The 60,948-nt window shown below is 46.7% G+C and overlaps 3 protein-coding genes across 4 annotated transcripts; all 3 read right to left on the bottom strand.

Moving 5' to 3' along the window:
• Window positions 1-416: 416 nt before the first annotated feature.
• On the bottom strand, window positions 417-6,368 carry LOC114706506 (BPI fold-containing family A member 5-like). The gene is made up of 9 exons (XM_028888895.2): window positions 6,269-6,368; window positions 5,155-5,423; window positions 4,581-4,737; window positions 3,256-3,363; window positions 2,816-2,965; window positions 1,859-1,937; window positions 1,515-1,578; window positions 1,132-1,206; window positions 417-588 (listed from the first exon to the last, which is right to left on the bottom strand). The coding sequence occupies exons 2-8, from the start codon at window positions 5,411-5,413 to the stop codon at window positions 1,166-1,168; spliced, it is 858 nt and encodes a 285-aa protein (XP_028744728.1). The 5' UTR covers window positions 5,414-5,423; window positions 6,269-6,368; the 3' UTR covers window positions 417-588; window positions 1,132-1,165.
• A 12,020-nt stretch (window positions 6,369-18,388) lies between these two features.
• On the bottom strand, window positions 18,389-24,677 carry Bpifa1 (BPI fold containing family A member 1). Its single transcript, XM_028889005.2, has 9 exons — window positions 24,573-24,677; window positions 23,507-23,727; window positions 23,173-23,332; window positions 21,802-21,909; window positions 21,353-21,505; window positions 20,204-20,282; window positions 19,848-19,911; window positions 19,431-19,509; window positions 18,389-18,564 (listed from the first exon to the last, which is right to left on the bottom strand). The coding sequence occupies exons 2-8, from the start codon at window positions 23,715-23,717 to the stop codon at window positions 19,469-19,471; spliced, it is 816 nt and encodes a 271-aa protein (XP_028744838.1). The 5' UTR covers window positions 23,718-23,727; window positions 24,573-24,677; the 3' UTR covers window positions 18,389-18,564; window positions 19,431-19,468.
• A 6,563-nt stretch (window positions 24,678-31,240) lies between these two features.
• Bpifa3 (BPI fold containing family A member 3) lies at window positions 31,241-39,078 on the bottom strand. 2 transcript variants are annotated; one of them, XM_028889010.2, is made up of 7 exons: window positions 38,734-39,078; window positions 36,207-36,357; window positions 34,275-34,382; window positions 33,385-33,534; window positions 32,376-32,460; window positions 31,942-32,005; window positions 31,241-31,469 (listed from the first exon to the last, which is right to left on the bottom strand). In XM_028889010.2, exons 1-7 carry the CDS (start codon window positions 38,858-38,860, stop codon window positions 31,435-31,437), a joined length of 720 nt encoding a protein of 239 aa, XP_028744843.1. In that variant the 5' UTR covers window positions 38,861-39,078; the 3' UTR covers window positions 31,241-31,434. The 2 variants fall into 2 exon arrangements, with proteins under 2 accessions (XP_028744843.1, XP_028744844.1); XM_028889011.2 differs by having other exon boundaries at window positions 31,241-31,464.
• Between the last annotated feature and the right edge of the window lie 21,870 nt (window positions 39,079-60,948).

Genomic DNA, 60,948 nt, shown 5'->3' with positions numbered 1-60,948 from the left:
CAACAGTGCTCTTAACTATTGAGCCATCTCTCTAGGACCTGGTCATGGTGTTTATCACAGCAATATAAACCTTGGGTAATACACCCACCCTGAGATATAGACTGGAGACATATATATCCTTACACACTCTCCTTCCATGCCCGGCTCTTGGACATCTCTTCCATCAGCTGCTTCACTTTTTGTGTGGTAACACTGTATGTGCAAACATCTATGCCTGAGTATTTATCCACTACCAGCATCCTTACAGACACTTTGTAAGGACAGAAGGGCAGTATCTGAACCCCAGCCCTCAGCTGTTCAAGACCACTCAGCTCTGTGATCTGAGTTCCAGCTCTGGTGTGGCCATGGCTACCTAGGCAGGGCTCCCCCAGCCTCTAAAGCCTCAAGAGATGGGAGGAACATAAGACCCCAATGGATAAGCAGAGCCATTTTATTTAGTGATGAATACAGAATATTCATCAAGCCTGAGAGAGGAGGAGAGCAGGTTCCTTGAGAAGATGACCATGCCATTTTCCAGGACTTGGGTCCCCTTCTGTGAACGATGGGAAGCTGGGCATGAGGAAGAGGACAGAGCAGCAAGAAATTGTTCTGTTGGGAGAAGAGTTCAATCAGGAGGGAGACTCTCACTGGTACTGTTCCATCATCACCTGACACTCTGTGGGATGGGAGCATGCTAAGACTCAACGCTGTCTCTGTGGCTTCTTGTGCATGTGTTTGAGTGTGTGTCTGTGTCTGTGTACTCATGAGGGCTTGGCTAGTGAGTCTGCATATGTGTGCCCATGTAGATGAGTGTTTGACTGTCATATATATGTGCTTGAGTGTGTACCCATGATAACATGTTTCTCTTCGAAGCTGTATTGCTGTGGTTCTGGTCCGTCGCCACATCTTGTCAGTCATTCTACAGACTTCATGTATCTCTGTGTGTCTATGTCTATGTTTGCCTCTTTCCTGGGGTATTGCTATAGCTTGGGTCTAACATCTTTCCCTAAAGCCCACGTGTTAAGGACTTAGTGCCCAGAGAGGTGCTGCTGGGAGAGCTGCTGTGGGTGCTGTTGTCTCAAGAGCCTTGCTTTCCTGTCCTAGAGGATGACAGCTAGTCCACAAATGCTGGGAGATGGGAACAGCACTTACCATCTCAGCAGAGACAGGGCCTTTCTTGGAGGGCTTAGGCCTTAATGACAAATTGTACTCCATGCAGCAGCAAGTCTAGGAAAAAAAAATGACTAAAGTTATGATCCAGAGGGAAAGGAGTCCGAAAAGAACCTGAGTGTCTCCCGAGGCCCTGGAGTACCAGCCATGCTCACCAACCATACCCAGACATGTCAGGGAGCTCTAGGTGTTCCCTTCTAGCCAGCCTAGCTGTTCTCAGGTCAGACTGAGGAGGAGGCAGACTTTATCTCAAACACATCTGGATCATTCATGGGAACCAAGACACCTCCAACCAGGGAGGGTGTGGCTAATGAGACCTGGCTGTCCTATGGTGTGTAGGGACAAAACTTGGAAACCGTACTTACCAGCAACATCATGCATCAGGGTGACATCCAAGAGGCTGAGAATCCCGTTGACCAGAGGACATACCTGACCCAGGCCAGAGAGGGGAGTTAGGCACAGGACCTCCTGCAAGGAGACCCTTGGAGAAGCAGCATGCCCAAGGTGGAATAGATTCAGGGGTACTTTTTACAGCCCAGAAGAAGCCAACCAATGTGTTTGGAGGGCCAGAAAGAAGTAACACAGACAGCTGGACCACAGGACAGATGGACTGATGGATAGATATTTCTCATATGGAGTAGCTCAATTTATCGCAGCCCAAGAAGCTCTAAGACCCCTAGAGCAAGGGACTGTCCCTTTGATCTCTTACCACACCCTGCACCAGGCCAGGAATGACTCTAGTCAAGACGTCTGTGAGGCTGTCTATCAGGCTTTGAAGGGGACTGAGTCTGGAAGAGAAAGGCATGGGTGTGACCCAGAGGCTTGGGGTTGGTCTGGAGAAGTTCAGCAACCACTATGTACACTCAGTCTTGGCACCCAGTAACTGAGACCAGGCCTTGCACACTCATGTCCATGGCAGATGTAATCACAAGGATCCCAGCTGTGCACACACAGAGGAGTGTAGAATAAACACACATTTCAAGGACATAGTAGGTACACAACAAGACTGTGGGATCCATGAATGTATGAAAAGTACTTAGTTTGTAGTTGTCATGGAGACTTAGTGAAATGATACACACAAAGCCCACAATATATGTATTTAGTAAATGTGAGCCATGGTATGGACAGGTCCTACACACCATGAATGACTGGGCCTTCCCATGTGACAGACAACTGGAACAAATAAGTGCTACATCTCTTTACCTCTTAGGAGGATTCTGTCAATAACCTCAATGTAGCTTTTTTTTTTTTTGTTGTTATAGATAAGCAAAGTGAGCCCAAATGGGAGGAACCCTGGCTAGGTTCATGTCAGAGGCTCTCTGGTTCTCCTCATCAGATTATAAAAAGTAGTCTTAAACCATATTCTATATTGTCTATCCAGCATAAAATTCGTCATCTTGGTTCAAGAAGGGGTAAGTGAGCATTTATTCATCCATTTATTCATCTATTCATGCACCTGCCTATACATGTCTCCCTACCCACCAAACGTCTTACCATCCATTCATCCATCCATCTAAACATCCATTCATCCATCCATCTACCCACCCATCCATGCTTCATCCCCCAACACATCTTTCTTCCTGCCCTCTTATTCATTCATCCTTTCCTTGTTCCATCATTTTATCCTGCTATCGCTGGGCAAGAGAAGCCAGCCCTTTGTCCTTACTTGTTAAGCAGTGAGATTCGCAGGCTGCCAGGAGAGTGAATGCAGTCACCAATGACCAGACGGCTCCTCCCATAAATGTCTCTCACAGCATAGATTTCTGCGGTGACATCCAGCTTCACAGCCAGCTCCAACAGACTTCCAACCACGAGTCTGACAGAGAAGGCACACACAGCTCTAATGGCATCTGGCTTCTCCCATTCCAAGGTGGAGGGTTTCTGCTTGGCAGGAGTCCCGGCCTCACCTCACTCCATGACATCAATGACAGTGGCATTGATCTCTGTGCCCATTAGAAAACAAGGTTCAGAGAGATCACGTGTTTCCCACATGACCCGAGTTTGTTCAACACATCAAATGGGTAAGGTTCATGGCTCAGGCCTCTGCAGCTTTCCATAGTCATCAGGCTGTCCCCCGAACCACCACCAGCCTCGGGACCCACTCACGTGTTCACTTTGAGTTCAAAACCCAGAGGGATGGTGACGTAGAGGCGGTGGAAGTCATAGCTCTGCACAAGACCAATTTCCAGCAGCTGGGGATTAGTGACTCTTATGCTGGTCAGGGAGAAACATTAGCATGTTAAGCCTCAAACCAGGGAACCACCTTTAAGTAAATTTACTCATCACAGAGGAAGAGCTAGCCTCCTGGGATCAGGACAATCTTGGAATCAGAACCACCCAGGGTTCTGAGCCATGCCTCTATCATTTCAAACTTTCTCCTGGATCAGATCCCGACATACTCTATCCTCTGTTTACCTCAAGTCTAGGAGATATTTGAGGAAAGGGACTGGATGTGCTAGTTTGGAGCCCTTCAAAGAAAGATGCTGACTTTTAACTTGGCAGGAAGATGAGTCATTGGATATGGGGGAGGGTGGATGGAGGAGGGAGCGGTTGGATGAAAGGTGGGAAGATGGATTCATGGATGGGTGCACTGTCAATGGAAATGACACAACCTGTCCTGATCTCTAAGAGGCAGGAAGTTGGGAAGAATTCAGAAAGGGTGGGAGGGAGCCTTCCCTGAGCCATCCACGGTGCCAGGTATTTACCCTTCCCTGGTCTCTTCTCACAGATGGAGAAACCAAGCCCAGGAGACCAGGTGCCTGACCTCAGGTCATCCAGCACAGACAGTTCTTATGTCAATCAAACTGAAGTCTGTCTGGCTGTCTGCAGGTCAGGAAGCAAAGGCCTGGGAAGCTGGGAATCCTGGTAATAGTCCAGTCTTACTAAGGACTAGGGCTCGAGTATCTGGTCCCTGGTAACAAGCTCCCCATTGTGGCTTTGTGCCTAGGAAGCTCTCGGGTGGCTCATGGGGAGCTCCACATCAGGTCACATCACTTAGGTGATACGGTTGAGGACAGGCTAGTGACAGCTGACATTCCCCAGATGGGATGAGCACAGTGAGTGCAGTGGGTGGAAAAGTCCCAGCTTGGGGCTTCTCTGAGTTAGATTCCTGACTCTGCACCACCCTAGCTGTGTGAGCGCAGGCACATCTCTGTGCCTCAGTTTTTCCATCTGGGAACTGGGGATTATGGAGCTGACATGGAAGGGTTGTCATGGAGATAATAGCTGTTGGGGGAGCCCAGGATGTGCCTTAGGACCGAGGGCAACTCCAGGTCCAAAGGGCCACTGTTCCTGGTAGAGTGGAGAGAGGCCTGGGGACGGAGTGTTGGTTCCATGCTCAGCCCACCCCTCTCTCTCTGTAGGGCTGCTGCCTGGGGCTGGCAGGTCTTCAGCTGTTAGTGGGAACCAAATCCCTCTTTGGGGCAACTCACTCGAGGATGTTGTTCAGGATCGGGATTGATGAGATCACTTTTCCAAGCACCCCGACCAGGCCACCAGCATTGCTTCCTGCTGGTCTCACGTAGCTCAGGAGAGGCATGTGTTCCAGAAAGCCCAGAATCCCCCCAGACAGCAGGCCTTGGCTGAAAGCTGCAGAGTGGAGAATCTCAGGGTTCACATCTGCTAACTCTAGAGCAGCAGTTCTCAATCTGTGGGTTGCAACCCCCGTGGGGATTAAATGACCCCTTCACAGGAGTCTGCTAAGACCATCGGGAAACATAGATGTTTGTATTACGATTAATAACAGTAGCGAAATTACAGCTATGAAGTAGCGATGAAAATAATGTTATGGTTGGGGGTCACTACAACATAAGGAACTGTATTAAAGGGTTGAAGTATTAGGGAGGTTGGGAACCAATGTTCTAGAGCCTTAGACCTTCTCACTGATGATTCACTTCCTATTATTGGGAAGTTGTATAGATCAGCGCACACATGTGCAAACACACATACACACTGACACACACACACACACACACCCCTGAAAGAGGCTGTCACAGATTCACTTACCATCTCTGAAGTTTCTAGCAAGATAGTCTGTAGGATATGTGGATATGACTGGGGTTGCCCCGTAGGGCAGGCTCTGGCCCAGGTGCAAGGGCCGGCAGTAACCCACAGACGTGGGCAGGTTCTGGTCCAGGTGCAAGGGCCGGCAGTGACCCACAGATGTGGGCAGGCCCTGGTTCAGGGGCAAGGGCAGCCCTGCCAGCTGGGCCGAGCTCTGGGCCAGCAGCCCACAGAGGACAACGAGGCTCCCAACTAGAAACATCTCTTGGTACCTGCAGAAAGAACAGCAAGTCACTGTGGTTTGGATATCAGAGTTCTCTGCACTGCCTACCCTGTCTCAGGCATGAGTTTCTTTCCTCCCCTAGACCCCAGGGGGTGATAACTAGCAACAATAGCTAACACTGCCATGGTGTAGTCTGTCTCAGGCCACAGGCTGATACATTCAGTCACCAACTTCATTGTCACCACATCCTCAGATGTGACAACCCCCACTGCACAGTTGGAGCAGAGGCCCAGTGACTCAAGGCAGTCTCCCCCAAGGTCACAAGTTGCAGCAGAGAGAGGAGCTGAAGTCAAGCTTGCCTGACCCAGAAACTTGTGTGGTTAAGTGACCGTCAGGTTTACTCTGGGGCTGGGGGACGTGACTGTGGTGGCCTGACCCTTTGCCCTCACCCCTGCTCTTCAGTGTGGATGGAGAGGCTCCAACATGGCAGAGGCTGAAGATCTGAACTGCTTGGCCATCATCGGCCCTGCTAAGGGATCGTTCTTTGGTCTGTGTTCAGGCCGTGATGGTTTGTGGATACCATCAAGAGCCACAGAATGTCCAAGGTCACATGACCAGAGATAGCTTCTCAACTGTGATGGGTAACCTCAAGTTAAAATATCTTCCCTAGAGTGTTGACTTAGGGCATGTTGAGAGCTCACTGCTCTATCAATGCTGCCCTGTCTAGGAAAGGTGAGTGAATGGCCAGTCCTTGCCCCTGACCAAGGCCATCACTGTTTCTCTTGTAAGGTCCCCTGTTAGTGACAGTACAATCTGCGAGCACCAGTCTAGTGTGAGGGGCTTGGCCTCCTGCTACCCGTAGCGTCTGTGGAACAGAGGAGGGGCAGGTCTCACCTGAATCTCGAGGTCTCGGCGGCTGTCCTGGGCTCCTCTCCTACCACTTCTACTGAGGAGCTGACAGCCTCTTTTATAGAACAGGACCCAGGAAACGTAAGATTAGATGATGTGCTTCTAGATAATTCCAAATTCTGCAATCTGGTGGCATCTTTCAGGGTTCTGCCAAGTAAATAATTTCCAATCACCCAATCAGGTGAGTCAGCTGTTTGGTCTACAAGTTCAACAAGACAGCTTGTGACAGGAGATTATTAAAGACTTCACGGTCTCATGCATGAGGCTCACATTGGAGATCCATGCTCCTGAGTGGCAGGAAGATCAGGTTTGGAATGGAGAGGAGCGGCCAGAGTAGCCCCGTCAGGAACTTCATCCTTAGCTCTCAGACCATATCCTTCCATGGCCTTGTTCTTTTTCTCTATTTGGTGATTTTTTTGCTCACACACTACATGTGGCCTTCTCCGCTCTGAACTATCCCTTAATTCTGTGCACCTGTGTGTGTGTGTGTGTGTGTGTGTGTGTGTGTGTAGGTGTGTGCACACGCACATGTACATGGTGTTTTCTAAGTCCCTGGTGCATGACAGTTAGGTGCCTATAGGTCCTCACAAGATTCCTGGTGGGGATGCTGCTTGTTTCCAGAGGAGAAAACTAAGGTGTGGTTAGGACAGGGGCAGAGTTAGAAGTCAACTCACCGGGTGATAACGGCATTCAAACAATGGCAGCATTGAACACATGCCAGGTCCTCAGAGCCCCACAGGTGGGATGGATGAGTGTTTACAGTGAGAACCGGGGCTGTGGTGTGGGGTGCAGGGCAGAGAGACTTGGTCTTTCTCCTGATCAGTGTGCTGAGAGATGAGGACAGCCTCCTCTAATTCGCTTGCCCTTTGCTTTCCCGCATCATGCCTCCCACTCTTTTTTTCTTTTTCTGAATATTTAATTACATTTTAAATTTATTTTACATACCAACCACGTTACCTTTCCCTCCTCTCCTCCCGTTCCCTCCCCCAACCTCTCTGTCTACTCTCCCCACCCCCATTCATTCCTCCTCTGTCTCCATTCAGAATGGGTAAGGCCTCCCATGGGAGTCGACAAAGCATGGCATATCAAGTTTAGGCAGGACCAAGCTCCCCCATGCCCCTGCCTCAAGGCTGAGGGAGGCATCCCACCATAGGGAATAGGTTCCAAAAAGCCAGTTCATGAATTAGGACAGATCCTGGTCCCACTGCTAGGTGCCCCACAAGCAGACCAAGCTACACAACTGTCACCCACATGCAGAAGGCCCAGGTCGGTCCCATGCAGGCTCCCTAGCTGTCGGTCTAGAGTCTGTGAGTTCCCACGAGCTCAGGTCAGCTGTTTCTATAGGTTTCCCCATCATGATCTTGACCCCCCCCTCATATAATCCTTCCTCCCTCTCTTCAATTGGACTCCCTGAGTTTGGCCCAGTGCTTGGCTGTGGATCTCTGCATCTGCTTCCATGATGAAGGTTCTATGACGACAATTAGGGTAATCACCAATCTGATTATATGAGAAGGTTAGTTCAGGGACCCTCTCCACTATTAATAGGAGTCTTGTGGATTCCTAGAAATTTCCCTAGCACTAGGTTTCTGCCTAACACCATAATGATACTCTCTCTGTCAAGATATCTCTTTGCTTGCTCTCTGTTTCTGTCCCTCCCCCAACTCGACCACCCTGATCCCTCATGTTCCCATTCCCCATCCCCACTCGCTGTTTACCTAGAAGATTTCATCTATTTCCCCTTTCCAAGGAAATCCATGCATCCCTCTTAGGGCCCTCTTTGTTACCTAGTTTCTCTAGGGCTGTGGGTTATACCCTGGTTATCCTTTGCTTTACATCTACTATCCACTTCTGAGTGAGTACATACTGTGTTTGTCTTTCTGGGTCTGGGTTACCTTACTCAGGATGGTTTCTTCTAGTTCATCCATTTGCCTGCAGATTTGATGATGTCCTTGTTTTTTACAGCTGAGGTCTCTCTTGAATGTACTGTTCACGTTGGCTTTGCGGGCTGTTCTTGCTTTTGCAACTGCATTTCCTCAGTTTCAGTTCCTCAGCCCAGGGCTGGAAACCTGCAATACTACAGGGAGTCCTGTTACAGAGTCTCCTGTCACAGAGTCTGTGACCCCTGGGAAAAGACCATAGACTCAATCCAATTACAATGAAGAGATTCATTGATTAGCTGCTGGCAGGATGAACAATCTCTGAGCCAAATTTGAGATTGCCGTGGAGCAGGAGTGTGGGAAAGGACTTCTAAAGGAGAAAACCACACAAAGACCTTCAATATCTGCACAAGCAAGCAAAAGCTGTTCTGTTCTGCCAAGTTAAGTGGTTAAGGCAACTCAAAACAATCGTTGGGTATCTGTGTAAGCAAGTTACAGAAACAAACAAACAAACAAACAAACAAAAAGCAGTTAGCCATATCATAATAAGTAGATAGTCATGGCTGTACATTTCTGCATAGGGGGGTGGTCACTGAGTTCAGGGTTACTGGGAACTTATCTTCCGGGGACTGGAGTCAGAGACAAATGGCTGGTGGGTATCAAGATGAATGCCTACTCAAGAGTTTCTTCAGCAGATAGTCCATGGCAGCCCTCTCTGTTCAACATCCCATAGTAATGAATGTCACTCACCATAGTAATGTCCCTCACCATAGTAACGTCACTCACTTTGTCAGAACCACAGCGTGGGGTTCACCTGGATCTGTCTCCTCGTGTTTTCCCATCTAGTTCTTTCAGGTTAAAAGTTATTAATTGGACGCATTAATGCACATATGTACCAAACAACCCAGGGGCCAGATATTTGATTTCCCAGAATAACAACGTAAGGGACATTTGTTCGGAAGACATGTAATAAGACGGGCCACTGGATGTTCAAAACTCATATCAAGCTTGAATATTCCAGCTAAGTCAGAGTCTCCAAGCTTGATGTTTTGCTTTGATGTTGACTGGTTTCAGATCCTGGTGCGGCACAGTGTGAGCATCTTCCTCGGTGACCTTCTTTTGGGGCCAGTGTGAACTGAGTCATCACACCAGGAACACACTCCTCCTCATCTAGGTATTATCTGTCTTTGTTCCCTTTGTAATTAGACTATCAGGTCAATACCTTCACAGTGTTCTATTACACTGTACAGGGCTGTAGTGGTTTGGATGAAAGTATTCACCACAGGCTCAAGTGTTGTAACGCCTGGCCTTGGTTGGTGGCACTGCTTAAGGAGGTTATGGGGCTTTTAAGAGTGGGAGCCCGGCTGGAGGAAGTACACCACAGGAAGTGGGCTTTGACATTCTGTAGCCTCACCTCACTTGCAGTTCATTCTCTTGGGTTCCCAAGAGAATGTTGACAGAAATGTGATCAACCAGTTTCCGGCTCCAGCTGTCTGCTGCCTCCCTACCATCATGAAGTTCCCTCTGCAACCATAAGCCAAAACAGACTGCCTGTAAGTTGCTTTTGGTCATAGCATTTTAGCAGAGCAACAGAGAAGTAACTAATGCAAAGACTGTAAGGACTGTGTTGTTTCCATCGAGAATGCCATCATAGTAATGGGTGATGCTGGATGCTTCAGCTTATGGAGCAAATTCACCTCAGAAACAACTACGTTTCTCAGATTCCACCTTGGAGCCAGAGTCAATCAAGTTCTTTCCAAACCAGTTTCCAGACACTGATCTTTCTTTGGATCCTCTGGCGGTGGCCACTGGAGCCTTGCTAGTGCTGTGGAGACCCTCATAGTCCTCTTCATTGAGGTGGCACGACAAGCCACCGTGGCTGAACCATCACCACCCTACCATCCTCCAAACCATGCTGCCCCAGCCCCGGCTCAATTCACCCCTGGTAAACCACTGAACCCAGAGCCAGAGGGCAGGAATCTCTCAGTTCTAGAGGCTGGAACCCATGGCCTTGGACCTGCTCAGCACATACTCTACTGTTGAGCTACATTCCCATCTCCCATGTTTTTATTGATAAGTCTATAACTTTACTTCAGGGCCTGATAATTATAGGGAAAGTGGTAAGTGCATATACCATTAGTACCCAGTTGGACACGAATCACATTCAAATTAAGTTTCTTCCAGAAAGTAGGCTGGGCATGTGCAGAGTTTAGTCATTAGAGGGCTTGTCTACCGGGAAGGCAAGCCTGGGATTAACCTGTAGTGCTGTATAAACTAGAAGTGGTACATTTCTGCAATCCCAGCATTCAGGAGGTGGAGGCAGGAGGATCAGAAAGCCAAGGTCATTCTTGCTTATGCAGGGAGTTTTGAGGCCAGCTTGTGCTAGAGGCCAAGTTGTCTTTTTGTTATTGTTATCTGTTTTTATAGGTACTAGACTTGCCAGGAGCCCATGAGTTTCCCACCAGCAGCAAATTACCTGAGTGGTGGACCTTGACTGCTGGAGTCTGATAGACCTACGGCTTACAAGCTGTGTGACTTTGGGCGTTTAAGGCTCCATATCTGAGAAGATAAGATGAAATCCTTGAGGAACAGCAGGTGATAGGCCAACCCCTTTTGCATAAATGGTTTAGAGTTCTTTCACAGGCCTGGAGGGGGACTAGTGTGTACATCAGCTCCCTCTTGTGGTTGCAGAGCTAACTGCACATTGATGCCCAACGCCTTCAGATCCTAGCTTCTGGAGACCGAGGGCAGAGTCTGACTAGGCCTCTTCATTACCTGCATTTATAGCATTGTTCCTCTAAATGGTCTCTCTACTTTTCGAAGGAGAAAAGAGTTACAGGCAAAAATACATTTACACCATCCTCTGTGTGTGTTTGTGAATGTATGTTCATGTATGTACAGGTGCATATGTGTTTATGTGAGTGTTCATGTGTGTGGCAGTCACTGTCCCTCAGAGGCTATCCACATTGTTGTTTGAGAGAAAGTCTCTCATTGATGTAAAATTTGCTTAAAAAAAAAAAAAAAGGTTAGGCTTGAGGGCCAGCGAATTCCAGAGATTCATCTCTGCCTCTTCAACGCTGGGACTACAAGTATGTGTGACTATGCCAAGCTCTCTCTCTCTCTTTCTGTGTGTGTGTGTGTGTGTGTGTGTGTGTGTGTGTGTGTGCATGTATATGTGTGTGTGTGTGTGTATATGTGTATGTTTGTGTGTTTATGTGTGTGCATGTATATATATATGTGTGTGTGTGTATGTTTATGTATGTGTATTCTGGAGAACAAGCTTCAGTTTGTGCGAGGCAAGGCCAGCCTTGTCATCTTTTATCCTTACCTTGTTCTCATCTGTAAGGTGTTCTTTATTTTCTTCCATACCTTCCACTTTGCTGCCCCCCTTTTCTTTCAGCCCGAAGGACTCCCTAGAGGGCATGCTTCTTAGAGTCCGGTCTCGGGTTATTTTGATCCTTTCTGTTTTTTTTCTGGGAATACACCGACATCTATCCACTCAGCCCAGACAGGGACGCTGCGGCTGGCCAAAGCGATGAGTCGAGAGGAGGCTGCACGAAACGTTTAGGCTGAAGTGGTTTAAGTTCTCCAGATGCGGCGGCGCACACCTTCCATCCCAACACTTGAGAGGCAGAGGCAGGGGATCTCTGTGAGATTGGGATCACACGGAGAGACCTAATCAAAACAAAGGTCCTCCTACAGGTTTCATCGTGTGTGGTGCTGGGGTCAGAACACGGCCTCATGCTACCGGACACCCCACTGCTGAGCTGCACCTGGAGCCCCCCTTCCCCCCTTAAAGCACAGGTTCTCTGGATACTGACTTCTTGGCTGAGAGTCTTTCCTCTCAGAACCCACAATTTCGGTCTGTTAGTGAATGTCTCCCTTAGCTCGCCATACTTCTCAGCTCCAGGGCTTTGCAGGTTCTTTCTCATTGATTCCTGTTGTAGTACTGACACTCTCTATTTGGAAGATATTGTTCTGATAATTTTCTGTAGTTTTTTCACAAACTGTGGTTTCTGTGGGGTTTGAATGAGAAAGGCCTCCACAGGCTTATATAATTGAATGATTGGGCCCCAGTTAGTGGACCTGTTTGGGAAGGATTAGGAGGTGTGGTTTATCGGAGGAGGTGTGTCACTGGGGGTGGGGCTGTGAGGCTTCGAAAGCCCATGCCAGGCCCATTCTCTCTGACTCCTGAAAGTTCTGGATCAGTTGTGAACTCTCAGCTACTGCCCCAGGGCCATGCCTGCCTGCCGCTGTGCTTCCTGTCATGATGATCGAGGACTCACCCTCTGAAACTGTGAGCCAGCCCCCAATTGAAAGCTTCCTTTTGTAAGTTGCCTTAGTCATGATATTTAATCACAGCAATGGAACAATGATTAAAAGCTTCTTAGATGTATGTTTATTGAACATATTTAAAATAGAAAAAATTTAATTTACTTTGTGTAGTAAGTTCAACATCTAAGAGTCCTTGGGTACTTCTCAAATGTAGGAGCTATATTTTATTGTTCTTTTGTGTGTCTCATACGTTTTATAAATAGAACAACTAATATTATATTTTACACCTGTAAATGTTTGTCTGCATGCATGTATGTGAACTATGTGCATGCAGTGCTCATGAAGTCCAGAAGAGGGCATCAGATTCCACGGAACTGGAGTTACAGATGGTTGTGAGCCACTATGTGGGTGCTGAGAACCAAGCCTAGGTCCTTTAGAAGAGCAGTAAGGGCTCTTAACCACCGAGCCATTTCTCCAGTCCCTGCTTCATGCCTCTGTGCCTCATACCTTTAAATATAATACAACCACTTTGCAAATTGGATTGTTTCTCCCTTGCAGAGTTTTCTTATTGTTGTTGTAACTGGTTGTTTCAGGCATCTGTCTAAGACTGAACTAATTCTGTAAGCTTCTCTTCTTTGTGGCGTGTGGCTTCCCAGTTGTGCCGAGAGAGGAGGTCCTTTGCATACAGTGTTTTGACCCTTGGCTTGGCCAGGTTAAGAATGAGCCTTGGGCCTGGGACACCTCCATACTTTCATCCATAGTGGTGGAGATTCTGCTCCATGCTATTTGTTGCCTGCAGCAGCCTAAAGAGTTCCTTTCCCTCTGCAGGTTCTTCACTCAGGTGAAACTGGATCCTTGGTTTCACCAGAGAAAAGGATTCCGGTAGAAGCTTGTGTAGGAGACCAGCCAGGTGACCGGCTCTCACAAGGGTACTCTTGAGGAGTGCAGGATAAGAGATTTAGATAGAAGGATAGAGGAGAGAGAGAGACAGATGGAAACACAGGACAGCCTCGTGAGGACCTGGATCTTTATCCACTGGCCCCTTCTGTCTCTTCTAAAGGGCTTTTTTTAAAGGAATGCCAAAGAGTGGAGCAAAAGATGTCCCCCCAGCATAGCCAAGTGCTTTCCAATCACCTAGTAACCATGTACATGGTCAAGCAATCCTCTAATGCAGCTCTGCTGGGTAAAGCAAGCTCAGATCTAGCTAGGAAATCTTTGTGGGCCTCCACAAGTTTGTATAGAGAAGAACTGGAGTTTGTTTAAAAGGAGATGCTTAGTATAGATTTACACACGTGTGTTATGAGAAGGAGAGGCATTCAGGAAAAGAGACAGGCATTCTCAGGGCATGATGTGGGCCTCTCAAAGTGGAGTCAGCCTTTGTCTTCTTTATAACTGTTATATATACAATTTTGGCGGTTTTTGAAAGTTTTGTATTTAAAGGGTTGCCAAGGAATTTAAATGAGGTAACAGAATGTTTCCTGAGGTGCAGCAGACAAGATTATGGTGAATGAATAACTCCTTAGATCATAGGGATTGGAGAAGTTAGTATATCTCGTATCCTTATGTATACAAAAGTTCATAGTATTTTGTGTGTGTGTGTGTGTGTGTGTGTGTGTGTGTGTGTGTGTGTGGGGGGAGAGAGAGAGAGAGAGAGAGAGAGAGAGAGAGAGAGAGAGAGAGAGTCTCAGAAAATATCTGGGGGAGGAGCGAGGCTCTACCTGAGGTCATGTACACTCAGGCCTTAATCATGGTTTATTAATATTCCAGCATTGTCACCTGAAAATATATTTCTAGAGAAAAGGCAGTTTGTTATAGCAACCTACAGAGAAAATGTTATCTTAACTGGAGTTACTCTCAGCAGCTGAGAGTTTTTAACCAAACCCTAGAGTGAGGAGTAGCTTTTCCTTCCAGCGGCCCACAGCGTCCCCATCTTTCTGTCCTGACTCAGTCACCATGAGATAAAGAGGCCACAGCACCCGTGCCTCTGCTTTAGACTGTCCTTCTTCCCGGTGCATCAGTGTATGCATTAGTGGCTGCAGAGGTGCCCAGCTTCCAGACTTGCAGACTTCATGGAGGCGGGGGCTGGGGGGTGGGGTGGGGTTCCAGGGATAGGAGTCTCTGTGGCCCAGCAGGGGTGTTCCTGGCTAGTTGCTGGCATCAGCTGTTGGTGTGGTCTCTGTCCTCCTCTCCCCTGTATGAGTAAAGCATGTGTGACAGGTCATCCGACCTCTTGTTTGGATGCAAAGCACCTATCTAATTAGTGAAATGCATCTTTAAGACTCTACAAAGAGAATTCTAGAGACCACTAAGGGGCGAGGGGCCCTGCCCTTAGTGTGGACAGCAGCATGCCACAGGCTGTGAGCCCTCACAGGTGATAGAGAGGGAAATCTGCTAGCACAGGCCTGCTCCCTCTCTGCTTCCTGATCATTAGGTCTGGCACATTAAGCAGGGTTACCAAGGAAACGGGCCACGGCATTATCAAATGGTTTGTCATTGTTCCAAGATGGGGTTAGCAGTGGGGGGAGGGGGTGATAGGCTGACTGAGGTGCTGGCCATCCTTTGTCTTTACAGGGATAATGTGGTGAATGAACTCTCATAACATCCCAGGTGATGCGTAGAACACACGGAGGGACCTGTGCAGGGAACCCTCCTTGGTCTGGGTTGCTTGAGGCCCCCTACGAAGACCTGTTTTCATGCATTAATGAAACTTACAGTCTAAATGAGAATGAGGCTTAAAATCAGGTCATTTTCTGAGGGAGAGATTTGACAGTGAAAGAGCAGATATGGAGAAAAGGCCAGAGAAGCCTCACACCACAGCCAGGTTGGTGCTTGTTTGAGTGTAGATACAAATGTCTGAGGCTGAATGGTCATCTCGGGGATGGGGCCAAATGACTGGTGGCCTTGTTCCCCTGTTAAGATAGAAAAGGAGCCAGAGGAGGATGCAGACTTTCCTGTGGCTTTTGCATATTGGTGCTTCCATGACAGGATTTTCTGGTCTCCCTAGGAGACAATGGAAACAGGTGACATCAGGTAATTTGAGGCTGATTTGCTGACCCAGGGTGTTTTTCTGCCTGTGATGCTTATGTGCACATGGGTGGGGCTTTTGGATGTTTTTGAGTGCTAGTGACTACGGTTCCTATTGCTGAGTGCATAACAGCTCTACACATTGGCTACTCGAGGAATAGAATGCCATCAGCACCCGAGGGAATGTGCCTGCTCACAGTTAAGGATTTGAGCCAGAGGAGGCGGATGCGTGAACCACTGCCTGCCAGCCAAGCCCCAGTGGGTTAGTCAGCAAAAGCTATGCTGTGTAGCTGGAGGGAAATGAGATGCTTCCTTTCTTCATCCAGTGCTTACTGAGGCAGAATGTCACAAACAATCTTGTCACTATGGAGAGGCCATGTTAGTTCACAAGGCTTCCGGGACATGAAGGCTGGCAGTAAGCTACGACAAACTAGATGCCTTTGACCCTGGGACAGCTGGTGCCATCCCTGTCACCGAGACAGTGGCACCCTCACTAGAGACTGACATTCTGTTATTGGCTTGGTGAGTGCCGTTTTCGCCATCTCCTTGTGAGATAGGGATGTAGATCCCTTATATGCCCACTGCCTGCGAGGCGCTTCTGAAGGAAGACTTGCACCTCTGCAGCATGCCACACGTGGGTGGGGTTTGACCTTCAACAAGCCCAGGCACAGGAAAGGTCTAGTCACCTAGTCTGTCGACGACCTTCTGAGAGTAGGGCACCCTGAAAACCCAGAACTGATACTGACCTCAGTCCTTAACTAAACTAAAATCCAGAGTCTTGAATAGCAGGGGCATTTCCCAGGGGGCACATGGACAGGGAGCCAAAAGCGTATTCCCCCAAATGGCCAAATGATTTTTGTCCTCGGTGGTGTCCATTATATGGGCTCGGGCTGAAGAGATGGCTCAGCTGGAAATGGTACTTGCCACCAAGCCTGATGATAGGACTGGGGTTTCTGAGAACTGAGGACTGCATGTACTCTATCTAGGTGCTTTTACTTTGGTCCCCTTAATCAAGGTGGCTTGTGAAGCCACTTGTTTTAAATGCCTTGGAAGACATTCAACAAGCCACAGCCCACACATGGCCTTTAAGACTTCTGGAGCTGCTGGCCCAGAGACACCACAGGTGTCCATATCCTTTGCCTATGCGGATTGGTTTTTATGGCAACAGGAAACTATTCCTGGGATGCACAGCTTCTAGGTTGTTGGACACATATATTGTCTGAGATGATTTCCGTACACATATCTTCAAAGGGCAGCTCTTTGCTTGCTACTGGGTGCTGGAGAAGACCATATACCTTAGAGTGATGCTGTGACTTGACCTGCCTTCACTTGAATGAAGCCCCACCAATACAAATGAACAGACTAAACAGAACTCCATTTCCCAATGGAATTGACACATACAAGAATGGCCCAGCCAGAATCTCTAAGGTCCTGGAGGCTCCACGATCAAATAGCCAGCTCACCAGGAGGGACGGAACAACCAGATGTGGTCCAAGATTCAAATATGGGCCGGGATACTGATAGCTCTGCAGGACTAAAGGCCCAGGGGGTGCATTGGACCCAGGCGGTCCTTAGCTTTCATATGCTCTGAATGAGTGAGTCAGTTCTGGTTCAGACTGACCTGCTGGGGCCTGGTGCAGGAACTCAGCCCAGAGCAATGGCCTCTCATCATCTTATTTAACACACCCTTTCCTTAGTCTATACCACTTGCTCTCACAGAACTTTCGGGTTAGCCAGAGGCGAGAGCCTAGGCCCTCCTTGGGCTGTTTTGAACCTCAGAAACCCCAACACACACACACACACACACACACACACACACACACACACACACACACACACACACGAGTGGCTTCCTGGAATCCCAAGAATGTGCTGACTATTTTCAGAGCCTACTTCCAAGTCCCCAGGTTTTCCTTTGAAGATTATCACTGGTGTGTTGTTTGTCTTAAATGTTAACACCACCTCAGGCAGCCAGCGCTAAGCAAGACCCCTGACTGTTTCTCAGCAAATGCACGTGAACAGTTGTACATTCCTAGTCTGTGAACTCTGCCTCAGGTCAAATGAAGGCAAACTGAAAAATGTGCAGGGACCCAGTGAGCAGGTCACACGTTGCCATCGCTCTGGGAAAGAGGCCTTGGAGTTGCTCTAATCCCTCCCTGGCTCTGGTGTCCACTGGCTGCCTCTTTTTCTTTAGACCAAGACTGGGGGCTTTTGATTTTCTGATCACCCAGAGACCCTTTTCTTGCATCCAGTCTTTCAGTAGTCTATACAATCTCAACTTTCCTCTTCCTTCCTTTTCTCACTTCCTCAAAATCAAGTTTTTCCCCTTGGGGGAAAAAAAAGACAGCTCCTATTAGCCTCTACTGCTTTTCACAAGCAGTTAACCCTGGACCACGGTGTCCTTCCTTCCTGCTGCTCTTTCCTTTGTCATTTCTGTCCTCCTGCTGCTGGAAGAAGAGAAGAGAGACCAGCAGGACAATGTCCTTTAGCTTTCCAGGCGTCTTCTTCAGGGTCTCTCCAGCATCTTCACACAGAGTGGCCCCCATTCAGGCCCTCTCTTCCTGCTATGATCAGTTCACCTTTCCACATTCCTGGCTGCCTCTAACACCCAGCCTGAGAAGTGGCCCGGAACCACATATGTCCTCACACACCCTCCTCTCATGCTCAGCTCTGGAGCCTATCTACTATCGGTGGCTTCACTTCTTGTGTGGTAACCTGTGTGTGAACATCGATGCCTGAGTGCTCATCCACACCACCTAAGAACAGCAGGGTACCCACCCTAAACTCCATTCACCTGAACCCCAGCCCTCAGCTCTTCGAGACCACTCAGACTCAGGATGTGAGACTCTAGGGCACAGCCCTGACTTCCCAGATAGTGCTTTTTCTAGCTTCTAAAGTCTCAATTAATAGTGAACAACACAAGACATTATTGCAGATGAAGAGCCATTTTATTTAGTGATGATCATGGGATTAATCATTCTTGGTGGGAAAGGAGATCAAGTTCCTTGGGGAGAAGGTAAGCATATCATTTCCCAGTACATGGGCCCCCTTCTGTGAGCCATGGGAAGCTGGGCAAGAGGCAGCAGACTGAGAAGCAGCAATTCTCTGTTGGGAGGAGAATTCAATCAGGAGGGAGATATGAAGTCAGTGACACTCAATGGTATTGTTCATCATCAAACTGGCCCTCTGAGGGATGGAGGCATTCTGAGACCCGAGTGTAAGATCTTAGCCATAAGGAGCTTGGCTCTTTGTACCTGTGTGGACTTGACTGTGGCGAGTCTGTATATGTTTGCATGTGTGTGTAAACATAGTGGTGTGAGACTGCATGCATTTGTATCACCTGGCTGGTGTGTGTGTGTGTGTGTGTGTGTGTGTGTGTGTGTGTGTGTGTGTCTCCATCCAGGATGATGCATGTTTCTTTTTGCAGTTGTGTTGACATGGCACCTGTGTACCTGTGTCTCTCCACCTCTGTCAGCTTTTCTGTGGACCTTTGTGTATATTCCTGTGTATGTTCATGTGGACGCTTGTCTCTCTCTGGATAGTGCTATAACTTGAATCTTAGATGTTCTCCTAAGGGCCGAGATGTTAAAGGTGTGGTCCCCACAGTGGTGATGCTGAGAGACAGTGGAACCAGTGGGAGTGGGGTTTCTGGAGAGTAGGAGGTCTTTAGGTGACTGGGGCATGCCCTCAGAGGGAATTGTACCGCTTGCTGTCTCTTGGCTACTGAATGAATGACTGGCTTCTTCCATTATAATATGCTGCCTTATCATGGCCTCAAAGCAATGAAACAATTGGTCATGGACTGTGAGCCAGAAGAAACCCTTTTCTCTTTATAAGTTGATTATCTTAGGTCTTTCATTAGAGTGATGGAAAGCTGACTAATACTGATGACGTTGTCCCTAGATTCCCTCTTCCTTCTAGAAGGATAACGGCCAATCCTCAAATACTGAGGAATGTGGAAGAGTACGCACCAGCTCAACTAAAGGCAGATCCTCCCTTCCTGGGAGGCCTAGATCTTGATGACAAATTGTAGTCCATGGATCAGTAATTCTGGACAACAAAAACAACACAAAAGCCAGGTTAGAGTCATGATCTGGTGGGGAAGGAGTCCCGCAAGAGCTCTGGTCACCAGCCATGCTTACCACACTCAGGCATGTGGGGAAGGCTGAGCCTCCTCCTCCAGACAGTCTAGCCCTTCTCAGGTCAGGCTGAGAGGAGGAGGCAGGCTTTACCTCAAACTCATCTGGATTCATGGGGACAAAGATACCCCCAAAGAGGGAGGGATGAGGTCAGCGAGGCCTGGCTGTCCCCTGATGTGCCAGGACCAAACTCCTTGGGGGAAACCAATGCTTCCTTGGAGTGGGAGAAGACTTGGAAACAGCACTTACCAGCAATGTCGTGCACCAGGGTGACATCCAAACGGCTGAGAATCCCATTGACCAGAGGACATACCTGACCCAGGCCAGAGAGAGGAGTTAGGCACAGGACCTCCTGCAAGGAGACCCTTGGAGAAGCAGCATGCCCAAGGTGGAATAGATTCAGAGATACTTTCTACAGCCCAGAAGAAGCCAACCAATGTGTTTGGAGGGCCAGAAAGAAGTAACACAGACAACTGGACCACAGGACAGATGGACTGATAGATGGATATCTCATATGGAGTAGCTCAAGTTCACTCCAGGGCTCTCTTTCAGCCTGAGAAGCTCTAAGACCCATGGGACAGGGGACTGTCCTTTTGGTCCCTTACCTTGCCCTGCACCAGGTCAGGAAGGACTTTAGTCAATATCCCTGTGAGGCTGTCTAAAACGCTTTGAAGGGGAGTGACTCTGGAAGAGAAAGGCATGGGTGTGACCCAGAGGCTTGGGGTTGGTCTGGAGAAGTTCAGCAGCCACTATGCACACTCAGTCTCGGCACCCAGTAACTGAGACCAGGCCTTGCACACTCATGTCCATGGCAGGTGAAATAGCAAGGATCCTAGATGAAGAGAGTTACACCCAGCCCAGCTGTGCACACACAGAGGCGTGTAGAATAAACACACATTTCAAGGACATAGTAGGTTCACAACAAGACTGTGGGATCCATGAATGTATGAACAAAGCTTAGTAGTTAGTTGTCATGGGGACTTAATGAAATGATACACACAAATCCCAATATACATATTTAGCAAATGTGAACCATAGTGTGGACAGGTCCTATACTACGTATGACTGGGCCTTCCCACGTGACAGGCAACTGGAACAAGCAATCCAAATAAGTGCTGCATCTATTTACCTCTGGTGGATTCTGTCAATAACCTCAATGTAGTTTCATATTACAAATAAATGAGATGAGACAAAATTGGAGAAATACTAGTGAAGTTCACATCCCCTGTGACAGGTGGGGCTTAAATTCAAACTATTCATTGCCTAATCCATTGTAAATTGGTCATCTTATTATAAATATGCTGACATAATAAACAGAATAATGTTCTCTAACACCGTCTAGTTTACTTTTTGAGCAACTCACAGTAATAAAATTTGTCTTTTTGTAATAACTAGATAAGACAATTTTAGATAGACTATCTGTGAGGGTCCATGAAGCAGATAAAACAGACAAAAGTACTAATATCATTAAAAAAAATCATAATGTGTACGCTGTTGCTTTTTCATAGCATTAAAACATTGGCCATTCTATCTAACAAGAGATAAGTGAACATTCACGTATTCATTTACTTGTCCATCTGTCCATGTCTGTGTATCTTTCCCTTCCCTCACCAAACACACATTCATTAATCTACCTACCCATCCTCCTCCTCACACACATCCTCCTTTCTATACTCTTACTCATCTGTCCACCCATTGTTCTGTAACTCCACACTGCTGTCTCTGGGTGGGAGAAGCTAGCTCGTTAGCCTCACCCATTGAGCAAGGTGATTTGCAGGCTGCCAGGGGAGTGGGTGCAGTCACCAAGGACCAGGTGGATCCTCCCCTGATTGTCTTTCACGGCCAAGACTTCTGCAGTGATGTTCAGCTTCACAGCCAGTTCCAAAATTCCAATTCCGACCAGGGGCCTGCCAGAAAAGGAGGAAACAATCCCACTGGTACCTGACCCTTCCCTACATTTCAAGGTGGAGGGTTTCTTCTTGACAGGAGAGCCAGGCTCATCTTACCCTATCTTTTCATGGTTGTTTTCATCTCCCAAGGAGGAGAAAGCAAGACTCAGAGAAGTCAAACTACATGGCTAAGTTTGCTCCACAAAAAGGCAAATGTGCTAAGCTTGGCGACCCAGGCATTTGCAGCTTCTCAGAGCCATCAAGCTCTCCCTTTGTGAGCCATCCCCTTTCTCACCCCCTGGAGACCTACTCACGTGTTCACTTTGAGTGTCAAGCCCAGAGGGATGGTGACGTAGAGACGATGGCCGTCAGGGCTCTGCACAAGGCCAAGTTCCAGCAGTTGGGCGTCAGTGATTTTTATGCTGTCCAGGGGCAACATTAGAGGGATGAAAATCAGTGCCTCAAGTCTGAAGCCTGGAAAGCACTTCCACACAAATTTAGTCATCTCAGAGGGAGAGCTGGCCGCTCGAGATGAGGAAGACAGGGAGACAGTCTTCCAGTCACATCCATCTTCCCTAAGTTCTGCCTGAATGGAATCCTAACACACAAGGTCCTCTATCCATCTCAGGTCTAGGAGGTATTTGATGAAAGAGACTGTGCATGACAGCACGGAACCTTTTAAAGCAAGTGGATGGTTCTGTGGGTTGGGGGGAGATGGGTAATTGGATATATAGAAGGTCAGATAGGAGAGCAAGTAGATGAAAGGAAGGAAAGATGGATGGATGGATAGGTGGACTGTCACAGAAGATACATGGGCAACTAGAATAAGGTCTGCACAGGACTTAGGGCAGAAATCCCTTGTTCTGTCATAACCTGCAGTAGCATATCAGTGCCTGTCATAGGGCTTAAAGAGCAGAGGTTGGAAAGAATGGAAAATGGTGGGAGGGAGCCTTCCCGGAGCCATCCATGGTGCCAGGTATTTACCCTTCCCTGGTCTCTTCTCACAGATGGAGAAACCAAGCCCAGGAGACCAGGTGCCTGACCTCGGGTTATCCAGCACACAGTTCTTATGTCAATCAAACTGAAGTCTGTCTGGCTGTCTGCAGGTCAGGAAGCAAAGGCCTGGGAAGCTGGGAATCCTGGTAATAGTCCAGTCTTACTAAGGACTAGGGCTCGAGTATCTGGTTCCTGGCAACAAGCTTCCCATTGTGGCTTTGTGCCTAGGAAGCTCTGGGTGGCTCATGGGGAGCTCCACATCAGGTCACATCACTTAGGTGATACGGTTGAGGACAGGCTAGTGACAGCTGACATTCCCCAGATGGGATGAGCACAGTGAGTGCAGTGGGTGGAAAAGTCCCAGCTTGGGGCTTCTCTGAGTTAGATTCCTGACTCTGCACCACCCTAGCTGTGTGAGTGCAGGCACATCTCTGTGCCTCAGTTTTTCCATCTGGGAGCTGGGGATTATGGAGCTGACATGGAAGGGTTGTCATGGGGATAATAGCTGCTGGGGGAGCCCAGGCTGTGCCTTAGGACCGAGGGCAACTCCAGGTCCAAAGGGCCACTGTTCCTGGTAGAGTGGAGAGAGGCCTGGGGACCAGTCTTGGTTCTATGCTCAGCCCACTCCTCTCTCTCTGTAGGGCTGCTGCCTGGGGCTGGGAGCCCAATCCCTCATTGGGTCAACTTACTCAAGGATACTGTTCAGGAGAGGGATTGATGAAGTCAGTTTTCCAAGCAGGCCCCCAACCAGGCCATTAGAATGCCCGTCTCCAGACTTTATAATATCCAGGAGTGGAATACTTTCCAAAATGCCCAACAGTCCCCCAGACAGCAGGCCACCGCTGAGAGCTGCAAAAGAGAAAAGGGCCTCAGGGGTCACGTCGGCTGACCTCAGGTCGTCACAACCTCTTTGTCACTCATGCTTCCCTTCCTGGTGTTGGGAGGTTGTATACACTAGAGCACGCATGTGTAAACACAGACATGCATGCACATATACCCTGAAAGAGACTGTCATAGACTCACCGTCTGTGAAGCTTCCGGCAAGATGGCCTGTGGGATTTGAAGGCAGAACTGGGGTCACGGCCAAAGGCAGACCCTGGCCCAAGGGCAAGGGCAGGCCCTGGTTCAGTGGCAAGGGCAGACCCTGGCCCAGGGGCAAGGGCAGCCCTGCCAGCTGGGCTGAGCTCTGGGCCAGCAGCCCACAGAGGACAACGAGGCTCCCAACTAGAAACATCTCTTGGTATCTGCAGAAAGAATGGCAAGTCACTGTGGTGTGGATATCAGAGTTCTCTGCACAGCCTGCCCTGTCTCAGGCATGAGTTTCTTTCCTCCCCTAGACCCCAGGGGGTGATAACTAGCAACAACAGCTAACACTGCCATGGTGTAGTCTGTCCCAGGCCACAGGCTGATACATTCAGTCACCAACTTCATTGTCACCACATCCTCAGATGGGACAACCCCCACTGCACAGTTGGAACAGAGGCCCAGTGACTCAAGGCAGTCTCCCCCAAGGTCACAAGGTGCAGTAGAGAGAGGAGCTGAAGTCAAGCGTGCCTGACCCAGAAACTTGTGTGGTTAAGTGACTGTCAGGTTTACTCTGGGGCTGGGGGACATGACTGTGGTGGCCTGACCCTTTGCCCTCAGCCCTGCTCTTCAATGTGGATGGAGAGGCTCCAACATGGCAGAGGCTGAAGATCTGAACTGCTTGGCCATCATCAGCCCTGCTAAGGGATGGTTCTTTGGTCTGTGTTCAGGCCGTGATGATTTGTGGATACCATCAAGAGCCACAGAATGTCCAAGGTCACATGACCAGAGACAGCTTCTCAACTGTGATGGGTAACCTCAAGTTAAAATATCTTCCCTAGAGTGTTGACTTAGGGCATGTTGAGAGCTCCCAACTCTATCAATGCTGCCCTGTCTAGGAAAGGTGAGTGAATGGCCAGTCCTTGCCCCTGACCAAGGCCATCACTGTTTCTCTTGTAAGGTCCCCAGTTAGTGACAGTACAATCTGCGAGCACCAGTCTAGCATGAGGGGCTTGGCCTCCTGCTACCCGGAGCGTCTGTGGAACAGAGGAGGGGCAGGTCTCACCTGAGTCTCGAGGTCTCAGCAGTTGTCCTGGGCTCCTCTCCTACCACGTCTCCCACTGAGGAATCAGCCTCTTTTATAGAATGGGAATTGGGAAACCCAATATTGGTTGATGGGCTTCGAGATAATTCCAATTTCTGCAATGTGGAAGCGTCTTTCAGGGCTCTCCAAAGTAAATAATTGTCAATCAGGTTAACAGGTGAGTCAGTTAAGCTGTTCAGTCCACAAATTAAACAAGAAAATCTGAGATGGAGGCTTACTCAAGACTTCATGGTTTCATGCACGAGGCGGAGGTTGAAGGCCCCTGCTCACATGGCTGGAAGACCAGACTTTCAGTGTTGAAAGAGCAGTCGGTCAGACCACTCCGGATCCTTGACCTTGTTCTCAACTCATGTGGCTCTCGTCCCCGGGTCTCATTCTTCCCTTCTACAGTTGGCAAACTCTTGTTCCCACCGTGTTAGGAGTCAAACTACACTTGCCCTCCCTATCTTGAGCTACCCTTCAGTTTCATTTGTGTGCATGTATGAGCTGGATCTTTTGTTTTTCAAGCCCTTGGTACATGGCTGTCATGTGCCTGTAGGTCCTCATAAGATCTTGGGACAGAAAGGTCACTGCTGTTTCCTTACAGAGGAGGAAACTTGGGCCCGGTTAGCACAAATGGTCCAGAGAGGAAGCGGTAGAGTTCGGAGTCAGCTCATTGGATAATAATAGCAAGGAACCAATGCCAGGAGTGAATACTTGCCAGGCCCTCGCCTGTGCCAGGTCCATTCATCCTGGTGAGGTGGGGTTTGGGTTTCTACAGTGAGAAACTGGGCCTGGAGCCTTCCCCACACTTGCTGTCCAACTTGATTTCTCACATTGGCTCTGTTTTGAGTTCCCACTTTCCACTTCTGTGTTCTGGAAACATCTTTCCGGGTTGCCATGCTTGAGGGATCCTGCACCCGCCTGATCTCCCCCCTAACCCCTATCCTTTCCTCAGATAGAGTAATGAAGCATTACTTTCCACTACTTAGTACTATGAGGACTATTTTACAGAGGGAAAAACCAAGACAGGGAGAGGTCGAGGTCTTGAATGGTGAGAACAACCCAGGCCAAGCAATATCACACGGGATTGCCTTGAAGTTACTATGAAGCCCAGGCTGGCCTTGAACTTATCCTCCTGCCTCAGACTCCTGGGTGCTGGGATGATAGGAATGCCCCTAAGCCTGTTCTGAAAGTAGGTCTTGCTATTAACCTTTGGGTAAATTGAGGCAGATTAGGCCTGGAAAAGAGTTGGGGTTGTGTATTCAGTTGATGGAAATCTTGAAAGTTTGGAGACTGGGTATCTGTTGTAGCAGAAAGCAGGGCAGGTTGGGTCTTAGCTACATGCTGACCTGGGAGGGCCACTCCAGTTATGGAAGCTTTTTCCTCCTGTCTAATATGGAGATGGCATCACACACCTCAGGGCTGTGAGGAGAGCACAATTGGGGAGCTGGTACACATCTCGTTTGGTAGCGTAGGCATCCACACATTCTTCCGGTTTACACCTGCTACTTCTGATGGCATTTTGTTCAGTTACAGAAATGTCTTCATCTCCCTCTGAGGTCTCATTTCTGCCCCAGGGCCCTTACCTGTACCATGGTGCTCAGAGGAGGCTACCTTGACTGGAAAAACAGGCACATTCCATGCCACCTGGCTTCCTCAGATTTAGCATTTACTGTCTCCTCCGTGAATACACAGCATCGTCTCTGCCCATACCCTCAGGCAAGACTATGGGGGCTGTTAGCCCAGCTGCCTGTACCCATCTAAGCCCTCTGGCTCACCATCTCTCCTTGGGTCATTCCTTGTCTTGGCCCTGGGCAGGGGTGTGAGCACAGGCACCCTCTATTCCCCACTAAGCATGTCTGTGGGGTTTCCTGAGTCCATCCACACCGGGTTCTGTCTTGGGAGGGAGAGAGGCAGTGTGTGATGCCTTTTGAAACCCTGGAACTGTGTTCTCTTCAGTTTCTCTTGGATTCCTCCTACCCCCGCTCCAACACAGGGGACTGTCTGGTCTTGAAGGTGGGAACTCTTGTTTTACATCCTTACCTGGTTACTTTCAGCACTCTGCCCTGAGTTTAAAAAGTCCCCGATTGGTCAAACATACTAAGGTAACATTCAGTAAAAGCACCCTTCTCTCAGTGTGAACTTGTATGAATTCTAACCTAATATGGCTTTGTGGGACCATCATAGTAGGGGCCAGGGCATTTCAGTCGGAAACATTCCCCATCCATACTGCCCTTGGTACCCATCCATCTGCTCTCACTAGCTGGGCCCAAACCTTAGACTTAGGAAACTTAACACCTATCTCTACTTCTGCTAGAATTGCTCCTTGAGGAGTTCCATGGTGCCCCAGCAGGGAAGCTCCTGAGAAGATACAGCAGCAAGACTCATAGTTAGTGTTCCAGGCCAATATGAGGCCCAATATGCTTCAGAGAAGTCACATGTTGGTGGTGTCCCTTCTTCCCCCTTCCCAGATATACGGATTGTACTCCGGAGCCTATACTAGTGATGGGCGTGGATCACAGTTTTGGTTTTCATATTAACCAAGAACAGAAGACATGATTTGCAGAGGCTTAAGAAAAATCTATCTCACAGAATATAGCAGGGTGGTATAGAAGATGTTCCAAAGACCATTGAAATCCAGCCCCAGCCCACACAGGCTTTATTTTTAAAGAGCAGAGCTGAGTTGCCTTCTTAAAAGATTACAGTCTATTCCAGGTTCATTCTCTAGAATTGGGAATGGAATACAGGGAGGTAAACTTGAGAAGGATTTCAGATGGACTTGGAAACTCCGGAGGGCAGAGGGGGTGAGGGAAGGAGGGAGTTTGACGAGAAAATGGATCTAATGGGTCTTCTCAGGCAGTGTTAGCCACAGGCAAACCCCCCTTGAGACTGACCTCACCAGCATCAGGGACAGACAGCGGCAAAATCCTCTTAGGAGGCACTGGGGACTGATACTGTTTGTCACAATCTTTTGGAGGAAACTGAGGTTCAGATAAAGCTGTGACCTGCCTGAGGTCACCTCAGCTAGAGACAAGTGACAACAGGTTATCCTCATTTAGGGCTTATTGTTTCAGTGCCTTGCAAGGACAAGTTTGCAGAGTCTTCAGTTCAGGAAGAACTGGCCATGTTCTCTGGAGGCCTCATATGGGCCATGACGTCAGTGGGCGCAGAGTTCCAAATCTGACAGGCTCATCACCAGCTGAATGACGCTGGGAAAAAACATTTCTTTCCTCATCCTTTGCTTCTCTTTCTTTTCTATTTCATTCATTTTTGAATTAAAAAAATTGCGGTAATAACTCAACCTAAAGCCTCTCAGTGGTCTTTAGAGTATGAGTTACATCACTGTTAACTATAGGAACTGTGAGGGAAAACTCTAGAACATTCTCAAGGCTTCTCTTTGAGCTAGGTTACCTCCCCTATAACATAGAATTAAGCACAAACACGTCCCAAGGCTGTGAGAGGCTAAAGTTTGGGGAAAGTGGTGTAGCGCCAGCTACAGAGCTCATTCAAAGGCTGTCTGGACACCAGAGGGCAAGGAAAGTTTAAGGCACCCAGAGGTGGGACCTGGACAAAAGTTCCAACTATTGGGGGACACATTTCTGTTTTATCTACCCATCACTGTGAACCCTAAGAGCACCAGAGGGATCCATAGTCCAACAAGCTGTCCTGGGAGCAAGTGTGGAAAAGCTCTGACTCTGTGAACCTTATAACGAAGACAGGATTAGAGAACACCAAGGGGGCATCTTGCTGGAGACCGTGAGAAGCCCCGGGAGGTGCCAGGAGGAATGCAGACAGAAGCTGTCCCCCACGGAAACAGCAGCCCTTGGCCTCCTAGCCTCCTGTGTTTGCTCTTTGACTCAAGAGCAGGAAGAACCCTGCAAGCCAAGGCTATCAAGTGGAATGTTCGGGAACATGGCGTTTAGGGTTGCAAATCCCCGGTGAAGCATTTCGGATTAGGGAGTCTGAATTGAAAGATGGAGATAAGAAGTTCTCTGGCCCTCCTCTCATCTCTGAGCTGTCAACACTTCCTTGTTTGAGTTTGTCAATTCACCTGAACCTGGATTTCATCATATTCCCCATGGGGGGGGCAGAGGGAAGGCTGGAGGGGGTTGTTGGGAAGAAGGGAAGACTTGGGTGTATGTGTGAGAGAGTTCACAATTAAGAGTGTGAGCTTTGGAATCTTGCTGCCTGCGTGTGACTGATGGCTTCGACGGGGCTGACATGGCCAGTTCCTCTCTGTGTGACTTTAGACAAGTACCTTTCTCTTCCAGAATTCTCATGTGTAAACAGGGTGACAGTTTTATAACTCATGGAGTTGCTGTGAGGCATTTAATGAAATGCTGAAGATTTTTCATGTACTTATGATATGTGCTACTACTATCTATTTATTAATTTATTTTGTCTAGTGCCATCTTTTTTAAGCTTTTTAAAAATTTTATAATTTAATTTAATTTTACATATCAGCCACAGATTCCCCTGTCCTCCCTCCTCCTGTCCCCCCCTTCCCCCAGCCCACTCCCTATTCCATCTTCTCCAGGGCAAGGACTCCCCTGGGAATTCAGCTCAGTCTGGTAGATTCAGTCCAGGCAGGTCCAGTCCCCTCCTTCCAGGCTGAGCAAAGTGTCCCAGCATAGGCCCCAGGTTCCAAACAGCCAGCTCATGCACTAAGGACAGGTCCTGGTCCCACTGCCTGAGGGGCTCCCAAACAGTTCAAGCTAATCAACTGTCTCACTTATCCAGAGGGCCTGATCCAGTTGGGGGCTCCTCAGCTATTGGTTCATAGTTCATGCGTTCCCACTAGTTTGGCTATTTGTCCCTGTGCTTATTCCAATCTTGGTCTCAACAATTCTTGCTCATACAATCCCTCCTCTTTCTCACTGATTGGATTCCCAGAGCTCCACCTGGGGCCTGGCTGTGGGTTTCTGCAACCGCTTCCATCAGTCATTGGATGAGATTTCTAGCACGACAGTTAGGGTGTTTGGCCATCATATCACCAGAGTAGGTCATTTCAGGCTTTCTCTCGATCATTGCCAGTAATCTATTATGGAGGTATCTTTGTGGATTTCTGGGGACCTCTCTAGCACTTTGCTTCTTCCTATTCTCATGGGCTCTTCATTTATCATGGTCTCTTTTTCTCTTTTTCCTTGTTCTCCCTTTCTGTTCTTGATCCAGCTGGGATCAATGAAAATGAATATTTATTTATTTTTAAATATTTATTTTTAAAGATTTATTTTTATCTATGGGTATGTATATTTGTGCCATGTGTATGCTCATGGAAACCAGAAGAGGTGCTGGGTTCTCCTGGAGCTGGAATTATAGGCAGTTATGTGCCACCCAGCATGGGTGCTGGGATCTGAAATTGAGACCTCTGGAGGAGCAGTAAACAATCTTAACCATTAAGCTATCTTTCTAGCCCATGCTACTATTATTAATATGTGTATGATCCTCAACCTTTGATGGGTTAGGTGGGACTTAACATTCAATCACTGAGTAGTCAGTAGGCAAATAGTTAACAATGAACTCAGTGGCCTTGAATAAACATTTTCCACATGGAAAACATCTTGCAAATGGTTTTTCATATACTCCACACACATACATATGCTGCATGCTAAATATTTTATTTTAAAAATTGTTAAACTGTATTATGTCTTAGAAAAAGGTACATACACAAATAACTGAGCGAGTTTTCCAGAGACTGAACACCTTTCCCCATAGCCAGCACCAGGTCAAGAAATAGACCGTGACCACTTCTCTAGAAGTCCCTCCCTGTTGCCGAGCCTCGCCTACCATCATTACCCTGATCTCTAGCAGTGTGCATTCATTAGCTTTGCTGTTTTTGACCTCTGTGTCACTGGAGTTGCCGCACGTGCTCTTCAGTGCGGGCTCTTCTGATGCAACTTTGGAAGATTCACCCACATGACTGGGTGAAGTGGAGGGTCATTTCATCACTGTTTCACCACAACGTGTGACTCTCCTACCTTCCTACCTGCCCGTCAGTTCCCTGGAGGTATTCAGGAACATGGCCACTTTAGGGCTATTGTGACCATGGCACCCTTGTCTGTTGACACCTAGTGGTGAACCTGTGACATTACTGAGCAGGTGCTGCGCTCAGCTTGACTGAATGTTGCTAGTGTCCTGAAGTGGTGGTGTGGTTTCCTTGATGCCAGCAGTGTGCTATGGGTCCTGTAGAATTTTTAGTCCCACGTTGCAGGTGAGGGTGAGGGCCTTTGTCTAAGACACAGAGAGTGAGTTCTCAAGCCAGGAGTCATCCACTCATTTTACTCCAAACCTTTGCCGAGCTTGCCCTCTTTTGTTGTTGGGGCTGGGGACACTGGTTGTTTTCACAGAGCCGAGTCTGGTCTGATCGTGGGTCTCTTTTGTATTCGTGCTTTATTATGTTTTCTCTGTGACTTCTGGGAGCCCAGCAACAGACATGGCACAGAGTAGGTGCTCGCTAAACATAGATGAGCAAATGAGAAGTGAGACACCTCTGGCCTTTCCCTGCTTTGAGCAAGGTCCCTGGCTGCAAACAGCAGGCTTGAGTGGGTATTCCCACCATTACTGGGCCGATGAGCCAGTCAGGGATGTTTGCACAAAAGCTCAAGGCAGGGTGGGGTTAGGGGGTGGTGGTATCCTTCAGGCGGGGCTAGTGTATCCTTCAGAGTTAGAGTTTATTGTTGGAGAGGACAGGATGTCTTGGAACCTGGGAGTCCTGTTTCCAGGGGACAGCAGAAGACCAACATTAAGAGAGACTTAAGGTCTCAACCGGAACTATCTCCTTCTGACCAATGGCAGGCAGCGGGAGGCCCCTCGAGCCTGGCGCCCAAGAGGTTTGACTGATTCAGGCTTGACCAAGATTATGAGCAGCCACCTGTTCTGAAAGGAGAAGGGGAGTCTTGGTTGCTAGGTGACCTTTCTAATCCCCAGGTCCACAGAGAAGGGAGTGTTTTCCCATCCATCCTCCAAGGGCTGGGGCCAGGAGCATTCCCATCACTTGCTCAGAATGACATCCCCTGATGGATGACTTCCTGCCCTCCATTCCCAAGACTGTGAACTCCATCCGGGCAGGGGCTGAACCAGTCTACCTATCTCTGGAGCAGGAATAGTCTTGAGTTTAGATAGGGGTGTCCTTCCTACTGGACTTACAAAGCTCTTGGGGGAAGCTAGAATCTCTGGTGTGGTGACTTGGTAGGGTACAGCCTCATTGGCAGGGGTTCCTTCTAGTTTTTTAGGGGGACATTACAATTGAGTCCCTATAATGCATTCTTACAGCACATGAGAGTTACGGCTCCTCCCTTAGTACCTACCAATACCAATGAAGCCTCCCAGGGTGGACCCCGACACTCACCCACAAGGCCTTTCAACAACTTCACATCCAGCTGTCGGAGGATCTCGGCGATCAGAGGACACACCTAGATCCCCAACACAGAGACAGAGTCAGCCAGGGATAGGAAGGAACTGAGGTCTCTGAGGCAAAGAGCCCCAGGACCACTGGATTCCAGCAGAACCCAGTCAACCCCTAGGAGCCATGCACAGCACACCCATGCCCTGCCTCCTGAAGCCCCACAATTCTGAGGTGGGGACTTCAACTGCCTGTGCTACACATGAGGACATGGGCACTTAGGGTGGCTGTCCCTTGCTTGTGGAAACAAATCTGATGGGGTTTGCTGTCAGGTTCCAAAACCTAGGGTTAGAAGTGCTCTGCTAAATTACCCAGATGCATGCCTTGATGGTCAGACGCACGGATGCCTGTGGGGCAGATGGCACTCACGGACACCTTACCTGACTTTCTACTAGGTTCGGGATAACTTTCCCCAGGCTTTCTCGGATGTTGTGGAGAAAATGTTTCATCTTGGGTGGGACTGCCCTGGGAAAAGAGGTGGGAATTCAGGACAGAATGCATCAGTCCAGGCTACACTGATGCTGGGAGGGAAGTGCTGAACGCACCCTCCCACTCTGCATCCTAGCTTGGCCTTCTAGGGAGGTAATTCTTGTCAGCCATAGTCAGTGGGGACCCAGAGAGGTGATGTGACATGGCCAAGGTCACACAGAGCGTAAGTGCCGAGTCTTATCAGGACACGGCAGGATAGCGCTAGAGTTCATGGTCTTCCTCTACCATGTCAATGTCTGCTACAGTCTAAGTTGGCACCACACATCTGATGTCTACATGGCAGGCATGAAGAATGTCGTGGTTCAGTACTCGGGAATTACAGAGAGAAATCAGCACACCCCTCCCAGTGGTGTGTTGAGTTGGACAGTTGGTTGGTCAGTCCCCATGCAACTCGTGTGCCTGTCTTGTTCACCCTGGTGTCTCTAAGCATTAGGCTGGGTGCCTGGCACTAGGAGCCTCTTGAGAAATACTTGGGGATATCTTCGTGAGGTACTTAAAAAGGCCAGAAAGGCATTCTAGAAGAGCTATCACTGTGTGCAGGCATGGGGTGTGAAGAGGAGTAACTGTTAGTGGAGGGTAAAGGGCCACAGACCTGGACCGAGATGAGGACACAGGACTCAAGAGGCTTTTCTGAATTTGTTATTCCCCTTAAAGGCTTTGGAGCGGGAACGGGGGGGGGGGGGGAGGAGCAGAGTTCGGCATTAGGAACTTATTTCTGTGGTGGGCAGAGAATGGGTAGGGTCAGGGAACACAGCGGGGGAGGCTTCTGGGAGGGGGACACAGGAGGAGCAAGTCCCGATGAAGGGATGAAGTCTGCTTTGGACTCATGAGGACATTTGGGGATACGAAGCCACAGCTGCTCATGAGTCGGGGCTGCCCCAGAAAGGCGGAAGGCCTTACTCAGTGGACATAGATGAATCCTCACTGCTGGGCTCCATGTGGCATCTGCCCATCACCAGCTCCCTCCGGCCAAACTCATCTTTCTCCAGCCAGGACTCTGAAGCAAGGCCCATGCGGGCATGCGTTTTGATGATATTCGAATTGAAGGGCCTGTGGCAAGAGAGGAGGGGGCAGAAGGGATGGAGTAGGAGGAGGTGGGGGAAGCCAGCAAGAAGAGCAGCAAAGCCAGGCACCACCCACTGTCTTCTCAACAACCGTGTCTGCTAAACCCTAGGTTAGTGAGTAAGGAGAAAACAGCCATTGACCGTAGGGACCTCTGTGCTTGTTTTTCTTTTTCTGGTGCTAGAAATGGAATGCAAAGCCTGGGCGTGTTAAACGTGGGCTCCACCATTGAACCCACTACCACACTCCCTCCCCACTCCCAGCTTGGAGTGATGTTTGGAAGTTGCTTCAGGAGGTCAGTTTAGGAGTCTTTGGACATTCAAGAGTTGAGGGTAAGCTGCTATTTTAAGAGCTTTTCCCTGTGGCTGCATCTCCTGGCTCCCTTCCAGGAAGTCCGAGCAGGACGGCAATGAGCAGAGGGAGAGGAGGAGCGGCCCCTCTCCTTTTCTTTCATCGGACCCAGGTGATGATGTCACATGGGCCTGAATGAGCAAATGACCCCTTCGCTATGAGTGTCGTGTTTGCTGCAACAGAAGAAACCAAGGTTCAGGGAAGAGTGACTCATCCCAGGTCACAGTGAGTTAGCGCAGTGGGTCAGGATTTGAGTTCAGGTTTGAGTCCCCTAATCTGGTTTTTCTAGTCTGCCACCCCACCCCACCCTGAGCTCCCAGGTCCCCGAGAAGTCGGAACTGTGCCCTAGAGATTCTGCTTTGCTGGGTAGGACTCACAGTTGGAATTCAATGTCAAATTTCAGCGTGATGTTTGCGGAGAACCACTCTTTAGGGAAAGCCATCTGGATCCCATCACAGTCCAGCTGCACATTGGTGATGTTGATGCTACCCATGGAAAAAGCAGAGGCCCCACAAAGGTGAGGGATGGCAAGTCAGAAGCAAGGCCAGCCTGGACTGCAGGGAGGAGCAGGTGGTCACGCTGGGGATCAGAGCTTGGTGCAGATGCTCTGACAGCCTGAGTGGCCAGCTGTCCCAGGGCTCCTGAAGCATTCCCCCACAGCTGCGGATTGTGCATTCCAGAGCCAGATGTTGACAGGCTGGATCCTCACTCCCAGGACCCTGGGCCACTACTCAGACCAAGGCTCCCTTCGTAATAGCCCTATCATCTGTTTGGGACAGCTTCCACAGGGAAGCTCCTTGGCTTTCCCACACACTATACCCCCATGTTTTTGGGTATATTGCTACTTGCAAATCACCTTGGCCTACTTGCAACATATATGAGTTCAACCACCTCTGTTGCTTATATCATCTCTTCCTGAAGATGCTTCAGTTCCTTCCTGGGCTCCCTGTTGCAATCTTGGCCTCTCTGTAGACTATTCTCCATGAGGCAGCCTGGGTAGCCTGTATACAGCCTCTTTCCCCCTGGTTCCTCCCTACTCTTGTCATAATATACAAACTGTACACCATGGACATGGACCTGCAGGGTCTATACACAGTTGCCTTGTGGCACTGTTTTCCCCACCTCTACCACCCACCCTTTGCTGAGCCTGACATGTGGGGTGCTCTCTCGTCTTCAGACACACCCGTCTCTTTCCTACCTCCGGGCCTTTGCACCTACAGCCTCTTCTTCCTCCACCACTCTCCCATATCCCCCATGTTACTGGCCCTCTTCTCTGCATTCCAGGGTCGCTTCTCAGACAGGTCCTGATCAGCCTCCTCACTCCCACCCCTCACCTTGCTAAATTTGTTTTTGTGGTATGTCTCTTCAATCACCTGGAATTAGTTATTGCTCTCTGAGGCCCATTTCACTGGGATGCAAGCTCCCCAAAGGTAAAGGTCATAGGTCTTGTTCATAGCTCTATTTTCAATGTGATTTGCACACAATAGATGGTTGATGATAATTGTAACATTTGTTAAAGGAATGACTAAAAAGGGTGCTTTTGGTTGCATGTTTTACAGGAAAACCCTCCTGGTGACTACCGTTGCTCATTCAGATGGAGAAAAATAAGGAGTTCGGGTCAAGAGGAGGTGCTCGGGAACAGAGCAGGCAGAAGAACGGCACTGCCAGGGCAGAATGGAGCCCTGGGAAATAGAAGGTTCAAGGGAGCAGTCTCAGTGGGTGTGGGTAGGATGTACCCAGTACTGTCATGGGAACCCCAGCTACCAAGAGTTACATGTCCCCTGTATTCACTGCAGAGGTTCTGTGCAGGCCTGTCAGAGTCCCCAGCATCTCCAGCAGTGGGACCATCACTGTGACTGTTTCTCTGCTGAGGGCCCAAGGTTTGTGGGCAGTGTAGTCCACTGCTCATGCAGAGCCACAAAGCTATGCCCCACTTGAGTGGAGATTCAGGTGTCCGGTTGCAGCCCCGGTCTCGTTTGATAACCCAGGTGTTTATCCAGGCTCTGTTCTGTGTCTGTTTTACAGGTGAGTTTAGAATGGCCAAGCCATTTCCCCAAAGTTGGAGGCAAAGGTGGGCTTTAAGTGCAGACATTCTGCTTCTGAGCTGTTATTGCTAATTGCCCTGATGTGCCACCTCCCCAAACAGCTCCTGACAGTGGCCTCAAGCTTGCTCTCATCTTGGGTTTTGTGTCTTGCCTTCCTTGAGTCTGAATGCCTTCCTTCTTCAGAAGCCTTGTTCTCTGTTTTGTCCTCTGACCCAGAGGTCTGTAGAGTGCCCCCAGAGTCTGGAGTGGGATTCAGGGTCTCACCTGATCTCTTGCTGCTGCTGGAAGTTCATGCCACCAACCAGCCAGCCCACCATCCCTGGGGCTGCCATCCCTGAGACATTCAGACGGTCCAGGAGCCGCATGCTCTGGATCCGGCCTTCAGCATTGTGCTTCAGGAGGCCCTGTGCAATAACTGGAAATGGAGAAGGGATGATGATGTTTATATTGCTGTGTAAGAGTTGGGTATGGAGAAAACAGGCCTGGTGTGAGCCCAGGATATCCTTCTGTTGAGCACTTATGTCTCCAAGTCTCCCACAGAGAAGAAATGGACCCATTTTAAGAAGTAGAAACTGTGGCTGAAGATCTCTCCCAGTTGTACCAAAAAAAAAAAAAAAAAAACCCACCAGCTAGGATTATAATAAGAAAATCACTTACTCTGCAGCAAAAACTATACATTCTCGAGGGATCAACTTGAGAAACTATGCATAAAACTTTCATAGGATTTTATGGGGCATAGAGTAAAATCTGATTAATAACACACTAAACCTATGGACAGGGTCTCCCATTGTGAAAGTATTTCTTTCTTCTAAATATACAGGCAGATTCAATGTGGGTATGATCAGATGTCCAGATGAAGGCTAAGAGAGGAACTCAACACACTTGAAAATTCATGTGGAAGAATAAAAAGTTTGTCAGAAAAAGCAGTGTTCCACAAAGACACAATAACTAAAGTGTTATGTTACAGAGACAGGTCTGTAAGCAGGTGGAGTTCAAAGAGAAGTCCTTGTGTTGGGAATTTGGCCATTTAGTTGATGGTCTCGGAAACCAACTCATGTAGGCAGAAATGGTGCTGGCTCTTCACTTTCCATGCACAGATGCACACAGAAATAAATGTCCATCATGTGGATTAACACTGTCAGCGTGGAAGGTAAAACTAGGACACTGTTGAAAGAGACAGCTAGATTAATTCTGGGATGTGATGAGATCTTAAGACTCCAAAGACAAACTATATAATGAGATATTGGTGAATTTGAAATTATTCCTGTTCAGCAAAGTGTAACACAAATCTTAAAAAGTCTACAAATAGATGCCATTTGGGAGGAATATTGCCCATCTTCTGCTCTATCTGCAGATTCAATCAACCATGGATTGGAAATATTTGGAAAAAATTACTCGTGTTCTGAACATGCCCAGTCTTTCTTCTTGCCATTATTCACTGAATGAGCCATAATAGTTATTTACATGTCATTTGCATTGTCCAAAGTCTTATGAGTAATATAGAGATGGTTTCAAGTATGAGGAAGGATTTGCATCAGGTCTGTGCAAACACTGCACCATTTTATGTAAAAGGTTTGAGCATCCAAAGATTCTAGGATCCAAGGGGGAACCCAGAACCAACCCCCGTGGGTACCTAGGGACAGCTGTATTTGATATAGTGCCTTCAAGGTAGTAAATACATTTAAATGAAGTCATAGGGTTGGCCCTAATCTGATAGGACTGGTATCTTTGGAAGAGGAAGACATCAGGTATATCCTTCTCTGAAAGGCTATGAGAGGGTTCCGTTCATAAGCCAGCAAGAGAGATCCCTCCCCAGGCGCCATACCTGTTGGCACCTTAAACTTGAACTTCCAGCTGCCAGAACTATGTAAAAAAAATAGCCATCTGTTGTTTGGCTCCACTGCCACCACCCCAGCCCCACCCCACCTATGGCATCTTGCATTGGCAACACTGGTTGATAGAGGTGGATACCTTCCAGTGGTGGGGAGAATGGCAGACAGATATGTTCTCTTATAACTGGAGTGAGTGTACACCAGCACAGCCATTTAGAGAGGACTCCAACCGTTTAAATTAAATAGTGTGTACATCTGTTCTGGATCTATCTATCCAGGAGTCCTCCCACATGTTCTAGTAGGGACCTGTCCAAGGATACTCATCTCAGTGTTGCTTCCAGCAATGGGAAGATACAGACAGTGACAGTCCTGAGGGAGCGCCAATTAGATGGAGGTAATGAAATGTAGGGGCTCCTCTGCAGCAGCCAATGCAACTGAGCTGCCAGGAGTAGAGCGGGGAGAGAAAAGCAGAGCAAGCGATGAGCCAGGGCCATACAAAGTAAAACATCTCCTGCAAAGGACACAGATGTGGTTTGTTGTTTTGGGACAGAGTCTCACAATATAAGACCAGGCTGGCCTCAAACTCAGAGATTTGCCCATTTAAAGGCATGCACCACCATGCCCAGCCCGATACAGACACAGATACACATACTAAGTATATGGTAGTTCCTGACAAGGTCTGTAAGGGAATGGGAATGAGGATAAAGGAGAAAGAGAAAATGGCATAAAACAAGAGACTGTATGCTACAAATAGGAAAAATTTAACTCAGTCTCTATACTTAAGATACAAGGGAAAAATAAATAAGCAAGTAAATAAATAACTAAACAAATAAATAATAAGTAAATGAATCAATTAGCTGAGAGGCTGGCCCAAGGTGGTCCAGCAGTCAGTGGTGGGGCCCAGGTTGTGCCCTCTCCACACTCTACAGACAGCAGGGCATGCCCAGGGGTAAGCTCACTTCTTGCTAGGATGGACCTTCCATCCTTGTGGGCCGTAGTCAGTCCAGGCCAAGGCTGCTTGAGCAGGGCCGAGGGCAAGGCTAGCAACCCCAAGAGGAGGACCAGGAACCTCCAGAGTGGATGCATCTCAGGAGCTGGCACCTGAGTCTGCAGGTGTTAGTGAGGGTCCAGCAGGGCCCAGGCAGCTGGCTGTGAGTATGGCCACCCAGATGGGTGGGCTTACGGCTTTCTTCAGGCGGGTGGCTCCACGGCTGCCCCCAGCATGCTGTGGGAGGTGTTGCAAATGGCTCTGGCAGCTGCACCCAGGGCTGGCTCACATGGCCAGCAGATGCCAGAGGCCAGGGCTGCAGAGGCAAGCCTGGTTGCTTGGAGACACTCACCAGAGGTACTGTTGGGTCATCCAGCAGGAGTCCTCTCCCTGGTCCTGGCACAAGCTGCATGTTGATGATGCTTCAGTGAGTGAGGATAACCAGCCCAGCATTGTCCAATTGCAATAGAACTTTTTTATTTTTTTTTATTTTGGGGGAAGGGGGTCTCCAGAATTTATTCATCTCCTAGCTGCAAGGCTGTATCCCCTGAACCCCATCTCCTCAGCTATCTCCCCCTGTAACATGCCCTGTTCTACTCTGTTTCTGTGCTTTCTACTTTTTTAGATCCTGCTTTCAAGTGGGCTCACACAGCATTTGTCTTTCAACATCTGGCTTGTCACACATAGCAGAATAGTCTCCTGGTTTATTCACGTCATCATAAATGGTGGCACTTTCTTCTTTGTGAAGGCTTAATAATCTTCCATTCACCCACTGATAAACATTGAAGTCAGTGTGAACACTGCCTCAGTGAACATAGGAGGACAGGTGTTTCTCTGATGTGGATTTTTATTTCCCCTATAGACCCAGAAATGGGATTGCTAGATCATAGACAGTTATTTAATTTCTTTGAGGTTTTATTGTTTTCCATATGACCAATTTACATTCCCATCAGCAATACAAATGGGATCACTTAATGTTCTCTCCAACATTTGACATCTCTCAACTTTGTTTTTTAAAATATAATATTTTGTTTATTCTTTGAGTATTTCTTATACTTTTACAGCATATTTTGATCATATCTATCCTTCCCTCTCTTCCAGCTTCCTCCAGGCCCCATAACACATCTCCCTTCAGTTAGTGCTGCCCATATGCACAAGAGTGTGGGACCATCCACTAGACCATGGGTAACCTACCAGCAGCCACATAACCCAAAGCAAAAGGACTCTCCTTCTTAGAAGCCATCAGTTATCTCAGCTAAGGACAGGTCCTCGTGAACCCCTCCACTCACTGCGCTGACCTTTTGGCTGATTTGGTCTTTGTGCAGGTGAGCAAGCTGCTGTGAGCTCATGAGCACAAGGGCCATGCTGTGTCCAGAAGACTGCATTTCATGGCATTCCTCCTCATCTTCTGGCTCTTACATCCTTTCCCCCTTTTGCAATGTTCTCAGCCTAGGGGAAGGGTAGACATGGAGGCCTCACTTCAAGATGACCACACACAGTGACTTTCAGCACTTCAACAAGCTATAAGTCTCCGTGTTAACCGCTGCCCACTGCAAAGGGCTTCTCTGAATGAGGCAAAGAGTATTACTAATCTATGGGTGTAAACAAATGTTTAGAAGGCAGTTTGAGAATATGTCTATTTAGCAAAAACAATAGTAACATGTTTCCCTAGGATCTATGGCTACCTCAGCTATGGGCTTTTGGCAAGGTTTACAGTTGTAGGTGTGAATTACCTCCTGTGGACAGGTATCAAATCCATTCAGAAAGTGATTAGTTCTTTCCATAACAGTCATATTGTTATTGCACCAGGAGGCACATCTTGCCTGATGCGTTGATACTGTAGCCTGAAGGGCCCAGTACTGGACACTATCATTGCTGTACACCCCCACCCAGATAACTAACTACCACATAGCACTTCCAGTACTTTTAAAGCTAGGCAACTGGAAAAAAGTTTCTTGATCATCTCCAGATTGATCTATGTCCTACAACCAAGTGCATGATGTCTTCGAGTTATAGGTAAGCATAGAAAGGGGTGGGTGTCATCATGGTGCCTTCATATATGGATTATTGCACTTCGTTCTTATTTTCTCCTCCCTCCTCCCCACTGCTCTGCTCCATGCCTCCTGCCATTGCTTCCTGCTTTCTTAGCTCCTGTATTCCATTGCTCCTTATATTCCTCACTTCTCTTAAGATAGCTTTCTCTGCTTCCATGATCTTCTTTCTAGTTTTGTAATCCTCCACACATACATTGACACACACATGTAATTTTAAATCTAGTTTTACACATAAGAGAAAGCATGTGATATTTGTCTTTCTAAGTCCGATTATTTCACTTAACATAATAATTTCTAGTTCCATCTATTTTCATACAAATGTCATGATTCCATTCTTCTTTACAACTGCTTACACTTCAGTTGTAGAATGTAACACATTTTTTTTTTTTTTATCCATTCATCTGGTGACAGACCTCTAAGCTGGTTCTATTTTTTTTTTTTTTTTTGACTATTGTGAGTAGGGCAGCTATAAACACAAATATGCAAGATTATCTGTTGTATGTTGACTTAGTGTTATTCAGGTAGTGAGTATTATTCAGGGTAGTGGTATAGCTGACTCATTTGGTAGGTCTATTTTTCTTTTTTGAGGAAAGTTTATACTGATTTCCATAGTGGCTGCTTCTTATAGTCAGTGTTCTATTGCTTGAAGAGATACCATGACCAAGGCAACTTATGAAAGAAAGCATTTAACTGGGGCTGGCTTGCAGTTTCAGAGGTTTAGTCCATTATCATCAAGGTGGGAAGCATGGCAGCACACAGACAGACATGGTGCTGAAGAGGCAGCTGAGAGTTCTACGTCCAGATCTGAAGGTAGCAGGATGGTGGAGGCACTGGGCCTGGCTTGGACTTTTGAAACCTCAAAGCCCAACCCCCAGTGACACACTTCCTCCAACAAGGACATACCTCCTAATCCTTTTTAAGTAGCACCACTCCCTGATGACTAAGAATTCAAACATATGAACCTAGGGGACCATTCTTATTCAAAGCACCATGCTGCCCTAGTTTACATCTCACTATGAATGTATCACTTCACCTCTTCCTCACAGTCCATGCACTGTTGTCATTGTGTTCTCAGTGGTAACCATTCTCTGTGGGGTGATAAGGAATCTCAGCCCAGTTTTGATTTATGAGATGACTCTAGATGTTGAACACTTTTCCTAGTGCGCATTAGCTGTTTGCATTTCTTCTTTTGAGAATCATCTTTTCAATTCATTAGTTCATCTATTGATGGGAATTTTTTGTTTGTTTTTTTGTTTTGTTTTCCAAGATAAGGTTTCTCTGTGTAGCCTTGGCTGTCCTGGAGTTCATTCTGTGGGCCAGGTTGGCTTCAAACTCAGAGATCCACCTGCCACCACCGCCTGATGATTGGATTTTTTTTTTTTTGATGTTCAATTTTTGCAGTTCTTTGCAAATCCTAGATATTAATTCACCATCTGGTTGGTATGTAGTGATTTTTCTCCCCAGCTCCATGGGTTGTGTTTTTGCTCTGATGATGGTTTCCTTTGCTGTGTGAAAGCTTTTTAATTATACATAATCCTATTTTCCAATTATTGGGATTATTTCCTGTGCTATCAGTGTGCTGTTCAATAAGTCCTTATCTATGAATATATTTTGAAATGCCTTCCCTGTGTTTTTCTCTATTAGCTTCAAAGTTTTGGGTCTTGTATTAAGGTATTTGATCAATTTTTAAATAATATTTTTGCAGGGTGAAAGAGAGGGATCTAGTTTCATTCTTTTTTTTTTTTTTTTTTGAGACATGATCTTTCTATTATGTATCCCTGGCTGTCCTGGAACTCACTGATCCTGTAGACCAGGCTGGCCTTGAACTCACAGAGATCCACCTATCTCTGCTTCCCAAGTGATGGATTAAAGGCGTGCGCCACCATGTCTAGCTTACTTTCATTCTTCTACATGTGGCAATTCGTCTTCCTCAACATTTGTTAACCATTTGTTAAAGAGGCTTAGGTCATACTTTCTTGAAGGCATGATGAACATTAATCTGGACCAACACACATACTTTCCTGAAAGAATTTACTAATGAGATTAAGTGCCAATGGCATTTTGAGTGACTAACTGAACAGATGAGAAGATGTCCCTGGTACTCAGTTTAAGACACAGTGGCAAGACACTTAAGACAAACAAAAGGAGTGGGGTTTGTTGCTGCTTCTGTTTTCCGAGGTCTCAGTCCCTGACTGGTTGGCCTGGTTGCTTTGGAAACTACAGTGGGGTACTCTATTATGGGGGAGCACATGACAGAGGAAAGTGTTTACCAGATGGCAGCCAGGAAGCAAGGACAGCTGTTCATCCTCGTAACAAACCCCTTATTTCAGTCACTGTTCTATTGCTGTGAAGAGACACCATAACCAAGGCAACTCTTAGGAAAAAAGGCATTTACCTGGAGGGTTGCTTACAGTTTCACAGGTTTAGTCCATTTTCATCATGGTGGAGAGTATGGCAGTATGCAGACAGGTGGAGGAGCAGTAGCTGAGAGCTTTACATCCTGATCTATAGGCAGAGGGAGAGAGAGAGACCCTGGACTTGGCATGGGCTTTTGAAATGTCAAAGCCCACCCCAGTGATACCCTTCCTCCAACAAAGCCACACTCCCTAATCCTTTTAATTCTTTCAAATAGTGCCACTCCACAGTGACTGAGCATTCAAATATATGACCCTGTGGGGGCCATTCTTATTCAAACCACCACACCTTCCCTTGAAACCCAGTAATTACGAGTCCATTAAAGGCTCCATCCATTAGTGAGGTGAAAGGCCACCTGATTCAGTTATCTGCTAGCCCCTCTTCCTCTGAGTACTGTGGCACTAGGGACCAGGCCTTCAAAATTATGAGCTTTGGGAAATATTTAAGCTCAAACCATATGCATTGTCTCTTATCTTCCCTAAATTTTGAGGGAAGGGCATGTGTTTAATTAGTCCTGTGTCTGTAGTACCTACCACATTTGCCACAGAGTAGTTACTAAAGATGCTTGCTAAATGAATGATTGGATCGATGAGTGGGTGGGTAGCTGGCTGATGGATGGGTGGATGGTGGAAGGATGGATGAACTTCATTTTTCTGGGTAAGATTCAGAAGAGGAACAGAGAGGCTGGAAGTAGAAGCACTAGGATTTCCTTGTAGCCCTAGTATGTGTGTAGGTCAGAGAATTCAGATCACATCCTGCCTTCATTGTCTCAAAAGTGGTCCCTAGTTTCCCCTGAAGTCCCAGTTGCAGCCTTCAAGCTGCATCTGACTCCTCTGTCAGCTCCTTCTATCCACTCATCAGGAGATCCTGGCTACATTTCCACAGTCTTGCTACCTTAGGCCACCCACCACTTTGCCTTGAGCCATTGCAAAGATTCCTGACTGGTCCTCAGCTTCTGTACTGCCACTTAACAATCCTCTTCTGCACAATTGTTAATCAGACCATGCCACATCTTTGCTTGAAGTTCTGCTACTGCACACAACAAGAAAGTCTGTGCGCACACCCCCACCCAAGGCCTAGCAGGGTCCTTGCACTCTCTCTGGCTTTCCATCCTATCCTAGCCAACAAGCTTCAGGGATCTACCCATTTCCCACAGCCTCAGCTGAAGCACCTGGTTTTTACATGGGTACGGGGGATCCAAATTCGGGTCCTCATGTTTGTCAGTATGCGCTTTTCTGATGAAGCCGTCTCTCTAACCTTCTTCCTCAAAGGAATTGCTACTGTCTGCGTGCACTCCCTGACACATGGGGGCTGGGCCAGGTCAGGTGATGGAGAACAGATCTCACAGAAGCACTAGCCCATCCTGGGATTGCACACTCCGGTTTTGCAAGAGATCGTATTGAGAACTTTAGCTCAGGGTGTTGGCATTGCACTATTTGAGATCCTTTCTCACAGTTCATGCCCCTCTTGAGGATGTTTGCAGAATATCGATTACTTCCCAGTGTACTCTGGTGCCCTTCCTGGCCTTATGTAAGCAGTTAGAATTTCATTATTTTTGTCAAGAAAAGTTGAGCAGGGTGGGCACCACTGAGGGACAGACTTGGTGCTCTGGCTCTTAGGTGTCATTGCCTCAGGTGGGGAAAGGTGGTGGCTGGGATGCTGTCTGTCCTATCTTCTTGTAACTGTAGTTCTCAGGCCTTAAAGTCTCATGACATGATAATGTGGAGATTGTCGTGTCACAGACCTTGGGCATTTAACAGGAACATAATTGGAGGGAGGAGAGGGCCGTGTTCAGGGTGGCTGCTGCTTTTGGACCCAGCTGTGTGCAGAATGACATGCAGCTGAGAGTATGTGCTTCACAGTCATGAAGACACGATTCAACTCCGGCCTCTGCCCCTTGGCTCAGGGAATAGAGGACCACAGTGCAGATGTCAGAGGTGGATGAGCATGGAAGGGAGTGTGCACACAGACTTTCATCTCCTGCATCTTTATCAGTATCTGAGACTCAGCTTCCTCATCTGCAGGCCAGAACAGCATAATAAATGATAGGAAGTGTGGGTGTCCCAAGATAGTGCCAGAGACATGGGAAATAAGTGGCATATAAATGACTATCATTAATGAGAACACAACTTCTTGGGTGGAGGTAGTAAAGTCATTGAGTGCTGTTTTCAGCATTCTGGAGAGAGGCCAGGTAGGGTCTTTGTCCTCATGGAGCTTGCTCACATGGAGACTGACAGTCTTCAAAATTCACCGCAGCTGGGTGGGGTTGGAAGTGTGGCCTGTCTGGGAAGGAGGTTGGAATGAGGAGGGATGGGACAGGGGAGGAGAGACCTATTCAGTGAGGGTGTCAGGGAAAGACTTCTCTGGTGACATGAATTGGACCTGAGATCCATAGGAAGACCACAAGTTGGCTGACCAGTGTAACATTGCATTCTGGTTGCTCTAAGACAAGATGGTGTGGATGTTTTTCATAAGTGATTCCCTAGAGGGCGCTGCTGTTATGGTAGGGTTCAATCCTCTCACCTAGTCTGCTCTCTGTACCACTCCACCTTACATGAGTGAAAGAACTGGGAGGCAGAGAAATCAACTCAAGCTTCCAGCCAGGCCCTGACCAGACTGCTGCCTAAGTGGGCTCTCCCTTCTCTAGAACTGCCCAAGATGCCAGCTCCTTCAGAGGCTGGCACACCTGGAGAACAGTTGACCTAACACAGGCACACTTATCCAGCATTCTGAGTAGCTTTCTTCAGCACCGACATTTTATTCTTATTTTTTTTAAGGAGGGGTGGCATTTTGAAAATATGATGACTACTTTAGTTTATCTTAAAAAAAAAAAAAGTTTAAAATGTGGCTCCTGGTACCAGAATTATTCTGGACTCTCTAAGGCTGCCCTTTGACTTAATGCCAAAAATTTGCCTAGGGAGGTTGGCTTCTTAGCAGTTTGACTAGGATAAAATTGATTCTCTCTCTCTCTCTCTCTCTCTCTCTCTCTCTCTCTCTCTCTCTCTCTCTCTCTCTCTCTGTGTATATGTATGTAGGTGCACATACTCTTCTTTGTGCATCCACCTGTATGTCTGAGAAGGTCAGAGACTGATGGGTTGTATCTTCCACTCCTCTCTACCTTGTGTTCTGAGATCGTCTCTCCCTGAACCTGGAGCTCTGTCACTGACAGCAAGACTATTTGGCGAGCAATCTTCAAGGATTCCACTGCCTCTACCTTCTCACTGCTAAGATTATGGGCACATGCTACCATGCCCAGCTTCTATGTGGGTACTGGAGAACCACAGCCCATGAGCCAACCCTCTGGCAGGCACCAGGCCTGGCTCTAAGAAGAGACACTCTACCTCCTCATGGCAATCAAATAAGATGAAAGCAACAATGAATGAAGTGACTACCAGTTGTCCTATGTGAGGAAAGTGCAGTGAGAAGAGCAGAGAGGTCTGGGCTATGGGAATGGAGATGGCGTCCTCTGCTTTGCAGAAGCTTATTAATTCTGTGTATCCCCATTTGTAATTTCCACATAACATCCTTGTCTAGGCCTGTATCTGGAAGTGTTTGCCAAGCTTCACTTTAGTGGTTTCACAGTTTCATATCCTTACTTTAAGGTATTTGATTTACTTTGGATAGATTTTTGTGCAGGGTGAGAGAAGGGGATCCAGTTTCATTCTTCTACACATGGATCTCCAGTGTTTCCAGCACTATTAGATAGAAAGGATGTTTTTTCCCCTCCCATGTGTGTTTTTCTCTCTTTTTCATTTTGTCTTTCTGTTGTATTTCCAATGTATGATTTTTAACACCTTTTGCCAGAGATTAGGTGGCTCTAACTGTGGGTTTATTTCTGAGTTCTTCATTCCATTTGTTCCCTTGGTCTTTATGTCTGTCTGTATTTTTTTTGTGTATGTATGTGTGTGTGTGTGTGCCAGCTTCATGCTGTTTTGATTACTATGGATCTGTTATATAATTTGATATCAAGTACCAGGGTAGCTGCTGTTGTGAATTATTGTGCAGGGGTGCCCCCCAAGAGTATCCCGCTTGTGCAGAAAAACATGCTGGCATGCTGGGCAGATGCAGTGGCAGCCAAGACACAGTAACTCACATGAGACACAGTCACTCAACCCTGGCTCTGCATCTATGTGGAGAGAGTTCATTAGAAAGGTAGAAAGATAGAAAAAGAGAGAAAGAGAGGAGAAGGAAAGTGGAGGTGTGCACACCTTATGTCAGGGAAGGGGGAAAAGGCAGAAGAGAGAGAGGAAGGAGCAGAGTTTTTCCTTAAAATGAGGCTTTTACATCAGGATGCAGGTGGCCCCCAAGGGGCGGGACTTCAAGGGGATGGGTCAGAATATTAACATTCCTCTGTTTTGATAAAAAGAGGTGAGTTATGGGAGCAGTGGGGGAGCAAGGGTGCTGCATTCTCAAGGCTACTTCAAGCTGACAAGGGGCCAAGTGGGGAGGGGGAAGCCAGGAGTCACACACAGCAGGAAGCAGGAGTGAGGAAGCATAGTTAGCTGTCAGCCTGGAAATCTCAGATGTGGAGACCTCAGGCGGTGTTCCTTGAGGTTGCTAGGAGAAAAAATAGATTGTTACCATTGGCCTTATGAGCTGGGCTAGCCATGGGAAGAGTGATAACTGTCAGAGAGAATGGAACAGAGAAGTGCCCTGGTTATACAGAAGAGGCAAGAGTGAATGAGTGAGACACGAGAGCAGATATGTTCTTCTTTGTGACATCTTGGAGAACCAGGTTCCTGTTGCTGGTCCTATGCCTGCCTGATCCTGGAGAGATGGTACCAGCATGAATTGAAGGATGATGTGTTCTCCTGTAGGAAGCATCACATTTGCCATTTCTCTGGAGGTGGGGGTGCATTCATCCCAGTTGACATCCTTGGAGCTGGTGCCAGCTGGTGTAGGGGCTGGCATATCTGGAGAGCCCTTTGACCCAGGCATGAGGAGGGAAACTAAAAAATATGCTTGAAAATGGGTGAGGTCAAAATGGGCTATGGAGACTGTTAAGTTTCATCAGACCAAGTTTCTTGATACAGAAGCAGAACCTTCGCCAGGAACCTGTAGGTATCTGTAAGACAGCTGGAATGGATTTGCATCACAGCAAAAGGGTTAAAAATCCGTAGAAATTTAAGGACTCTTCAAAACTCTTTGTAGTCAATGTTCTATCAGTTTATCAAAGCTGCATTTATCAGTATTAAAACTTTGAACTTCTGGAGTTACATCTGAAACCAGTCTATCCTGTACCATGAAGTCTGGGGCTTTTAAATTGATATCCTAGTCATCAAACATCATCAGATTTGAGAAGAATAAATTTAAGAAGTGAGACAGCTTCCCAGCTACCTAGGCAGCATTTCCAGGTCTCTCTGTGGTCGTTGGGGGACAAAAGCCCCAAAGGCAGCATTTGTTCAGCTGATAAGCCCAGAAGATGTGACAGTTTTTTTTTTTTTTTCTTCTGTGAAGTAGAAATTTGGGGAGGTCATTCTACCTGTCTTGGCAGAGAGGACAATCAATCCCTGTTGTTCCTCTTATTCACAGTCTAGACAGGATCTCAGCTTTTTGCTGCATGGACAGCCTTGCCATAAGCTTCCAAGTTCTTCTGCGACCATCTATCTTCTTGGAGAAGATATAGGAGCTGACATGTTTCTTCATCATAAAAAGCTGTTATATTAAATGCCACATTCTCAGATCTCTACAGGTGCTTGATGACTGGGGGAACAAAATCTGTTAGATGTATTTATAACTTTGAGAGCATATATATAAATTAAATCTGAATATATAGGTTTCCCAGTTAGTTATAGCTTAATGAAGTTAGCAAGGATATGGAGGCTCATGTTCCTGAGCCTGAATAGACCTTGAGTTAAGGAGAGACACTTTTTAAGCTGTTTGCAGTGATATCTGAATCTGTTACCATTTTTACGTGCCTATAAACTGTAGTTCTGATCCTTGAGTACAGCCAGATTATAATTCTGAATGATTTATATAGAAATAATTATTTCTTAAGGTCATATAAATACCTCATTGGTTCTGCATAAAGGTCAAGTGTCCCATCTTATTGCAGAACAAATTTTTTTTTTTTTTGGTTTTTCGAGACAGGGTTTCTCTGTGTAGCTTTGCGTCTTTCCTGGAACTGGCTTTGGAGACCAGGCTTGCCTTGAACTCACAGAGATCCGCCTGCCTCTGCCTCCTGAGTGCTGGGATTAAAGACATGCACCACCACTGCCCAGCTGCAGAACAATTTTAATTATCAAATATCAATGGGCATTAGATAGCCAATCAGTCCTCTATGCCAGGGGGTTTCCTTTGGACCCAGCATTCCAGCCTATTCCTGACAGGGAACATGAGATGATGTGTTCTCTTTTGTAACTGTTTCAAGATGGCATTGGGGTGTTGTTGTCAGGGCCCCCCAAAAACATGCTGCCCTGAGTAAGGATGTCCCTGAGGTCATATGACTTGTCCATTTTGGTCTTAGTCAAGGTAACACCTGACCATGTGACTGCCCTTATTTAAGATGGTGCCTGAGCATGTGACTGCCCTTACCAATATGGTAGGCAAACTTGTGGTCATGTGTTTTTTTATTTTTTTCCAAAATAAACTGAACATATAAAGTGAAGTTTAGAGAGTTAGTCAGAAACAAGTCAGTGTGGCCATCTCTCAAGGCCTGGTAGCAGGAGCAGCAGAGGAAATATAGACTGATGCAGGGGCTTGGCTCTGAGCAGTGGAGGATCATCCAGTGTGTGTGTGTGTGTGTGTGGGGGGGGGGGAGGGGTCCTACACCAAAGTCCTGTGGGTGGAACAGGAAGTCCCAGCAACAGAGTCAAGTGACAGAGAGAAAAGATTAAGAGATAGAATTACAGTCAAGGAGAGCAAGCAGAGGCAAGGGTTGTACATGCTTCGTAAAGAAAACTGGTGACAAGTGATGAAGTAGTTGCTTAGCAGAGGCTGGAGGAACATGGGGGAGTTGGCAATGAGGAAGAAGCTGGGATAAGAGTTGGGTTGGCACATTTTTCCACAATGAGGTATAAGGCCCAGCAGACTGATCTCCGACATTTCAGAGGGTCAGAGGTCCAATGATAATGGCTCAAGATAGCCAATGGACCATGATAACACAGGCTATGGGTGGTGGAATTGAGTGGGCATAGGGTGTCTTGATATGTCATCACAGAGGGATGGGGCCAAGGGCTTAAGCCCGAAAGACACATGGCATCAGCAAGTGAACCAAGATTAATCTGACTGCCATCATCCCAGAGAGTCAGCGAGGACTAAGGGATGGTGCAAGATAGTCCCATGTTGGGTGCCAATATTATGAATTATGCATTCAGGGGATATAAGATTGACTGGGCCAGGGCTCACATGTGGGGGAAAACTTGCTGGTGTGCTTGGCAGATGCAGTGGCAGGCTAGAAGATGCATGCCATGCAGACATGGCAGTGGCAGCAGCCAGTAATTCACAACCCAGATGCTGCATCCATGCAGAAAGAGTTTATTAGAAAGATAGAGAGAAAGATAGACAAAAGGAGAGAGAGGAAGAGAGAGGGGGTTTGAGGGAGCACACTTTGTGGGAGAAAAACAGAAGAGAGGAGGGAAGAAAGGGAGATTTCCTTAAAATGAGGCTGTTATGTCAGGATGTAGGGTGACACCAGAGGTGGGATTTCAAGGGGGTGGATCAGAATATCAACAGCTCCAGCATTTCTCTTTCAGCTTAGGATTATTTGACTCTTCAGGGTCTTTTTGTGCTTCTATATGGATTTTAGGATTTTTTTGGTTTTTGAAGAATTTCAAGCGAATATTGTTGGGAACTGCATTGAATCTGTAAACTGCTTTCTGCTGCACATTCCATAATGTTAATCTGTCAGTCTATTAGCATGGAATGCCTTTCTGTTTTCTAGTATTTTCCTCAGTGTGTTATATTTTCAGTGTATGGAATGCCATCACCTCTCTTGAGGCAGGGTCTCTTATTGGCCTGGATCTCATCAACTAGGCTAGGCTGGTTGGGCAACAAATGGCAGAGTCTCCTGTCTCTGTCTCCTCATCACTAGAACTGCATGAACCCCACACCCAGCATTTTTATGTGGGCCCTAGGGCTCAAACTCAGTTCCTTACTTTTCCAAGGCAGGCACTTTACCAACTGAGCTATCTTCCATCCTCTCTTTTTTCCATAATTTTATTCCTTTAATTTCTTTCTTCACTCTCATTGTTTAACTAAGACTTCCAGCACTATTTCCAGTATGAGAGGCTACCCTTGTCTGATTCCTGATTTTAAAGGAAATGATTCTAGTTTTTCTTCATTTAGTATACTGCTGGATATAGGTTTGCAATAAATTGTCCTGATGAGGTATGTTGAGGTATGCTTCTTTGGTTCACAGTTTCTTCAGAGTTTTTGATATCAACTTTGTCAGAGGCCATCTCTGCTTCTCTTCACAGCTTCTGAGGTCTCTGTCTTTAAGCTTAGTCAGGGTTACTATTGCTGTTATGAAACACCATGACCAAAGCAACTTTGGGAGGAAAAGGTTTATTCAGGTTTACACTTCCACAGCCTTGTTTATCACTGAAGAAAGTCAGTACAAGAACTCCAACAGGACAGGAACGTGGAGGCAGGAGCAGATGCAGAGGTCATGTGCTTACTGGCTTACTCCTCATGGCTTGCTCAGCCTGAATTCTTATAGAGTTCAGGACCACCAGCACAGGGATAGCACTACACACCATGGGCTGTCAATCAGTAATTAAGAAAATGCCTTGCAGCTGGATCTTATGCAAGACTTCTCAACTGAATTTTTCTCCTTTCAGATGACTCTAGCTTGTATCAAGTTGACATAAAACTAGTCAGGACAGTTACACTTAGTGGTTAGTGTATGTTGAGACAATCTAGTATCCCTATAATGAATCTAATTTGATGATAGGTTATGATCTTGTTAAATGTGCCCTTGCATTTAGTTAGGAAGAATTTTATTGAGAAGGTTTTGATTTTTGTTCATCAGGGAAATTGTGTTATTGTTATCTGTTTTTGTTGTGTCTTTATCTTCTCTTGGTATTAGGGCAATAATGGCTTTATAGAATGACTTTAGTAGCATTCCTTCCCTTCCTATTTTATGAGACATTTTAGAGAGCATTTTTCTTAACTCTTTTGTTTGGTAGGATTTGGCAATGAATCTGCCTGGTCCGGGTCTCTTTGTTGGGAGGCTTTATTATTGTTTCAATCTCACTATCTGTTACAGACACACATCTGTTTTCTCTTTCTTTTTCTGTGATTAAGTACTCTGACCAAAGACAGTTAAGAAAAAAAGGCACAGATTTTCCCATGGGGGCAAGAGCAGAACCCCACTTTCTGGAACTATGATGCAGAGCCATGAGATGTCTGCTGGGAAATAAGCAAGGCTCCTGGGAGGGTGAGAGTGCAGGGCCCATGAGGGCATCTCCTGTACCATCTTGAATTCTGCTTTGCATCTTCCCAGGTAGAACGCTTTTGTAGGGAGAACAGTGGGAACAGGAAGTGGAAATTGAGGGCCAGCGTGGAGGAAGTGCAAGAAGACTAGCATCAAGTGGTACCTCGTCCTTGAGGAAGGCAACAGGAAGAGGAAAGTGGGACAATGGAAGCTGTGAGGTCACCTGGTCTGAGCCAGGTATGTCAGTTAATTCTCTGTTGCCATGCAAAAACACCATGACCAAGGGAAGTTCTAGAAGGAAGTTTATTTGGGCAGATAGTTCTAGAAGGGTAAGAGTTCATCAGCATAATGGTGGGGAAACATGGCAACAGGCAAAATGTTGACTGGAGCAGTTGAGAGCTCACATCTGGAGCCACCAGCAGGAAATAGAGTCAATAGGGAGTGCCCTAAGGCTGAAGAATATAAAAGGTGACCGCAGTGACATACTTCCTCTAGCAAGGCCAGACTTTTTAAGTCTTTGCCAATAACACCAACTGATGACTAAGTATTTGAAATCCAGAGACTGTGGGTGACATTTATGATTCAAACCACCGTACAAAGATAGTCTAGGAACCCCATAGCTTCTGGGCTCCCCATAGCTTCATGGGTTCATACCCTGGCACTGACCTTTCTTTACTATGTGGCCTGAATGAACCACTTTGCTTCTATGAACATTAGTTACTTCCTGTAGTTATCAGGATGTAGTAAACTGTGAAGGAGACCTCATGAGTTGCAGCCTCATGGATAAATAATGGAGTCAGGGACCAGGTGGGTGTCACCAGGACCCTGACCTCCCCAGGGAGACTAAGCTTTTTAGAATCTGATAGGTGATGTCCAGGTGCTGAGTAGCAATGGGAGGGCTAAGTGAGACTGGAGAGGAAAAGGGCTCCAACTGCCCCTGGGGAAGAGACAGGCAGGAAAGGGCACAGCCACGTGAGCCTGTCTGTCTGTGCTCCTTCATGTCTTCAAACAGGGTGGTCCTCATTCTGCACCAGTCCTTAGGACCGTTGAAGAGACATGGCAAAAGTCTGAGTGAGGTTGTGTTCCAGCATGACCCATTCCCACTGTCATCTGGTGTATAGTAGGTGCTCAATATACATTTTGAACATGTGTAGATGGATGGTTTGGGGTTCTGCTACAGTCATGCAGGGGCTGTGTGGCCACTCTCTCCATGCTTCCATGACTCTATGCATAAAGGAAAGCTGTAAGGTATGCTCTGATTGCCCTTCCGGCTCTGGATCTGTCCCTGTCACTCAGTTACCATCTCACCCCACACATAGCCCATACCGTGCCAACAACTCCTATTGAAAGAACTGAAGAAAGGAACACATCAGGGTGGAGTTAGGATTTTAATGGCGGGTGGTTATAACAGGTGTGGGGACCACTGAGAGAAGAAGAGAGTCCGGACTCAGGCACAGTTTGTGTGTCTCATAGAAGAAATTATGAGAGGAAGATGCCACAGGAAGTCAAATGGAGCCATTGGGCACCAACCTGGAATGAGAACACAGGGCTTCAGAACACTGGCTGTCACAGCCACAATGGAAGCTGGCTTTCAAAGACAATGATTGGACACGAACTGGCCTGGCCCTGCCATCTTCATTCACTGCACAATGCCCAATATGGCTGAGGCCATGAAGAAAAGAGAGGCAGCTGTGGATCTGTGGTCTAATTCTGGAACCTGAATCAAACCCCTCCTCATCCCTTCTTCTGGAGCAGTGGACGATGGGAAAAGATGGAGTAGAGCCCATGTCCAAGTCGAGCCCATGTCCAAGTCAGGGTGAAAGTTCAGTCCACACTTAAGTGTCTGTGCACAAAGTTAGAGCTCAGTCACTAACTCCTTGTAAAATGTTTGAGAATCCAAAGCCCAGCTCAGTTAGCAAATATTTTTCGCCTCGGAGTGGATATAAATGTTAACATCTTCAGATGCACAAGGCACATTGACCCAGCTGAAAGTTATTGTAAGCAAATGCATGATTATGGCTGGAGGGGTCCATCCTCCTGCCTGAGCAATGGATTGGAACAGCCCATAGACTCAGTGTGGATCTCATGATTCTTGAGCCCTTTGCATGTTCCAGGCTCTAAGTTAAACATGTGTCTTTTCTCATGTCTTCATCCCAGAAGCTGAGAAGTACGGGTCTCTACTGTTCTAATGCACAGATATGGAAACTGAGGCCTCAAAAGCTGCAGAGTGACAGTGCTGACAGTAGAGACAGAGTTGATCTTTAGTGTTGTCTGACTGTGTGTTCCACCATGCTGCTTCCCAGGTGAAGGAGCAGGATTAAAGTCAGGTCCTAAAGCCTCCCTGAGAGCCCAGTCTGCTGGGATGGATGAGTCTTACCTGCCTGATGAATCAGAGATGTCCTTCATTGTTTCATTTGAGCATTTCCACAGGGTCACATAGGGCAGGCTGTTCTGGCTCTCTCTTTCAACCATTAATGAACATTGGAGTTTCAAGGCAGTGGTGATGCTGTCCCTGGGATTATTAGGCCTGAGGAAAATAAAAGTCACACTGAATACAGGACTAGAAGGCTCTGCAGGCTGCCCTGGTTTTCATCTTCTGAGTGGATGCAATGAAGTGTGTCTAAAGGCATTGTCAACATCTGGGCAATGTCAACATGCTACCTATTCTCCACAAAATTTATGCATTTGTATTAGAGTTCTCTAGGTGATGCATGTTCAGCACATGTGAGCTTTTTAGTTGGCATTAGACTAAGAATTAGGATAATTGCTAACATTTGTGAAACAAATTACCTGTGTTAATTTCAAGTATTTACATGGTTTAATCCATTTAATCTTTACAAAAGTGCTAGGAGATAAATCACACTCTTTTCAGAGTGAGGAGACCTGGGCATAGAGAGGTTAAGTAAGTACCCTGAGATCTCACAGCTCATGGCTTCATAAGTGTTTGGAGTTCATACAGGCTCTATGCCCCCCACTGCTGATGTCGGGAACCAGGCTGTCACATGTACTGGGCAAGTGCTCTCCCTGAAATTTATCCCCACTCTTGCACAGGTTCTTGACTTGGTTATTTCCATCTCTCTCTCTTTAAATTAAAAAATTTAAATTGTATTTTACTTGTTCATCTAGTTTATCCATAATCTCTGAGTTCTAGTTTCTATGAGAAATCACATCTCAAAAATAAACGTGTCAAAAGATAGAGGCAGATTCCTGATGTTTGCCTCTGACCTCTGCCATCACTTGTGAGTACATATGTGAGTCTGTATACACACATATACACACATGCAACACATATACAGAAGGATGTTGTGTAGGACATTCTTTTGAAAGAGATTTAATGTGTTCTTTTTTCACTAAAATACTTATTGGGTTTTTAGACCTCTGAGGGTCTCCACTTTTACAGATTCAGAAACAGAGGGCAGAGGTCATGAAGTTCCTGGGAATGAAGTTCCCACTCAAAATGGTCAGATCACTGCATCCTCTAAATCCAAGTGACATCTACTCACATAAGCACAGAAGCATCCACAATCAGGGACATCTTCATCTCTGTGCTGTTGTCGTTGGCAGACAGGCCAGCTTGCAAGACCAAGATTGGCAGGTCATTGAGTCGAATCCTGCCCGAACCACAAGTGCACTCTAGTCATTCCTCCTGCAATAATTGAAGCCTCCTCACCACCCTCGTGTCCTCACTATGTCCTGTTCAGAAATGTGAGCCTCTACACTCTCAAGGACAGTCACAGAACCAGGGAATTAAAGGCAGCAGAGCCAGAACTTAAACCGAGGTTTGTGTGACTCAAAACTCTAGAAAGTCACTGCTTGGGACTAATGGGGTCTGGATTCCAGCTCCCTGTACCTCGAAGGAACTTGGACTTTTATATCTGGCTAAATTTTAAGGAAGAGTTATTCTTAGAGAAAGGCTTTAGGTATCACCATGCAGGTGGAGATGGGGACAAATGGAACGTTCACCTTGAGCCTGAAATTACAGAGTGTGGGAAAACAGATGTGTGAACTGTCCAAACTGGCCCTGTAGCTCTGCCTCAATTACTCAAGATCTAATGTGCCTTGTCTCAGAACTCCTCAGCTCTGTGGGGAAGACAAGGCTTATCCATAGGTCTTTGAAATGAACTGGCTTCCCCAGAGGGGTAGTCCCTTTCCTGTGAATAAAGAAGCACCAACTCACCTCATATTATTCATAAATAAAGGGAAGTTAAATCTGTTGGAATCCAGTGAGAACTTAGGTACTCGAAGTTTGATATCGAATTGGGATCTCCGTGTTTCACTTTCCTGAGTGAAGCTGACCCGCATATCCAGCGTTAGCTTCTGAATGAACTCTGTCAAAACAGTCGTCAATCAGTATATGCACCACTAGGGAATGAGCTCCATCCGCCTGGTCTCAGAGAAGTCAGTTTCCCTGAGCTGTTTCATTCAGTCTTTGCCACAGCTCAGTGAGAAACGATTGCCACCATCTCCATTGTACAGAAGAGGAACCTGAGATTCCTAAGATTAGGAAATGTGTCCACACAGCTGTATCCATGCACTGTTTCCAGGCTGACTTCATATTAATATTGATCACTTATCAAAAACAATTGATCAGTTGGCCAAGCAATGGAAGCAGATTGTGTATGTCTGTTTTCAGGAGTGACTTGAGAATCTGTTGCTCTTAATGAGATTGTTATGACAGTATGAAAAACTTAGTCAAGCACTTGAGAAAATAAACCAAGGAATGGAAAAATCTAGAACCAGGAAAAAAACAAAGAGGGCAAATATTGCTCCAACCAGTGAAAGTGGGAAATAGCAGTCGCAAAATGAAAGCTTGGAATTTGGCCCAGAGAAAATGACATTGGAGCAGGAGATAGAGTCCTAACAGAAGATCTCAGAGAGCAACCAGGAAATGCCTAGAATGGGTGTCATGTACCACACTGCATGTGTGAAGTATTAGGGATGTTTATGTAGAAAATATCTCTCCTGTGAAACAAAGAAATTATTCATCAGAGATAAATCAGAATGAATCAACAACAACAGCAACAACAAAATGCCTCTATTTTTGAAATGAGCCATGACTTCAAGTGATATTTTAAAATATTGAGTGTGAAACAATTTTGCCTTTTAATTTCTCAAAAGTTTGTAACATGTTTCATTTCTTTGGGTGTAAAGCAGTTTAGATGAGAATTGTGACATCATAACTGTTTTATCTCACTTGTACAGTGATGTTTCAGTTCATCCTTCAGCTTTATTTGTTTAACTTTATTTATTTATTTATTTGAAATTATTTAAATAATAAAACTGTTTAGCTGTAGGTTGAATAATTTTAAAATTATTTAAAGTAATTTCATACACCTGTGAGGACTAGTCTTTGTTTCTGTAGACTGCTTTCCTGTCCTGTATTAACTATGTTTAATGCTGTGTAAAGGTTTCACATCTTCAATTAGGCTGTTGTTAATACATACATACATACATACATACATAAAATATACAAGTGGGCTTGAATTTTTTTTTTAAAGTAAGGACTTCATGTATGATCATATACTATCTGTGATTTCAATTCAGTGTTGAGACTCAGAGTTGACTCAACAGTGTTTGCTTCTCTTGAAGAGAACTAGAGGTCAGGACCCAGCACCCTACTGAACAGTTCATAACCATCTGTAACTCCAGAGGATCTGACACCCTCTTTTGGCTTCTGTGAGTGCACACACAGATGTGCACACAGAGATCTATACACATGAATAAAAATAAAATCTTAAAAACAGTTTTAACAAAACATATAATTTCAATACTGCATCTTGGCTCTGTCTTGTCACAATAATTTTGACACAAAACTTTAAATTATGTAAACCAAGTAAAGATATGAGAAATGAGAGGATGGTAATACTTAGAGAAATACAAATTAAGATGAGTCACGTTCTCTCATCTCTGATAATGGCAAACCAGTTAAAGGTGTCCAGGTTAGTGCAAGAGAGCAGTGTGGGAGACAGGGTCCCTCAAACTGCCAGAGAAAGTGAATAGGGGAATATTTGTCAACAGTTTAAATAATTTAAAATACAAACTTTAGAAATTTTTGAAATCGCACTTTGAAGAATTTATCCTGTGCATATATTGGCAAGACTTTATTAGGATATGATGTCAACGCATTGCTTATTGCAATTGCATTGTCTAAAAATATAAGTGACTGACAGGAATTGAAAGGCTGCACATTTCTCTGTAAGCCACCAATAACGGACAACACTGCCCCCTCCCAGCACTCTCTGCTATTGCAGGTACAGTGTTTATTAGGGTTACTCCTGGAACTAGCTGGTGGAAACTTTACTGACTCATTTCCAGAGACAGAATTCAGAATGTCCAAAATATTCAGGTTAGTGCCGATATTACCGGAATTTTGTGCTGAGGTCCCAGTGAGCAGGCCACAAAGGACAACAAGGCTCCCAAGTTGGAACATCTTTGGTCCTGACACCTGTATTGTCAGAGGAAGAAAAGGAAACAAGAATCCACAGTGAACACCTGTCTCTCTTACGCTTGACCTTCCAACAAGACACATGTGCTTCTGTGCACAATAGATAAGAAATGGAACCAGCAGAGATGGCCACCATTGCCAGTGGATAAAGAAATTGATGGCAAGTGCACAAGGGTATTTTATTCAGCCATAAAGAAAAATGAAATCATGACATTTTGGGGAAATGAATGGAACTGGAAGTCATTTTGCTAAACAAGATAACCCAGATTCAGAATGGCAAAATACCACATTATATGTCTTGTACAAATGAGATTTAAATATATATGTATATATATGTATATGTGTGTGTTGTGTATATATGTATGCATTTGAATGTGTTGAACATGTGTGAGCTCATAAGATAAAGAGACCATGGAAGAAGAAATCCTAAGGAAGAGAAGAGGGGGAGGAGACAAAGAACAAAGAATGCTTGTGACAGGAAGGTAAAGGGAAGGAGGTAGAGATTAGCACAGGGTGGGGATGAGGGAGGACAGCAGGGGAGGGAGAGGGATGGGAACTAAGGATGTAGGAAAAAGATACAGTGAACCCACTAATAGTGAATTTAAAAATCAACAGACACAACTACATACAACAATAACTGAGAAGAACATTAGGTTTTTTTTCTGGAGATGAGCTGGTAAGGTTGGGATGTGGAGAAACTTTAGAGACCCAGCAACGGTGTGCAGGGGTAGGACTTGGAAAGACAAGCTGACCCAAGCTCTTTATGCTCAGGTCCTTTGTGCTTGCTGCCTTCTCAGCTTGAGACATATTTCCTCCTTGATTTGTTACCTAAATCTGTTCTCTTGCTTCAGGGAAACTTCACCCCTTCCATGAACCCAGCTTCAGACCCCTCCCCAGAGAACATTTCAAGACTCCCAATACCAGGCTACACCAAGCTTGGGGCCACACTGTCCTTAGTGAAACAGCTATGGCTTGTGTCACTGTTGAGCCTAGACTCCAGGAAGAAGCCTTTCTCCACACACTGAGACAAGGCATTGATGAATAAAACCTGATTAGTCAACAGAATCATGTCATTAGTCTGACACAGTATCATCTATGTCTTCAAATCTCTTAGAGTCAAAACTTCCCTAGCATAAACAGCAACTTTCCTCTGCTTCTTGCTCCAAAGCTTCCCGAAGAACCTCATGTGGGGATTTACACTCTGGTGCTACTTACTGGTTTGGAGGAGGATGCACACAAAATACTTGTTTCTCTGCACTGTCTCCTGGGATGCTGTGGCCCTTATATAGTGGTCACAGGATTAGAAGCAAGTCCTCATTCAGGATGTTATGGAGACTCCAAAGAAAATACCTAAGGTTAACCAAGAGCATGCTTGAGTGGCAGTGATGGATAGTGATGACCTTGTGTCAACACTAAGACCCAGAGTTGTAGAACTTGAGGCTGCCATGAAGTGGTGTGTTCAGTGTGAGCTGGGAGGAAGACCCAGAATGGGTGAATAGGAGAATGTTCTGGTGGGAAAGCTTATAGTGTTTGCCTAGGCTAGTCCATTTCATCATTTGAAAACTCAGAGGTAAAGACAGCTGCTTATGGTCATGCAATAAGTAGGGTAGAATTGTGGTTCCCACATCACTCTTCCCATCCTTTCTATGTTCCTTTTCTGCATGTGAATGCCCTTGTGATCCCACTTGGGTAGACCCAGGCTCTACAAGTGGGTGCTGTGACCTGTCAATCACAAGAACTGTATGTATGTGCACAGCTCTTCACAGTGTGGATTGCAGAAGCATAAACCCCTCTAAACTGTTCTAGCATGCAGTCTCTGGGGGCAGCATTGAATAGGACTCAGGCTCCCTGAAGGCAGATGAAGCCCTTTGCCTGCTGTTTGATCTTTAGACTAGA

Source organism: Peromyscus leucopus, chromosome 4, assembly GCF_004664715.2.
Source record: "Peromyscus leucopus breed LL Stock chromosome 4, UCI_PerLeu_2.1, whole genome shotgun sequence".
Classification (NCBI taxonomy): Eukaryota; Metazoa; Chordata; class Mammalia; order Rodentia; family Cricetidae; genus Peromyscus; species Peromyscus leucopus.
Note: the sequence above shows the minus strand (reverse complement) of the source record. Positions and strands in the feature narration are given on the sequence as shown.

Excerpts from the sequence above, each read along its gene's own strand:
- Bpifa1 (XM_028889005.2), bottom strand. The coding sequence starts at position 23,717 with ATGTTTCTAGTTGGGAGCCTCGTTGTCCTCTGTGGGCTGCTGGCCCAG. Across the intron at positions 21,910-23,172 it reads CTCCTGAACAGTATCCTTGA|CATAAAAATCACTGACGCCC; the intron begins GTAAGTTGACCC and ends GCCCCTGGACAG. Across the intron at positions 19,912-20,203 it reads CTGACCTGGTGCAGGGCAAG|GTATGTCCTCTGGTCAATGG; the intron begins GTAAGGGACCAA and ends GGCCTGGGTCAG.
- Bpifa3 (XM_028889010.2), bottom strand. The coding sequence starts at position 38,860 with ATGCATCCACTCTGGAGGTTCCTGGTCCTCCTCTTGGGGTTGCTAGCC. Across the intron at positions 36,358-38,733 it reads AAGGTCCATCCTAGCAAGAA|TTATTGCACAGGGCCTCCTG; the intron begins GTGAGCTTACCC and ends CTCCATTTCCAG. Across the intron at positions 33,535-34,274 it reads TTTGACATTGAATTCCAACT|GCCCTTCAATTCGAATATCA; the intron begins GTGAGTCCTACC and ends CTCTTGCCACAG.
- LOC114706506 (XM_028888895.2), bottom strand. The coding sequence starts at position 5,413 with ATGTTTCTAGTTGGGAGCCTCGTTGTCCTCTGTGGGCTGCTGGCCCAG. Across the intron at positions 4,738-5,154 it reads TGCTAGAAACTTCAGAGATG|CTTTCAGCCAAGGCCTGCTG; the intron begins GTAAGTGAATCT and ends TCCACTCTGCAG. Across the intron at positions 2,966-3,255 it reads TTTGAACTCAAAGTGAACAC|ACTCGTGGTTGGAAGTCTGT; the intron begins GTGAGTGGGTCC and ends CTTCTCTGTCAG.